The 62,246-nt window shown below is 52.0% G+C and overlaps 2 protein-coding genes across 2 annotated transcripts in view; one reads left to right on the top strand and one right to left on the bottom strand.

Moving 5' to 3' along the window:
- Positions 1–10,253: 10,253 nt before the first annotated feature.
- On the bottom strand, positions 10,254–49,186 carry LOC307196053 (otoferlin-like; the record flags this gene model as incomplete). Its single annotated transcript, XM_079940783.1, has 5 exons — positions 10,254–10,928; positions 12,807–12,906; positions 20,469–20,557; positions 32,864–32,922; positions 49,108–49,186. The coding sequence occupies 5 exons, from the start codon at positions 49,184–49,186 to the stop codon at positions 10,743–10,745; spliced, it is 513 nt and encodes a 170-aa protein (XP_079796909.1). The 3' UTR covers positions 10,254–10,742.
- Positions 49,187–52,979: 3,793 nt separating this feature from the next.
- CIMIP2C (ciliary microtubule inner protein 2C) overlaps positions 52,980–62,246 on the top strand; it is a gene marked incomplete at both ends in the record, with an annotated part of 12,320 nt that continues 3,053 nt past the window's right edge. Inside the window, 3 exons of the mRNA XM_079940782.1 lie at positions 52,980–53,053; positions 53,224–53,417; positions 53,853–53,947. Coding sequence (XP_079796908.1) covers positions 52,980–53,053; positions 53,224–53,417; positions 53,853–53,947 — 363 coding nt within the window. The remainder of the gene's footprint in view (positions 53,054–53,223; positions 53,418–53,852; positions 53,948–62,246) is intronic.

Genomic DNA, 62,246 nt, shown 5'->3' with positions numbered 1-62,246 from the left:
CACTTCTCTGGGGGTGTGAATCCCGTCCTGACCATTTGGAACTTTGGCAGAAAGTCTCCATGGGGCCAGCACAACTTGCAGATGGGGACGTTATCTGTGAAGAGTCCCATGGACCAGGCCCATGTTTACAGAGAGGGGGCTCATTCAAAGTAATGTAAGCATCAAGACATTTTGGGAAGAGAAGGCTATAAATATTAAATTACTGGTGACCTAACACTGCACCAATCAATGAGCCCATTAAAAACAGTCGTATGGTGGTGAGAAAGGAACCATCCCGCCTGGCTTACAACGAACCATCCTGGGCGATTTCTCCCTGCTTGGTGGCCTTGAGGGCAGGGGTGCCGGCCATACTCTGACTCTTGCAACAGGAAGTGAGCCTAGTGTGGGCCCTCCCTCTGCTTCCTGTCCCAGCGTTTGGGTTTCCTTTCCTCCTAGCCTTGCTGCTCTCCTGCCTTACCCAGGAGGGCCCTGTGCTGACCGTGTACAATCACTTCTTGGTCATTCCTGGGCTGTGTCAGCCTTAGAGACCCCAGCCCCAGTCCGTGTGTGACTTACACGCTGCCATCACACAGTCTGTTCCAGCTACACAACCCCAGTCCCATCCCACCCCCCCACCCTGCCCTAATGTCCCCCAGGAAAGTGCTCTGAGATGGTAGGTCAAAGCCATGTATGGGGTCAGAGCAGGCCCTGCCTGCAGAAGCCATCCACTCTGCATTCTGATACCAGATCTGGTCCTGCTGCCTGAGGCCCAGAGGGGGTTTGGGTAGCAGGGAATTGTAGATTTCTGATGCTGGTCCCAAGGACCCATCCAAGTAGAAAATGGCCTGGGGCTTCCCTTGGGCAGTTATGGCCCTTGAATTTGAAAGTCACTCTAGTCCTTAAAACAAACATATTTGGAAGCAAAGATTGAGACTAAAAAATCTATACTTATCAGACCACTGTCTACCAGACCCTGAAGCAATTCGAAGGAGAAACCTCTCTCTCCAGACCCTGCATGATTTTAACCATATCAGGTGGATAAGTTCATTGGTGGGATTCCTGTGTACCTGGGATTATCTCCAAATGGTGACATTCCTTTACAAAAAAATATATACTATGTAGGGCAAGTGTAATTCCCAGAATTCTTACTGTAGGCTCTGTACCTATTCATTTCTCTTCAGTGACTAGCTCTTCATTCCTGTGAACTGTGGGCAGCAGAGCATGATGTCATCAGCTCTCACTGCCCTTTGTAATTTTCTAATTGATGACACATCAGAATTCACTGCCCATCAGTTGCCCATCATGCCTGCTTCTCTTGGCAAAGGGTAAAGGTTAATTTTGAAATAAATGTTAACTTAATCAGGGAATTTTGAAGATTATCCACTTGTATTAAAGACTTAGATTTCAAAAAAGGTAAATTGTTGATTAGGTTACAGACTTAGATTTCAAAAAAGGTAAATTGTTGATTAGGTTACTGATGTACTGATGTTTCTTTGTTTTAAATTCTGCATTTGGTCTAGATGGTTCTCCAATTACTAAAGGTATAATATGGACAGAAACAGACAAAGAAAACAAGCCAATAATCAACCTGGTGAAAAACCACTTTGCAACCAAGTGGCTCCTTTATACGTGGCTGCCTGAAAGCCTGAGAAGCAGGAGCTGGGGCGGTGGGCCTCCCAGGACCCTCTGAGCGTGTATGATCACATCTGGGCTTCCCCATTGCTGGATTCATGACAGTCAGAGTGATATGCACACACAATTTAGATAGCTATTTCTCTCTAGAGAGAAGTCTAGTTAGGTCACTCATTTTAAACTCTTTTTTCATTTATGGACCTAATGATTTCTTTGCTGGTTCCATGGCTAAGAATGTCTTTGTGGTTGGGTAATGCACCTGGGGTCCTAGGGGAGAGCTTGGAACTATCCAGTGATGGCTTGGAAACATTCGCCAAATTAAATCTAGTGAGCTGGGTCTCCCTCAGGTCTCTGTGTTATTGTGGAGGTTGTGACGTAGAGGGGTGGGACTGGAAATGAACCGCAGGCCATGGCTGCCTGGGGCTTCTACCCTCCCGACTGCCTGCAGTGGAAACTGTCAAGGCTCATTAGCTCAGGCCTCAGGTATTTGGGAGAAACAAACTCCTACCTAAGAGACACAGGGTTTATGGTTCTCTCTTTCCTCTTGTTTCTCCTCAGGAGAGCTAGAAACTAACCAGTTTTGCCACACAATAACCCTTCAGAGATTTAAAACTGCTCCCACAGCCTTTCTTCTTCAGGCTAAAGAATTTCAACTTGTTTAATCTCTTCTTAGAAATCCCATTTTCCTACCCTTTCAATCATCCTGAGGCTCTACACATTAAAATAAGAATGAAAGCCAGTTTACTCATCTCATCTGTGAATTGGAAATGTCAGGACATTAGGATGGGGTTGTGCAAGGGAACCAGCATTTACAGTGGGCCTACGACATGCTCGCACTGTGAGGCACCCCTTAGTACCGTTGTGTCCAAAGGGATCAGGCCAGCCTGAATCCCTTGGGGGTCCGGCCCAGGACAGACTGGGGAGCTGGAAGTCAAGAAGGGTCTTAGAGCATCACCGATCTCAGACAGAGAGCCTGGGAGACCGGCAGGTTGTTTGTGTCTCATACGGGCCTTTTATGTCTAACTGTCCATGCAAAAACCTGACCCTGAGCCCTCTCCCTAAGTGGGACCCCCAGCTCAGCAGTCTGATGTCATCTCCCACACCCCCCAAGATCCTGTTCCCTGGCTTCCTCTCCAAGTCTGGCACATGCCCTCTGCCTGAGGCTTCTTCCCTGGCTTGTAACCTGGCAAACTCTCCGATCCTTCAGGTCTCTGGGCCCGAATTTCCCCTCACGGTGCCATTGCCTTGTCATGCTTTTTGCTCCTGTATAACAAGCGGGAGTTGGAACTCAATATGCTTTTGTTAAATGTGACTGGGAGTCCCCCGGATCTTAATGCAAGCAGACCCCCCAAGCCCACGCCAGTGCTCGTCACTTCAGATCCCTCTACAAATAATCCTGCCGTCGCCATGATATTGTCTTGTCGACTAATTTTTAACTTATTGAGACCACAGTTTTCAGCAAATCTCTTAACATCTCTGGGGCTCAGTGTCCCTATCTGGAAACTAAAGACCACATTCCTGGCTTTTCAGCTCTTGTTGATGCGCTCGGAGAATTAAATTTAGAATATAGTCAGGTGCTCTAAACTTACTGGGCCTATTGGGAACTCTGGGTTGGGAGTTAAATTCTCTGGGTTTTAGTCCCAGCTCTGCTCCTCTTCCGGAGTCGCTTGCTTCCCCTCTCTGGGGCTCAGCTTCGTCATCTGTAAGAATGGACGTTGGAGCAGAGCTCCAGTGTGGTCAGCCCTGACTGCCACTGCCCTTGTGAATTCCCTGTGATGCTAGAAGATCCTTGAGATGATGCAAGCTCTGGGGAGGCTGAAAGACCCACTTGTCTCCCCCCGACCTTGTGGCGGCCCCTCCCATCTGGAGTCCTCTGGGGAATGGAGGTGGTGAAGACCACCAGAGGGGTTCATCTCTCCTTAGCTTTCTGGGCTTCATGCTCCGGCCAGCCCCTGTGGCCACTCGGTGCCCACAGTTTGTCCTTCTTGGGCCTCCAGCACTGCATGTCCACCAGCCCAGCCCTGCCTTGGCTCTGCTGGAGAGCCGTTGGCATCTTGGGCCGTCCCCACTCCCTCCCTCACAGGGATAGCTCGGGGCCTGCCCACGGGCATGGGGGACTGAACAGGGAAGTGGAGGAGGAATCGAGACACTGAAAAGAGGGAGGAGGGAGTGGAAACCAGAAGGCCTGCACCCACCCTGACACCACCCTGTGCCTCGCCCCCATGGCCAGATGGAGAGACCCCCCTCGCCCTGCCATCACCCGGTGCTGGCTCCGCCACTGATCTGGGCCCCCCGCCATCTGTACCCTGTGCTGAGGACCCTTCCCTCTCACGAGCCGCACAGGCTCCACCCTGGCCTCGGCCACCTACTTGTGCTCGCCATCTCTGCCTCCCTTGGTCTTCTGTCTGCTGAGTAGGGGGAAGAAATGAGGAGACAAGGGGATGTGTGTGAGAGGGTGTGAACCAGAGACACTCGCAGACTTAGCCCCTGGCCCTGCTGACCCCCACGCTCCCCAGGGGCCTCCTTGTCCCAGAGAGCCCTCACCCCACAGCCTCTCACTTAAGCAAGCCTAAGCCTGCTGGGTAGGGGCCCCATGGCCCAGGCTCTGCCCTGGGGAGGAGGGGAACTGTGGTCCTGATTCTTGGGGAGGAGCTCACAGGAGTGGGGCTGGTGGCCACTGTCCCACTGACCCCAAGCCTAGGAGAACCTGGGGCCCTGGGGAGGGAGGAGGCCTCAGGGTCCCCATTGATCTCCTCCCCCAGGTCAGGGTCTGGTGATTTCTGAATGTGTGTTGCAGGTTCCACAGGGAACACAAGGTTAGATGAGCCTGGCTACCGTCCAGGCCTGGGCCACCCTGCTCTCCTCGCCACGCCTGATCCCCTCCAATAGAGTGGGGGCCCCCCAGCTCTGAGGGCCTCGGAGAAGAAAGGTGGGCCAGGAAGGTTCTGGGCCTGCAGTTGTAAGCGAGCTACTGCTCCAGGGCTCAGAGCAGGGCTCCTCCTCCTCCTTAGGGAGGTTTCCAGAAAGCCCTTCTGGAATGTTCTCTCAGTGCTTCCCTGATGCTGTGGCAATGAGGATGAGGGAAAGGAAGTGAATAACAATTAGCAACTTTTTCCTCTCCTCACACCCTGTCCTGGCACAGACCCTGCCCGGGTAGGCATGCTTCCAATCCCTCACAGCTCAGGTCCTGACCAGGGGATCACAGCTGTCCTTTCCATCTGGCCAGCTGGCCAGTTTGTACTTCCTTTCGAAGGAGTTAACATCAGCGAGGTCTCTGGCTACCGCAGTCGGCTGAGACCACCGAGCAGAGAACAGAGAAGGGGCGACTGTCTCAGCAGCCCTGTTCTGGCCCCGGGCCTGGCTGGGGGTCTGGCCAGGCCTGGGCCCCCACTGGGACCCGCTGAGAGCTGCATGGGCTCCAATGAGCTTTCGAGAATGAGGGCCGAACGGGAGATTTACTGGCCCCAACCCCACATGAATCCAAGTGGGGCTGCCGTTCTCTGAATTATTGATCCAGGTTTTGAGGGAAATTTATTTTTTTGTCTATGATTTTTTAAAGAACTGGGTGACCCTGAAAAGTTTGAAAATCTTTGCAGTAGAGGAACTGGAAGGGGAAGTGTATCACCTGAGAGTGGGCAAGGGTGGGTCAGGAAGGTGGAATTTGTGTACCTAAATGATAACATCTGAGGCCTTTTCTCTTTCCCTTTGGGGGTTTGCTCTGAAATGGCAGAGAGGTGTCAGGCTGGCCCAGCGGCGGCCCCCTCGGGCACACAGCAGGCCAGAGAACAGTGTGTACCTGCGCCCTGGCAGCCAGCGCCTGGCACACGCATGCGCTACCCCTCCTCACGCGCTCCAGGCCCCTGGGCCGGCTAAGAGGCTGCAACAGGTCCACACTCCCAGTGTGGAAATGCAGAAGGGAAAAGACCCTCTTTCTGTGAAAAAATAATACTCTGTGCCTTTACTACAAGCACTGTTATGACTACAACTAACATTAATAACTGCACGGCCCCGCGGGAGAACTTAGACATGCCTTGACGTATTAGCGCCAGCCGTCTCACAAGGTGGTATCATTATCCTATTTTCCAAACGGGGGAGCTGAGGCTCTGCCTGCCCTTAGTCACTCAGCTGCAAGGGGTGGGGATGAGAGGTTTGACCTCACGGTCATCCCTGTTGCTAGGGGACCTCTCCGTGAAGCCCTGGTTGGGCCTGACTTTCCTCCTAGAGTCTACATTGTATTGTTAAGTGTCCCAGCCTGGCCAGGTAAGTTCTGTTCCTCAGCCAACACACACACACACACACACACACACACACACACACACACACACACACTCTCTCTCTCTCTCTCTCTCTCTCTCTCTGTCTCTCTGTCTCTCTGTCTCTCTCTCTCTCTGTCTCAGTTTCGCTCACCTCTTCCTCAAGCTCCCACCCCCATCACTCTGTGTGCACAGTTAGAAGGAGCCATGGAGGCTGGCGGGGCGGGGGGGGGGGGATCAATATGGCGGCCTCTGGGGGATTGAGGGTTTTCTGGGATCTTAGTGCTGCACGGTGTGAGGTCTCACTTGAGCGCTCAGACCCAGGCAGGGGGTGAAGAGGACCCCTACCTCAGGTGAGGTGGCTAAGTCTGGGCGGAGTCTCCTGAGCACTGCTTCACCCCAGATCTCAGCATGGCCTTGACCCCGGCTCCTCCAGGCTGCTTGGGAGCGGCTGAAGCTCTGGGGCTCAGCCTGGTGGAGGGAGGCGGGGGAGGGGCTGTGGGAACCCTGCACTCTGGGGGTGAGGCTGGGTGTGTAGACCCCATACACGCACGTCTATGCATACCCCATGGCACATGCCCCATGCACATCTCTGTCAGAGCCCCCAGGCATGCACACATGCCCAGCTGGCCCCTGGCCCCAGGCATAGGAGGGAGGTACCTTCTTCTATGGGTCTCCACTGGAGTAGAAGAAGGATCCAGAAGGAGAACAAGAAGTGTGGCCCGCTCCCTCCCTTCCCCCAGGATGAGACCCCGCAGAGAGAAGCCCAGCAGGGACACCAGGAAGGGGGGCTGGGCAGAAGGAGGGCCGGAGGGCCAGGCAGGTGGAGAAAATGAGGAGGAGAGTCGCGGAATACAGGGAATCCGCGAAAGCCCCAAGTCTCTGAAGTGCAGTTGTGAGATTAAGCCTGGGTTCCCTTCTTTGTCCTTTCTAACAGGGGTCCTTTGCCCAGAACCTGGTGGTGTATACAGCTCCCTGGTGTCATGGAGAGAGAGAACATATGTGCAGGTAAGCGTGAGAAAACACCTGGGCATGTGTGTGTGTTCAGGGCCAAAGTCTCCTCTCTCTTCAGCCAACAGGGCAGATGTACACTGACACGCAGGGGCCCAGAACCCTGATTTTGTGCTTCTGAGAGCAAAGTGCACACGGGGTTAGTAGTTCATTCCTTCTCTGCAACACCGACAGCTGGGGGGGCGAGGGAGTCCTGTGAGCGACTGAGACCCTGGCCTGGGCCCAAGTGGCGGTGAAGCTCCGGCTGTGGGCGGCTTTGTTGGCAGAGCCCTCGGAGTAGGGTGGGGATGGCCAGAGCCGAGAAGGATCTTGGGCCAAAAGGTCCGATGCTGCTCAGGGTAGGACAAGCTGTGGGGGGTAACATGGAGACTGCGGAAAGGGAGAAGGAAGGGAGGGGACGCTGGCTGAGCACGAGCCACGGGCCAGCGCTGCGGTGGGCAGCTCACGTGGCTTATCTCATTGGACCCTAACACTCCCGTGAGGCAACAGCATCCCCCACCTCACAGGTGGCAAAGTGAGGCTCCAAGGGCAGAGCTGGGATTTGAGCCCTGTGCGCTCCATGGCACCGCACTGCCTCCTGGGACATTCCCGGGCACATTGTGCAAAGAGCCGGCTGAAATCAGAGGCTGCTGACTTGGAGGCAGGGCCTACAGAAGCAGCCAGAGTGGCTCAGAGGGCCTGACTAGGGCCTGGGCCTGATGGAACCATGGGAGGAGAAGGTTAGTGGGAGGGCGGGTGGTGGTGGGTTGGGGGCTGGGGGACTGCTCAGGCAGAGCTGCCAGTGGACATTCCCTGAGGTCCAATGGGAGGAGCTTCTGGGAAGATACTTAAGGCCTTGGGAGTATAGAGGAATGTCTGCAGAGCCCCTTCCAGGGGGTGGTGAGGGCAGATGGCAGGAGCCCAGCCTTGGGGACCTAGGCCCTGCAGGGAGACCTCCCCATATCAGCCTCCTCTGCCCCCCATGGAATGGATGCCTCATGCCACCAGTCCCGGGCCTGCGGTTGCTTCCTGCCACTCACTCCACCAGCTCCCCGACCCCTCCAGCAAGCACCCCACGCAGCCACATCAGACAGGGAGGAATAGATTCCCACACCAGACCCCTGTGGATCCAGACAACCAGGTGAGAGACAGTTGCTTACCAGCAATGAAGTTTTCTTGTTGGGAAAACAACAGAGAGGCACCCTGTAGATTGGGCACCTTGACCTACAAAGCAATGTGCCTTCCCAGGAGGGGCTGCAGGACAGGGAGCAGATGTGGGCAAAGGAGGACTTGACTTGGAGTCAGAGCCTGGGCACATACATCCCTTCCTTCTCCCTATTCCTTCGTTGGCCAAATTTTTTCTGGAGGGCTCTCTGGCCCAGAATACAATGGCTTCCTCCCAGACCCCAGAGCTGACAGGCCTGGCTGGCTGGCACTCACGTCAGGAGGGTGAGACATAACACCTATGGCTGCGAGGCCAAATCCGGGTTCCCCTTGGAACCGTGCACTCCCTGACCCAGAACTCATTGGCCCATGCAGGCAGCTAGAATTAAACCACAGGAGAAGCCCAGATGCTCTAAACCAGCTCTACCTTCTCCTCACCCCTCTGCCCTCCCCCTCCCCCAGCCTGCTGGCTGCACGGCCAGGCCTGGCCAGAGAACATGTGGCAGCGGCACCACCCCGAGGCGCTCTCAGGGTCTGGGTTGGCAGCCCCAGCGCAGCCGGGAATCTGTGCACACACCCAGCCCCTCCAAAGCAGGCCGTGGCCCCCAGGAGACAAGGAGCTCTGAGTGCGGTCGTCGCCCTCTCCCCATTCCCAAACTCTGGGACAAAACTTCTCCTCCCATTCTTGCTTCCTGCTTCTGCTGGGGAGGTGGGAAAGCCAGGCTATAACGTGAGGGAGGATAGAGGCACCCTCTCCATCTCCGTACTCCTGGGGCCCAGAACGGTCTGCAGGTCCAGGACCAATGCCCCTCATGCTTGACTGCATCGTCTCACTGTTCCCTCCATCAACACCCTGGCCCACTTGTGTGGGATGAGAGAGGACCTGGCTCGGCGTTGCCGGAGCTGCAGCGACAGGGCTGCCCTCTTGGCTTCCATAGCTCCAGGGGGTTGTTCTCCACGCGCGCTACCCACGGGACCTGGGGAATCCCTGGGTCCCTCAGGATGTCAGAGTTGGAGGGCAGCCAGGATGCTCAACCCACTCCTGTTACTAACCCGGAGGGCTAATGACTTTCCAAAGTCAGCTAGTTAGTGGCAGTCAGGATGCGACTTAATGGGACTCAGCTCTCCTGATCTGGAGCCAGCATTCCTTTCCCTGCAACTGATGGCTCTCACGTGGCGTCCAATCTGTCCCCAGAAAGCCCTTTCTTAAAGCCCACGTGTAGCCGCAGACAAGCTCTTTTCTCCACGGGGACAGAGGATGAGGACCAGATGGTACCCTAGGTGTCAGCATCCCCACATTCCCCACTGCGTCCCTGCTCCTCTCTTCACCATTTCCAGCCCGATTCCTAACCCTCTGCATCGTCCAAGAGCCTGTTCATCACCAGCCCTTACGTGGGGTAGTACCTGGCACTCCAGTTACAGCCTGACCCTCCATCATCCCTCAGCTCTCCCAGCAGCAGGGTGAGGGTTCCCATTGCCCTGAGCCCCCTGGTACAGGGTAGGAGTGACTGGCCAAGGGTCACAAGGCTGGTAAGAGGCAGAACTGGGACTCAGACCTGTGTCTCCTGAGGCCAGATTACATGCTCTCTCTACGCTACCCAGCCTGGAGTCTAAGGAGAACGGTCTCCAAGCTGGCCTGGGCGATGCCACCACCTCATGGCTGACCTGGAGTCACACAGGTCCAGCAACAGTTGCCACAGGCATGGTTCCTTTGGACGTACTATGATTACTCCCCACCTGGCTCCCGGGGTCTGAAGCTTGTATATGTCTTGGGGTGTGTGTGAAAGGGGTGGGATGGGGAGTGATTCAAGGGCAAACAAGGAAAATATATTCATACAATAAAAGTATAAAATTCAATTACCCTAATTTAGCATCTGTGTTTTTTCAGAACAAGCACTAAATCAATTTTACTTGGAAAGGACAGGGTGGAAGGAGATGGGAGGGAGATGTTTCCAATGGGAGGGGAGCATACCCCCCTCTCCAAACCCACCCCCATCCTTCAGATGCACCGCCGACTTACCTGTGTTTTACACATTATTCCCAGTGACCTAGGAACCTGCAGACAGTGTTTAACCTGAGTCTGTCGCTCTGGGTTCTGAGAGTAATACAGTTGCGTTTTCTTTTTTTTTGTAAAACTAGTGCATTTGGAACGAGTAGGCCTGGACACAGCATCCTGTCCTCTGTGTGTGACTGGACATTTGAAGGTGTGAATCCTGGACACCTAGGGTGTTGGGATGCGGTCTTCTCAACAGAATAGAGGCCAGGTCCCGACCACAACCGTTGGCTTCACTCCAGCAGGAAGAAGCCTCCCTCTCTTGGGCCTTCACCGGGCCAGGGCAGAGGCCAGGCTGCCTGGGGCTGGTCTGGCACTGCTGGGTCTTGGGCCAGAGAGATCAGGGCCTCCTCCTGTCTGCTTTTCGCATTCTTTGAGGAGGCAGGAGGTCTAGCCTCTTCCACCCATGTTAGAGTCCGCCCTCCCAGAACTTTGCCTCCCTCAGGGTAGCAGGCAGGCCTGGCCCCTCAGCCTGATCGCAGATACCCTGCTGCCTCCCCAGTGAGTCCTGGAGTCGGGGTGCAGGGGATGCTGCAGAAACACTTTCCCTCCTCTTGTATGTCTCTCCAGCAACTCACGTCTGTACTCTGAACCCAGGCCTAGAGGGGCCTTCCAGGGGAGCAGGTCCCAGGCATCCTCCCTGTGTCTTTGGGGGCAGAGGGCCCAGCCTGTTACCTCCGGAAGCTCTTCTCGCCCGGCTGCCGAGAACTGGGGCGGGAGCCAGGGAGCAGCCCATCTGTCTCCTGGCTGTCCTTCTCTTCCTCGTGAAGGGGCTCATCCCCCAGGAAGTCCTCATCATCCCAGGAGCCCACCGTGCCATCTGTGGCCTGATACCGGACCTCCACGCACAGGCTGGTCTGGAGGGAGAGATGGGTGGTGAGAGGCCGGGACGGCACTAACAATCACGATCCCGTGTCCTCCGCTGCTCTGCGATTTTACAAGGTGCTCTCACGCCCTTAACTTACTGGAGGAAGGCAAGCTGGGTACTATCCTCCCCCTACTTTCCCGTTTTGCAGATGAGAAACACAGAGGCTCAGAAAGACTGACAACTGAATGGGCTGTGGCTCCAGACCCTGCTGCACGTGGCTCTCCTCCTCCCTGGCGCCCGAGGTGGGGGGCCCACGCCGGGCAGCTGAGCCTGGGCTGGGGGTGGGCCGAGCCCACTGGACACACAATCAAGAGCATCCTCCAGCGTCCCCATGGTGTAGGGCTGCCTGCGGGGACCAGGGCTGGTCTGTCTGAAATCAGCTGACTTCCCCTCGCTCCTGATGCTCTCTGCGAATTTGATGACATGAGCTGAGAACGTCCTTCAGGAGAGGAGCCCAGGCCCTGGACACCCTCAAAGGCGTGAGGTCAGCACTCCTTCCTGCTCACCTGACACCCACCCTCCTAATCTGGAGAGGATGGGAGCTCGAGGTCACCATGGGGTTTTCTCTGTGTCCTTGGGCCACAGAGCAAGAAGCCTCCTCTTAGCTCTAGCTTCTCCCCAGTGCACAGGGAAGAGTCAGCCTAGTCCCTTCCTCAGCCCGTGTGGATGCTAGGAAATCTTCTAGACACGCTTTCCCTTCCTCCAGGTCAGGAGCTGGCTGGCTCCAGCGACCCCCACAGGCAGCCTGCACTAGGCACGTGGTCCTCTGAATGCCCAGGCTTTGATTTCCCCAGGGAAGAAGCGTCTTGAGCCACCAAGGCACCGTGGGAGTTTCTCCCCCACCCTTGGCGCTCCTCAGAGAGGGTTCCTCCCGTTCTGGCTCTCTGTGGCTGCAGTCCTGCTTCTGAGGCTATTCTGCTGGCTACCACATAGGGTCATATGCGGGACCAGGGTTGGAGAACCATGGTACAGCCCCATTTTACATATGGATAAACTGAGGCCAGGAAATAATAGCTACTGAGCTTACTTTATATATTTATTGAGCACTTACTATATGCTTAACTGTTCCGACACTTTCTGTGCATTCCCGTTTAATCCTCAGAGCAGTCCTGTGAAGTCGATACTGTAATTTTGCTCACTTTGCAGATGGTATGCAGCCAGCCCACAGTTAGTGAGCGGCCTAATGAATGTTTCTCCCCAAGGGCTGTGTTCCTCACCACTAGGCTCAACTGCCCAGTGGTGGGCATCAATGAGCTCACGGGGACAGATGCGTCAGAGCAGAGCCTGGGGTCTGGGCGTCCAGAATGCTTTATTTCCTTCCTTTGTTTGAACATGTATTAAGTGCCTACAGACTGCGTCATTAGTACACGTGTGTTCCTGTTGGAAGTGCTGGGATGGGATGTGACAGATGAAGTAGAAAGAAGGTCCCTGCCCTCACAGAAAGGCTAGTCTTAGACGCCAAGGCAGGCATGCAGAGTGAAGGTCATGCCCAGGAGTGGCCAGCAGGGCTCAGACTGGCTTTCAGATGATGAGAGACACGTCTTTAGTGATTCCTGAGCTGGGTCCAGATGGAAGGGCCCCTGGGGAGAGAAGGGAGGGCATCCCCCCCTGTCGCCTTCTCTTGTACTCTCACGGCAGGAAGGACTGAAGTGTCCACCTTGGGGCCCTGCCACGCCCCAAGGGCTCTGACCACGGCTGCCAGGCTGAGGGGCTCCAGCAGAGTCTGACCTGAGTCTCCTCCTCCCACCTCACCTCCCCGCCCACAAGGAGTGCTCCCCAGGCCACGCTATGTGCAGAGGCAGGGAGGCCAGCAGGCCCCCAGGTGACCCGTAATAGGCAGGTCCAGGGACTCTCTGGGCGCCCTCACCTGGATGATCGCGTTGTTGTCGTCAATCAGCATGTCGGTCACCTCCACGTGCTTCTCCTCCACCACCTTCTGCAGCACCATGCGGAAGGTCCCGATCAGCCTGTGAATGGCAGAGGGGGCGTGGTCTTCATGGTTTCACATGAAGAGGCCAGAAAGAGGAGCAAGGCTGACATCCCGAGAGGCTGTGACTGGCTGGCAAGGGGACGAGAGGGCTGGCTCAGGCTCCAGGCTGGGGTTGGAGAAGGTGGCCCAGGAGCTGGGGCTGGCCAGGGTGGCATGTCCAGGAGGTCTGTGACCCCCAACAACTGTGTGTGGTGGTACGTATGACGGCCATTTCCCTGGGAGAGCTTGAGGGCAGTGAGTACCTGGGGGGATGTCCACAGACAGTGTGTGCTGGCGGAGCCTCGTGCTCCTTGGGTACAGGCGATTGGGGTTGCTGAGCCCCTGCGGAGCAGCTTCCAGATGCCCAGCACGGAGGCTGTGGGGAAGGACCAGAGGCTCCTGGACACACAGATAGCTCTTCCCCCTTCCACCTCCCTAATCACTACCAAGGTCTCTACCCCTCACTGGCACCACTGGCTCGTTCGTCCTCTGTTGAGTCAGTAGTGATGCCCACACACACCTGCATTCTGCAAGCTCCTTGGGGCAAGAACCCATCTGACTGTGGGATTCCCATCCACCCAGCTGCCTAGAGGGGATCAGCAGGGCAGTGTTGCGATGAGCACAGACCTGGAGTCGGAGAGACGGGATTGGAAACCCAGCTCGGACACTTACTAGAGGGTTACCTGCTTCCTGGGCAGCTGACCTGGGCTCTCAGTCCCAGATTTCTCCTAAGATGAGCTAATAAACCCTGCTTCACAGAGTTGCTGTATAGAGGACTAACAGAGATCCTCTGTGCCAAGTTCTTAGCAGAGCGCCTAGTACATAGTCAGCACTCCAGGAGCTGTCTGGTCGCTATCAAGGGGGTGACGTTATAGCGTGAGCTTTTCCAGGGAAGCAGTTGTTTCCTATTTCCAGACTCTATTTGATATTTCTGGCTCACAGGAGATCTCAAAATCTACTGGCTGAATTAATGAACAACAGTGGGGGCCCCATAAATGCTGACTGAGTTAACCTGCATGCCATTTCATCCCATGGTTTGAAGGTTATTGCTCTAGGAGAGAACAGGTACTCAGAGAGATGCTCTCACACGGTGATTCCGCATGGGGTAGATTAAAACATACACACCACTTCTGGTTGAAGGGACAGAAGCAGAGGGGGGCATTCACAGGGTGTGAGACAGGAGGGGACCTTGGGATCATCTGGTGCTGCCCTTGGCTTATAGAAAGCAGGAGGGGATGCAGTTAATTTAAGGGCCACTCCGGATGAGGTGAGGTATCAGGTGGATTCTGACTTTACCGGACATGTCTGATGTCTGCATCCTCCTGAGGGCCATGGAGGGAGACACTGTTTTAAAAAAGCCTCCCATCTGTGTGAGGGGAGAGAGTGCTGGGAGCAGCCACAGTGAATGAATGCTTCTCTCCGGGATGCAGAGCTCCATCTGTCAGCTCGCCCCATCCTCCCTATGGGTGAAACTGTTCATACCATCCCTCCACTCTAAAGCCTACCTTGGCTTCCAGGCTCTTCTCAGACTAGCCCCTTGGAAGCTGCCTCCCCCGCTGCATCCTGCCCTCTCCCCAGCCTGGGCTGAAGTACTGGGCTGGGGTCAGGAGACCTAGAGCCGCTGCCCCTGGGTCTCAACTTTGTCTTTATAAAATGAGGGTGGTGGGCTCTTAGCTTCTGTCCTGTGTAGCCCTTCTAACAGTAGACTCTAGGCATGAACGTATACACTGGCTTTTTTGCAGCCTCATCTCTTTACGGTCTAAATCTGTGGTTCTAAACTTCAGCATGAACAGAATCATTGGGAGGACCTGCTAAATCACAGATGACTGGGACCCCCCCCCACTGTGCTGGTAACTGTTAACAACTGGCTGGGGGAGGGGAAGGGCAATCCTGACCTGCAGCTTTTGCTCATTTCCATGGTGTAAATACCTCCACCAAGGCCAATTTCAAGCTCCCGATGTGAAGCCACTGAGCACCGAGTTGGGAGAGATGTGTACCGTCTGCTCTTGGGAGCCCGCCCCGCCCCAGGGGGTCTGACTCAGCAGGCGAGGTGGGGCCCCAGAATGGCTATTTCTGACAGGTGTCCGGGTGATGCTTAGATGGTGCTCGGGGAGCACACTTTGAGAATCCCGGTTCTACCACTGCCCCTTGCTGACTGGAACTCCAGGCCCTTTTAGCTCCACTAGGGCCTGTTGAGCACCTGCTGAGCGCTGGGTACGCAGGCACAGCTTTCCCTAGAAGACACCCAGGGATCAGTAGAGATGCTGCAGTGTGACAAGACACCCCCAGGGGGCAGGATGGAGCTATTCCCCCACAAGTGCTCAGAGAAGGCTCTGGCACCTTCCAGGCTTAACCAAGTTCTCAGACCTTTAGACTTGCGAGGGACCTAAGAGGAAAAGCTTGCCCAGCATTCCGTCAAGGAGAAGTCCCTTAGTATAGCTGATTTACTTTGTTATAAAGCAGAAACTAACACACCATTGTAAAGCAATTATACTGCAATAAAGATGTTAAATTAAAAAAAAAAAAAAAAAGGAGAAGTCCCTTAAACCTCCTCCCTGACACACACTCCCAGATCCTGCTAGACGCCCGGTGACGGGGACCTCACTACACCCCGGCTGCTCTCACTGCTCACCCATCCTCCTCTGCTTCAATCACACAGTAAGCTGAGATCCGCCTTCTGGCAAATTCCCCTCTCATGCCCTGGTCCAAGCCCTGTTCACACACAGACGAAATGCCATCCCTAATGGGAGGCAATGTAGACAGCAGAAAGAGCCTGGGCTCTGGAGTCAGACAGAGGTGGGTTTGCCCAGCGGGGTCTAAGAGGGTTTCTACCACCTGGCAGCTGTGTGACTTGGGCTGGTTCTCCAACCTCTCTGAGCCTTGCTGTTTTTCCACCTCCCCAAAGGAGGTGATACCACTTGCTTCCCTGGGTGGTGGTGAGTACGCTCAAGTGAAAGTCCTCTAATACCGCCACACTCAGATGTCACATGTCACAGTGGGGCATGGGGTGGGGCGGTGTTTACCGTCTGGAGGGCCCATACACACTGGTCTCCTGCACAGGGTGGGCTCTGGGGGCAGATGCGCAGCCTCACAGAGCCAGAGCAAACCTGCGGCCCAGAAGATGTGGCTGGGATCCTGGGAGCTAGCAAGGCCAGAGGACTGAATTCACCATACCCACAGCGGGTGGCTTGCGGGGCTTTAACTCTTAACAGTTACCCGCTGCTTCCCCCAAACAAAAATAAAAAATAGTGTTCTTTGAAATGGACAACGGATGTGATCTCAGTCTTATGTTAAGGATAAAGGACACATCCATCACCAGAGGAGTGGATAAAGAAGATGTGCTACATCTATACAATGGAATATTACTCAGCCATGAAAAGGACAAAATAATGCCATCTGCAGCAACATGGATGGACCTAGAGATTGTCATGCTCCGTGAAGTAAGTCAGACACAGAAGGACAGATATCATATGATATCGCTTACATGTGGAATCTAAAAAAAAAAGGGTACAAATGAACTCATTTACAAAAGAGAAGTAGAGTCATGGATGTAGAAAACACACTTATGCTTACCAGGGGATAAGGTGGGGGGAGGGATAAATTGGCGGATTGGGACTGACATATACACACTACTATGTATAAAGTATATAACGAATAAGAACCTACTGTATAGCACAGGGAACTCTACTCAGTACTCTGTAGTGGCCTATATGGGAAAAGAATCTAAGAAAAAAAAAAAGAGTGGCTATATGTATATATATAAAACTGACTCACTTTGCTGTACACCTGAAACTAACACAACATTGTAAATCAATTGTACTCCAATAAAAAAATAAAGAAAAACATTTTTTATAAAACTTTACCCTTTTTGCACATCTGTAACGTACCGTCTAAGCAAAACCAGGGCGCTCGCTATGAGAACACAACTTCAAAACAAGTGCCCGCATGCTGCTTCCAACAGAGCGTTGCCCCTCAACCCCCTGCCATGGATGTTCTCTGGGGAAGGAGCTGGTGCAGGAAGGGAAGCCTTGGGTCTGGCCTGCCTGGCGACCCCGGAGACCACCTCCTGCCCCGATCCCAGCTGCCCTTTGTCCAGCCTGGCTGGAAGCTCAGTGGGTCAGCGTGGAGGAGCTGCCTGGGACGTGGGCCCTCCGGATGGCAACCCCCGATTCTGGAGGCTGGGCTGGCCCCCACGGAGCGGCTGGGAAGGCTGAGCAGGGGCAGGATTCTCGGGTAGTTAGCCAGCAGCGAGGGGGGCCCACAGACTGACCACAGTAGAGTTGCAATCAGGCACCAGGGTCTGTCAATAATTCATCGCTTTCCCCTGGGAGCTGGTGTCAAGTGCCTGAGGCCTCACCAGGCCTCCACTGCTCTCCTGGCTCCTGAATTATTCAGGAGCCCCAGGAGACTGGTGCCTGGGTCAGACCAGCCCCCCTCCAGGGTTCTGGACAGGCAGAGGGGGTGGCACAAGATCCTCTGGACCCAACACCACGTCCTCACAGGGAAGCCCAGGGCTCTTGTAAAAGGACCTCATTCAAGGTGGGCGGAGCAGACCTGGAGTCTCCTGGCCTGGGTGAGGGGTCAGCTTCTATGCTGCCCTCTGCTTCTAGAATAAGTCCCTTTCTCTGTGGTGGGTGGTGGTGGGATCAGGCCCACAGGTTCTAAATCTCACGCCAGCCTCCTTTACCTCAGTTTCCCCAAATGTACCAGTCATGTGACTGGGTTCCTGGAGAGCCCTGAGCTCTTCAGAGAAGAAGGGCCACTCGAATTCCTGTGCCCAGATCCTCCTACCCTGTACGCCCTCTCCTCCTGACATTTACTCATTCACTCATTCCACAAAGTAAGGGGGGCCCGCTGGGTGCCGGCCACTGTCCCGAGCAGCGGGTGTGGCTTTGCTGGTTGCTGTGCCCGGTGCAACCCCCAGAGGCTCCCCAGAGGCTCAGCTGCCCCATCAGAAGGAGCCTGGTGACTGAGCTGGGCCACGGTGGGGACAGAGGGCAAGCACTAGGTGGCCCTTTTCTTTGGCTCTGGGAAATAGAGCCCAGACTCCAGGGTGGGAGACTGAGTCCCACCTGACTCCAAGCACCTGCCTTCCCTTTCCGACCCCCCCGAGCTGGCCTGTGTCAGGTGGGCCCTGCGTTGTCCACGAGACCACCAGTCCTCCCCACCCCAGCTCTGCAGCCAACAGTGCCCTGGACCTTCTCCAGGCTTCCAAGGAAACAGCAGGACCCACTTCCACCAGGTCCAGGCCTCCCCTTGTGGGGTTTCCTGCCTTTTCCTGGGTGGGGGCATGGAGGGCCGGGAGAGAGAAAGGAGAATCAGAGTAGGGACTCCCCACTTCTGTCTCCTTCTTGCTGGTGTTTAGAACGACTCATCGAAGCCTTATATTCCAGCATACTCACTGTTACAGTAGTTGATTCCCTAAACAATTTACCAGATACTTCTGATTTGTTTATAGCAAGAGTTTTGATGTTTTCAAGCATTTTAGGGATTGGTCCGGCAGCTTTCATTTAAATGGTTCAGCAATCTCTTCCACATCCTGGGTTTCCACCATCACTGTTCACATAGCCTGGTTTCTGGGAGTTTGAGGTTTAGGAAGGGGAGGAAGGAGACCAGTATCCTAGCCACCCCCCTACTGCCGTCTACCCCTGTGGCCTCAGCAACCTCTCCGAGGCTCACTTTCCCCATCTGCACAGCGAGGGTTGCCCTAGCTGAGCTCTGAGGCTCCCCGGTGCTCTGCTGTCTACCGTGGGTCCTGTTGGGATGCCTGGAGCTCCTCCCAGCCCTCAGCTTCCGATTCTGCTTCTTCCCCCACATCCACCTTGCTGTGCCTGTGCCTGTTTCTCCTGTTCTCACAGGTTACCCCATCTCTCATCCCAGGGAAGAAGGTCCTGCTTCATCTTGGGGGCCCCTGGTGGGGTGTCTCACCAACCTTTCTTGTGGGTTCCAGAGGCAGCTGCCTGAATGATGGGATGCCCTGATAGGCCTCCCTGCCAGTGGGCCTGGAATGCCCACATCCCATACCCAGCTGAGATCTCTCCGGCTCCCGATAAAAGCCACAGAATCCTTGGAGGTCACGTGGTTTGGCCCTTCCTGACTCCAAAATCCCCTCTACGGCATCATGGTCCACTCTCTGCTAACCCTCTCCCCGTGACAGCTCATTGGTTGGAGAGCTCTGGCCATCTTTCATCTGTCTGCTGTCCACCAGCAATGCAGCCCTGCCCTGATCCTGCTTCTAGGCACACATCTTTCCTCTTTCACATGGCAGAAAACCTTCTTAGGGGACAGACATGGTGCCGTAATCCCTCATCTTAGTATCTCCAATGACTAGCACAGTGTCTGCCTGGTATAGAGTGTTTCTCAGTGAATGTTTGATGAGTGACTGAAAGGATGGACCAAGGATGGATGGATGGATGAACGTGTCTTCTGTGATTTTCTCCTCTAGGCTCTCATCCCCTTGTCATGAGGCAAGATTTAAAGTCCCTTCCCCCTGGCAACCACAAGGCAGTGCCTACTCGTGCTCTGTCCAAGCAGCATGGGGACAGTGGAACCCTTGCCCCTCACCTCTCCTGCTCTGCTGGCTCTCCTACTAACATGACCTAGGGGTAGGTCAGCTTTTCATTCATTTGAGGTCTTCTCCCACTGTTGAGTCATACTGAGCTCTCAGTGAATAAAACCCCCGCACCATTTCAGATGTGTCGTGGTTCAGCCATGACCCCCTCTAGCTTGTATAAGAAAATTGGCTTTCAAATCCAAGACAGGAACTTACATGTACTATATTTAGCCACCATTCCAGACTGTTCAAATGATTCTGAATTTTGCTTGTCACCCAGAGAGAAGGATGGGAACTACTTTTGCTGAACCCCTGGTAGTGGTTCAGCAAAAGGAGGTAGATGGGCTCCATTGCAGATTGTAAGCTCCATGAAGGTGGAAACCTCGCCGGTGAACTGGGTCACAGTAGGCACTTAGTAAACATGGGGACTGAATGAATGAATGAACATCTATCTCATTTAATTCTCACAGCTTCCCTTTGAGGTAAGTACTTATCCTCTTTACACATGCAAACATTGAACTCAGAGAGGTCATGCAACCTGCGCAGAGTCACACAGTAGATGACTGAGCTGGGATCTGAGAGCAGGCTCTCCTGACTCCTAAACCACTGAACCAAACTGCCTCGGAGTTTCCAGTCCTCCACAGGTGTGACAAGTTCACTCTCAAGGCTACAGATAGATGGTCTGTTGGAGGGTATTATCACTTTCTCTGATGGGTAACTGTTGCCCAGCATTGTGTAAGGGGGAAAACTTGAGGAAGGGGACAGGAAGCTGTGACAGGACTGGGGACAGAGAGAGTGAACGTGGCCAACAAGGACTGGGAGGGCTGGGAGACTCTGAGGACATGAGGGAGCGGGGGTTTGGGGGGTGGGTGGGGGCGGGTCTTTGAAGGTCAATCCAGGCCCCAGTGCAGGTCCCCTTTTAAACTCAAAGGAGGGGGCAGCCCAAAGAGCAGGGCAGGCGCCCCGCCCCTCGGGGCCCCGCCTCTCGTGCCCCACCCCTCACTTACTTGTTGCTGAAGACTTTGCTGTAGTTGAAGATCTGAATCTCGAGCATCTCGTTGCTGTCGATGCTGCTGGCCACCTGCCACCGGAAGGTCTGGGGAGAGAGGAACAGCTGTGGCCTTGGGTGGAAATGACAGGGAGGGGTGTGGGGAGTGGGAGGGAGACCCCTGGTAAGATAGCCCCTCACATCAGCCCAATGTTTCACAGGAATTGGAAGACCAGATGGAAACTGGGTGCCGGGGTGGAGCAATAAACCCTGCTGGACCTGACTCTGAATAACTGAAAATAACCAGAAAGCTCTGGGGTCTGCTCAAGATGCCGCTGAGAGATGCTCAACAAGGGGGATTTGACAGAGCAGGAGGGAGGCAGTGACTTTTTAAGTTTCATTTCTATCACCAAACTCAGAACGCACAAGAGGCTGGTCGTACATAATAACCACAGTAACAGTAATGCCAGCTGCCATTCGTGGGCCTGAACTTTCCCTTACGTGGGTCTGAATGCTTTAGGTGCGTTAATTCCTTTAGTCTTTACAACCACCCAAGAGGCTGGTAACGTGGTCTCCGTTCTAGAGACAGAGGAACTAGGGTTCAGAGAAGTAACGGGACGCTGTTTTTAGTGGCCCAGCAGGTGCTGGGCAGGCTTCTGAGGGCCCACCCGGCAAGCGTGCTGCTTCAGAGCAATTCTTCATCCTCCAGGGAGGACTTGGGGGCTGGGGGAGCACCGAGCCAGCCTGGCAGATCACGGCCAAGTGTGGGCAGGGCCTGTCATGGCCTTCATGTCCCCTCTCTCTGGGGCTGGCCAAGGCCCAGAGAGGACCCTGACACCTCCACGGTCAGCTGGAGCGGGCAGGTGAGGGAGGAAGAAGCAGAGGAGGGAGGGGGGCCTGGGGTGGGGAGGGAGAGGGCTTTGAGAGGGGCATGGTAGCGGGGGGGACTTTGGAGGCCTTGGACACAGAAGGAAGAAGGCGGGGAGGCGAGCCTGGGAGGCAGCCTGGCCGCCCACAGGCCCCATTAAGCTGCTCTGTTCCTGCCATCTGGAGGTCTCCAGCTCAGCAAGGGTATGGTTTTCTTAATGAAGTTGCCATTATTGGGCTGAAGGGAAATAAACTAGCATGCGAAGGGCGAACTCATTAGCCACCATGCAGAGGGAGGCGGGTCTGGGGGGGGGCACCAAGATTTTGGTTTTCTTAGAACCAAGGGGAAGGGGGTGTTTGAGCCACATGAGGGTCTGTGCATGGGATTTTGGCACTTGAAGGACGGAAGGAGTAGGAGAAAAAGGAGCTGTGGAAATGGCACAGTTAGAGGAGGGTGGTGTTGAAGAGTGACACAATTAGGTGAACACAAAGGAACCGGGAAACATGAAGTCCTTTCCAGGAAAAGGGGCCCAGAGAGGGAAGCGGCTTGCGGTCTCTTCTTGCCCATCGCCAGGCCCTGACTTGCCCGGTGGTCGGGGTGCAGTTTACTGGGTCACCAGGGCTGACAGGCTAAGAAGGCCACCGTCGTGGACCAGTTTGTTGAGCAGAGAGGAGGGGAGTCAGCAAGGGCTGGGAGGGGCACCTGGGGGGGCCCTGACTGGGGATGTGACTCCAGAGGAAGCCCCCCGGGGGGCGCCCTTTCAGAAAGTTTTCAGCTGAGGGAGCACATTTAGCATTTCCAGGAAGAAGCCTCGGTCGAGCCCAGCCAACCCACAGAAGCATGATAAACACGAAAATGTTGCTAATTTGTCAGTGAGCTTCGGGGTGGTTTGTTACGCAGCCCTAGATGACTGTGACAGTCTCCGTGCTAGCTGTGCGTCTCTCTAGGAGTCAGCCGCATGTCAGGGAGGCCTGTCATCAGGGGCAGAGCTGGCTCCCTGCCCGGCCCTTGCCTCTCCACATACCAGCCCCCTCCCTTCCCGCTGTCCCCCGAACTCCTGGGAGAGCTTGCCTGTTCCACTCAGCAGTTCGGAGCCTGAGCAGAGCCGACAGGCCCAGTCTTGTCTCGTTTACTTGGGTCACCCTGCACCCAGCACGTGGCCTGCCACAGGGTAGGCACTCAGCAAATCGGCCTCAGGTGGTTGCCTCGCCTGCAGTGCTGCTCCTTGCTGGCCTGAGGGCGAGGCCGGGCTAATTGCCCGCTCCACAAGCTCCTCCTCCTCCGCAAAGCGAGGGTGACGTCACAGTACCGCTTCTTGGGGTTATCGCGAGGCTGGGGAAGCGCTAGCACAGAACCCGGCGCAAGAGCCTGACCAACATGGCGCTTTATTACAGGGAATTCTACTGCGTTGCTGTTATTTCCAGGAGCCGGGGCAAGGTCTGGCATCCTTGGGGATGGACACTGCAGGGATTGCAGGGGGCTGCTGGGGACAGAGAGCCTCTCTCCAGCCTGAGGCAGCACCAGCATGATTCTCCTCCTGCAGCCACAGCAGCTGAGGGTTGTGTCTTCTGCCTCTGGAGATGCCCTGAAATCAGTGGCCTAGCGATCGGGCCAAGGGAGCCCGCACATCATCTAGGATCCCACCCTGTGTCAGCCTCCAAACATGCCGGGGGACTCAGGTAGTAGCTGAGCCAAAGATAGCTACTCAAGTTGTCATGAGCCAGCAAGCCCCACGCAGGAGCACACGTTTGCTGAGCACCTCCTATGTTTGCTGGGCACTTCCTGTGTGTCGGGCTCTGCGTGGGGAGGCAGGGGGGTGTCTCCGGAGCTACTCCCTGGGTAGTACTGAAGACAGGCACAGACCTGAAATTGCAGCCTGGAAGAGGAACATTGACAGAGTAAGGTGGGAAGCATTAGGGGCAGAGGGAGGGAAGAGGACCTCTGTCCGAAGTGGGTCTCAGGAGCACCGGGAGTGTGGAGCTGTGACCCAGTTCACCAGCTCTAAGCTTTGCCGTGACCTGGCAGGTGCTGGCCGGGGTGGCGGAGTTCTGCATCCTATCAGCCCCAGCTATCTAGGACTCCACGGAAAGGTTTCCCTGATGCAGGCTGGAGAATGACCTGGGTCATCCTGGGCTTCATCAGCTGGGGTTGAAACCATCCTAAATCAGCAAGGCCATGTCCTTAAAGAGACAGCCCTCTAAATTTGGGGGGGAAAATTTTAGGATGTGTTGCAAAGCTTTAGGGTGCAATGGAAAGAGATTGTCTTGGGAAGTTAGAGACCCAAGACTCAAACTGGGTTTTTTCCTTTGTTCGTTCTTTCACTCAGCAATATTTCCCTGAGCCCTGTGCTGGGTGCCAGGCCATTCATGAACCACACAGGTATGTTCCTGACAGCCCATGTCGTCCAGGTACCAGTAAAGTGGGAAGATGAGCTCTGACCCTCTACCGCCCAGGCTGATGACCTCTCCCTCCTCTGGGCTCCGAAGGCCCATAGTCCATCTTTCCTGTTCTGGGTCCATCTCCCCACTGGACTGAGCCCCTTGAGGGCAGGACTGAGCCCTGTCCGCTTTGCAAGTGGCCATAGGCTCTGGAATTAGACTAGGGTTCGAACCCTGATGCGCCACTCATTGCCTGGGGTGTTGCCCACCCAGTGCGTTGCAGTGAGTTATGAGGCTTGCGTAAGCTCTCAGCCCGTCCTGCCGTGTACCAAGCACTCAGTACCTCGCAGCTGCCCTTATTCCTACAATTACTATTGTTATTCCGGCCTCTGCTGGGAGGTCTGGTCCACAAGAGCCTGGTTAAGGCCAAACCAAGCTGGCTTGGAGTAGGCTGGGTGTGGCCATGCCCCCACCCCACCACCAGGGGCCTCGGCTGGCTGCTGGCCTGGCACGAAGGCTGTCTCTCTCGTCTCTGTCTCTCTCTCTCTTTAGCTTCTCCATAGTTGTAGGTTAAATGCAGGATCTCAGGTTCCAGCCTCTGGGAAAGGAGATACCAGGTCCAGGCTCTGTTTCCACCGTGGTTGTGCAGAGCGCTGTCTTTCTGCCATGTCCACCCCCCACCGCCTCAGGTTCCTCCGCTGTGCCTGCAGCGGCCCCTCCCATCCTTGTCTGAGTAGAGGAGGGAGAGATGTTTGTTTTCATGTCTTTTATTTCATTTTCAGCCATGCAACATTTCTGTGAGGCAGACAGAGCAAGGAGTCTGACCCCATTTTTCAGAAGGGGAATCTGAGGCCTGGAGAGGTTGAGTGGCCAACCCAAGGGCGCAGAGCTCATTAACAGCTCAGTGGGGACCGTAGCCCAGGTCTCGTGACTCCCAGGCCAATGTGCTTTGTACCTCACTGAGCTGGTTCCCAAAGGCCCTGGGCACCGTAAGGGTGAGAAAAGAGACTTGCTGGGAAGCTAGGAGACCTCTGGAGGTTTTGTAAGGGGCAGCTGAGGTTTCTTTTCCAAGCGTATTCTGGAAACACTGACAGGCTGGTTCTTTCAGGAGCCAGCCGGGAAAGTTTAGGACTTGTCCACCCGAGGCTGGGGAGACAGGTATAAGTACGGGTGCAGTTCCAGGCTGTCTTTGGAGAGTTCCCCGGGCCCTTCCTGAGCAGGAGGTGGGACGGTTGCCTCCACTGCTTTGTGGGGTGTACCCTGCTGACCAGTGGCAGCCAGGCTGCAAGCTGCTTCTTAGAAGGAGAAATGGAGACAGGGGTGTGGAGAGACCCCGGCAAGGCCTTGCAGGAGTGGCGGGGGTCAGGCCAAGCAGCTCTCTACTGCTGCATCCAGAGGGGCCTTAGTATCTAAGAACCCTGGCTTTGCCAGTTACAGCTGTCACCTTGGGAAGGATACGTGGTCTCTGAGCCCGAGTTTCATCGCTGTAGTTGCTGTGGAGACTGGATGGAGGAGGCCTTGCTCAGGACGCAGCATGGTGCTGCTGTGGGAATCTGCTGCCATTATCTTCCCACGGGGCTGCCCAGAGGGCAAGTGACAGGCAAGTCCGTGTCCCGTGGGAGGGCCTGAGCACTGCAGGTCACTTAGCATCCTCGCCCCATTCCACCAAGTGCCCGTGTGTGTATAAATTTCCCCGGGTGGGAGCTACTTCTCCCCGCCTCACGGCTGCTCTCCGAACCTGGCATGTGCTTTTGCCCATAACTCCCTGGCTTCCACCCCTTCCTGGTCTCTCTGCACTGACCCGGAGGCTCCCTGTGCCCAAGTTCCTGCAGGGATCCTTGTGTATTGTTGCACCTGCCTCTCCCTCTGGGGCATCTCTACCTGGGCCTGGCACACACCAGGTGCTCAGAACGTGGTCCCGTGCTCGGGGCGGCAGGACTGACTCTCCCCCTGCCCCGTGCTGGGCGGCCCTGGGAAGGGGAAGGACACGGTGATTAACTTGGAATGTCATGTATACCCATGGCTCAGGTGTCCCAGGGTGCAGTTAATGGAAAAGAGTGGCAGTGCCCTTATAAGGGGCATCAGGTTGCTCACGGGCTGGAGGTCTGGGTGGACATGTCCCCTGGGATACTTGGTGAGAAGCAGGGAGTCGATGCTACACCTGGCTGACTGGGGGCAGCCGCCCAGGGAGGCAGGGCTGAGCGATTGAGCCAGGAGGCCTGCATCGTCACCCAGGCAGGCCCTCCAGCTCGGGGTCCTGACTGAGGAGGTGGTGCGGAGGGGAAGGAAAAGGCAGGTTGTGCGGTGGGGCTCATCTGAGGCTGAGACGCCAGGCTTAGTACCGCAATGGTTCCATCGTCACGACAATCTCTCATTTTGTTCACGGTTTTACAAAGAGACTTCATACCCATCGCCTGCCCCATTTGACAAGTGTGGTAGCTGCGGCTTAGAAACTGAGGCTGGAAGTCGTACAGCCAGGAGGCGGAGGAGGCAAGAACAGAACTCTCACCGGGGAGGGTACAGCCTGGGGGCTGTGATGGTCAGTGGCGGCCTGAGCCCAGGTGAGAAGGTTGAGGCCTTGCTCCCCTGTGCCTACAGCTCTGGTCCTACGGACACAGCTGTACCGTGTGGGATGGGCCCAGAATGAGAAGACAGCAGTTCTCAGTGGCCGCTGGAGGCTGGTCAGCTAAATGCTAGCCTCAGAGGGAACAGGCTGTCATGAGGCCCTTTCCAGCCAGACGGAGCCAGACATGAGGGGCAAGGCCAGGAAAGTTGGGGTAAGCTCTTCTGGGGTCAAGCAGGGCTGTGGCTTTGTGCCAAGATGGTGACTTAGGACTCTGCTGCCTCTCACCCCAAAGTCAACCCCGTAGGAACTACAGAAGCAAGAGGGGAATATGGATTCTAGGAAGTAACAAACAAACATGCAAGCAGGTATGAGAAACCCAGGGGACCAAAGGCTGTGTGAACTGACGTGAGCTGGGGAGTGTGGCGGCGGCTCAGCGTGTGGGGGAGGGGTGAATGGAAGCAGCAGTGGGAGAACAGGTTGGAGGAAATCTTTGCAAGTTCTGCTCTCATCACTCCCTGGCACTACCTTGGGGCAATGGTTGCCTGCTCCTTTACTGATAAAACTGTGACAAAAACCCTACTGGGATGAGGTTTAATAAAAACAGATGCTGATAAACCAACTGCCTCATACTTTCTCTCATTGAACCCCCAGAGCTAGTTTGTTAAAATTCTCGACTGCTTTCTGTCAACCATGTCTCGCCTTTAAGGCTTAGAGATGAGACCCTGACTCTGTTTCTGTGGTGACTGGGCCCTCCTGGTGCCCTTCAGCCCCTAGAGGTTGACATAGCAGCCTTTGATAGTTGCTCAGTACTCATTACCAGACAGAGTAGCTGATACCAGGGGAGCTCAAACAGGGCAAAGTAAAGAGACTGGGAGAGTATCTCTCCTAAAAAAAAAAAAGACAACAGACTGAACTGTATACACCAACTGGAACAGGATCATTAGAACGAATGGACCATAAAACTATGTGTCAGCAAAATATAAAACAAGTTCAAGGAATCATAAGAAAAAAGAACAAATTAGTAAAATGGAAGATCAATTTGAAGAGCTCCCTCAGAAGACAGCAGCAAAGGATTAATCAACAAAAACCAGAAAGGTAAGAAATGGCAGCTAGAAGTAGTACTGACATCTGATCATAGGAGTTGCAGAGGCAAGAACAATATAAAAACTGAATGTTTGAAAAAAATAATGGAGATAGAATTTTCTATAATAAATGAAAGATGAAAGGCCTTAGATTTGAAAGAGCTCACAAAATAGTGCAAAAAAGGAAAGATCAGGAAACCCACAATTAGACACATTATAATAAAATTTAAGAATATCAAAGATAAAGGACTTATATTTGAAGTTGTGAAGGCAAGAACTTCGAGCTTAGAATTTTATAACTGATGAAACTCTCATTCAAATTTGAAGAAATAAGAAACACATTCTCAGATTTACAAAGCTTTAGAAGGATTGCTACATAAAAATTCAAATGAAAAATACTTTTGGGGCTTCCCTAGTGGCGCAGTGGTTGAGAATCTGCCTGCTAATGCAGGGGACACGGGTTCGAGTCCTGGTCTGAGAAGATCCCACATGCCACGGAGCAACTAGGCCCATGAGCCACAACTACTGAGCCTGCGCGTCTGGATCCTGTGCTCCGCAACAAGAGAGGCCGCGATAGTGAGAGGCCCGCGCACCGCGATGAAGAGTGGCCCCCACTTGCCACAACTAGAGAAAGCCCTTGCACGGAAACGAAGACCCAAGACAGCCAAAAAATAAAATAAAATAAAGAAATGTGGGGTTAAAAAAAAAAAAAACTTCTGGAGGAGGTACTCAAATAAGAAGAAAAACAATTCCAAGAGATGCTTCAAGAGATATGAGAAATAAAGGTGATTAAGTTTCTTGGAAAAGACTATTGTTGTCTTTAAAAAGAACAAAGAAGGCTAGGACAAATAAAGGAAAAAGGGAACACACCTTCATAAGAACCTAGGATTAAAATTCTAATCTAGTTAATATCAGCATGAGGATGTGGGCTGAGGTGGGGAAATCAAAGAGGCACAAGAGAGTATTAAGGTACTTGTCACGTTAGGAGAAATTATAATTATTTATTTGAGCTCTCAACAGGAGAACATAAACATAAGTATGGAAGGCTGACTACCTACCTTGAAAACAAAAACAGAATACATAGCTTTTCAACTAACAAAAGAAACTCAATCTATCCAACTGAAAGCTGGAAAATAGGAAAAAAAAAAAAAAAGAAGCAGAAAGTACAGTAAATGGAAAATATAAAATAAGATGGTGGTAGAAATAAGCCTTATAATAATAGCAATTACAGTAGAGGTAAATGGGTAAAACTAATCAATGAAAACAGAGGGACTCTCACATTGGGTAAGAAAACAAGACCTAATAATCCATGCCCTAAGAAGACACACTTGATTTTAAAAACGGAATTATTGAAGATAAGAACACGAAAAAAGATATACCAAGAAATTAAAAAGATCGAAACAGATATACCAGGCAAATGAACCAAAATTGGCTGAGATAGCAATCTTAATATCTGACAAAATGGAAATTGATGCAAAAAACAACATAAGAGACAAAGAAGGATATCAAGTGCCAGTTGAGGGGAAAATAAGCAAAATGATATAGCCATAATGAACACAAAGGCAACTAGTAACAGTTTCAAAACACATCAAGCAACAACTGACAGAACTGCAGGGAGAAATATATAAATCAACAATTGTCGCAGTAGATTTTATTACAGTCATTATTGAAACTGATAGATCAAGCAGAGAAAAATAAACAGAACATTTGAAGAATTAAATAATATAAATAATAAGCTTGAGCTTATATAATATCAAGCTTATATAGAGCTACAGATAGAACCCCACACTAAACAAATTCCTTTTAAGCAGAGGGAGCATTTATGACCATGAATTATGTCATAAGAGAAGTCTCAGTAAATTCCAAAGGATCAATACCATACAGACTCTGTTCTTCGATCATAATGCAATAAAACTAGAAGTGAATAAAATAAGGAACTATAATTTCATACATGTATTTATTTGGAAACTAAATAACGTTATTGTATAACTCTTGGGTTTAAAAGGAAATCATAAAGGAATGTAAGAAAAGTTTAAACCTGAATAATAGTGAAAACATTATATATAAATATTTATAGGATACAGTTAAAACTGCATATAGAGCAAAATTTACAGCTTCAAATACATTTATTAAGAAACAAGAAAAGTTAAAAATAATAGGCTTACACAGAGCGGCTGGGCCCGTGAGCCATGGCCGCTGAGCCTGGGCGTCCGGAGCCTGTGCTCTGCAATGGGAGAGGCCACAACAGTGAGAGGCCCGCGTACAGCAAAAATGGAGAGCCACAACAGGGGAGATTAATGAAGCCAAAAGCTGGTTCTTTACAAAGACTAATAAGATAAACAAATCTTTAACAAGACTGACCAAGAAAAACAGAGAGAAGATACAAATAAATGAAATATGGAATAAAAAGGGGGAAATAACTTTAGGCACAGAAAAGATTTTAAAACAATCTTAAAACAGTATGATCAAATGTGCACTACTAAATTTGAAAACCCAGATGAAATGTAAAAATGCCTAGAAAAATGTAAAAATCCAAAATTGGTTCAAGAAGACACACAGAAAGTGAAAAGGAAGTCAAAGAACTCCCCTCCCCAAACTGTCCAGACTTACATGTTTTTACATTTGATTCTTCCAAAATGTCAAGGTAAATTTCTATCTTATGTGTATAGTTCCAGAAAATTTTATGTATTATTGAATTATGAAAATTTTATGAACATAGCGGCAAAAGTCTTAAATAAAATTATTTGCCAATTGAATCTGTGTATTAAAAATAATATGCTATGAAATATACTAAAGGAATATGTTATAATTGTCTCAATTGGTGCAGAAAAAGTTTTTGATAAAGTTCAACAACCTTTTATAATAAAAACTCTTAGTAAACTAGTAAACAAAGTTACATAGTAAAATCCTATTCCAGCAATTATTTTTGATGACAAAACTTTAGATGCATTTATTCTCTTTAATATGGAGAAGGCAGAAAGGACACCCACCAAAACCATTGCTGTTTAACATAGAACTAGAGATCACAGCCAATACCCTATGGAAAGATAATGAAGTAAGGAGATAGGATTGGAAGGGAAGAGATAAAACATTTCTTTTTGTAGATAATATTATCACATACATAAAAACATAGAATCAATAGATAAACTATTAAAATGAATAAGAGGATCAATATCAAGTTCAGCAAGTTTGCCAGATAAAAGAGGGACTTAAAAAGGAAAGGAAAGCATTTCTCTATGCCAGCAATAATCAACTAAAAAATGTCATAATATACCATTCATGATAGTAACAAAACCAGAAAGCATCTAGGAAATAATCAAGAATACACAAGACTTCTGTGTAGAAAACTTTAAAATCCTAGGAAAGGATGGAATAGATGATTTCATATTATGAAGAAAATGACATCTTCCTAATTTTTTTTTTTTTTTTTTTTTTTTGCAGTACGTGGGCCTCTCACTGTTGTGGCCTCTCCCATTGTGGAGCACAGGCTCCAGACGCACAGGCTCAGCGGCCATGGCTCACAGGCCCAGCCACTCCGTGGCATGTGGGATCTTCCCGGACCGGGGCACGAACCCGTGTCCCCTGCATCGGCAGGCGGACGCTCAACCACTGCGCCACCAGGGAAGCCCCTAAGTTAATTTTTAAATTCAATAAAATTCAATCAAAATTTATTTGGTTTTTGGAAGGACTTAATAAACTTACTTTAAAATTTATCTGGTAGAAGAAAGATCCACAAATAGGCCAACTTCAAAAAAAAAAGAGTAAAGAACTTGCCTCATCAGATATTAAGACATTTTTAAAAAGCCATATTAATTAACACAGTGTGGTAAAGTTCAAGAACAGACAGACAGACTAAAGGAATAGAAGAGAAGACTCACATAGACTTTAACATACAATAAATGGAAGAGATGATGGCTTGCTTTGCAAGCTGATGTTAGGAAAAATGGTTCCCTTTATAGAGAAAAATAAAACTGGACCCCTATCAAAAAGCACATACAAGATAAAAGATACAACTATAAAATCAGAAAATGTAGGAAAATATATTTGTAACCAAGAAGAGTATATAGACTTCTTCAACAAAACTTGGAAACACGCCAGGATTAAGAATTTCTAGTCAATGAGGGGCACCAGGGACAAAGTTAATAGATAGATGGTAGACTGGGAGAGGATATTTCAATATCTTAAACCAACAAGGAGTGGGTATCTAGAACATACAAAGAGCTCTTGCAAATCAATAAGAAAAGACAGCTATAACAATAGGAACAAAGGGCCAAGAATATGGACAGGCAATTTAAAGAAGAGGAACCTTTAAATGTATCTTTAAAACAACAATGAGGTATCATCGTTAGCCTGATGAGAATCAGAGAGCTGTATAACACCAGGTGTACATGAGGATGTGGAAAACAGGCACTGCTAGTGTCAACCATGACAGTCCTGGGTCAAATTAAGTGTATGCATAGCCTATGAGCTAGCAATTCCTGGCCCTGGCGTATATCCCAGAGAAATACTTACACAAGCCCAAGGGGCATATGCATAAGAATATCCATAGCATCTCTGGGGGTGGGGAGTTGGAGGCAAGCTAGGAGTTCCTCATGGGGCGTGGGTGCACAGGCAAGATGAGTAGGGTGATTAACTCACCCTGGGTTGACCATGACTTTTCTGCTTTTAGCCCTGAAAATCTGTGTCCCAGGAACCCCCTAAATCTCAGGCAAGTCCCAGGATGGCTGGTCAACCTAATGTGTGTTGGATGTGTCCCATGGAGTACTGTAGAAACAGCAGATTAGCATAGCAATGGATGGAATTTAAAAATGGTGCTCACTGAAACAAAAGGAAATATTTCACATGACACCATGCAGGTAAACATAAATTATATGCTTACGAGATAACAATACCAGTTTTGTAAGAACACACAGGAAATCAAAAGATACACACGTTAAACACATTAGAATGGTTGTATATGGAGGGAAACAATATGGAGATAAAAGAGAATGCGTGCATCCGTCCATCCCTACCTACACACTGAAAAACGAGAGGGGACCTTGTAGGGACCAATGAGACAACGTGCCATAAACGGAGGCAAATGCTTTTCTCAACCCTCTGAGCCTGAGGTTCGAAAGAACAGAAAAGCTTCCTGCGGAGCCACAGTGGAAGAGGTAGCCCACTAGCTCTTGGAGAGGAAGGGGTGAGGTCCGTGTGCGACTGTATTTGTTGGAAGGTGGGTTAGCCTGGCCCTCCATGTGCCCAGGGAACAGGGAAGCCCCTCCAGGCCTGTTGGATGGGCCCAGCTGGCCCTTCTCTGTGCCAGACGCTCTGCACGGGGCTCTCCTCTACAGAGGTCCCCGAGAGGGGTCCTGGGTGGAGGGGACAGGAAGCCTCCTCCCCAGCTCCCACCACTGCCTCCTCCCAGGAAGCAAGGAGCTCTGGGCAGGCTTCCCCCCAGGGTGTGGGAGCAGCACACCCCCAGCAGGCGGGAAGTTGCTGGTTCCCCTCTGGGCTTGTGCTGTCCCAAGGGCATCCTACCTCTGAGAAGTCAGCCACATCCTCACAGTTCTCCAGGACCCGGGAGTAGAAGGATTGCCCTGGTGGGGAAAAGAGGAAATTATAGTCAGAACTCCCTGGACAGTAAGCTGTTCATTTCATAGCTCCCAATTCAATTCTTTTATATATGAATGGACAAAGGTCTCAAACCATTTAGAAGCGTGGTTATCAGTGGACAGGGCGACTGAGAAGATATTGAAAGCAGCATGCTTTGTTTTCTTATTGTATACACTTGAGTTCGACATTTTTCATTTTCACTTTTGTAATTGAAAAAAGAATGCTTTTAAAAATCCCCACCAGCCTAAACCAATGGACCATTCACTGAAGGGCTACCTCCAGGTTGAACCCAGTCTCATTCTGAGGGTTAGTTTGGGTTGTCACCGGAGGGCAGGCTGGGGACCCAGGAGAGGGGTGGGGGAGTACGATGTGCTCTTCTCCCCCTGGAAACACCGGGAGATCTGTCAGGACCAGCGCCTGGCCAGGGAGGCATTGGAGTGAGTCCCCTCTGATGCTCCTTGGTGATGGGGCTCCATCCCCATCCCCCTGGGAACCACTTCTCTCCTCTGGCCTTGGTGGCCTCACCTGTATAATAAGAGGGTTGGTGCAGGGATATCCAGGGCTTGTCTGGGTTTTAGAATTTAGAAGCAAGTCCTAGTTCAGTATGAAGCTGACAAGGAGGCGGCCAGGGGTTTGATGCCAGAGTCAGGTGGATGGTCTGAGGAAGGGTGTGTGAGAGAGAGAGAGAGAGAGAGAGAGAGAGAGAGAGAGAGTGTGTGTGTGTGTGTGTGTGTGTGTATTTGGAGGATGGGGGCACATGGGGAGGGGTTGCAACCAAGATAACGAGGAAGAAGCTATAAAGCGAAAGCTAGAGACACAGAAAACAGATGTGGAGTAGACAGATGGGAAAGAAAGATTCTTTAGCACTAGCCAGGGACAAAACAAAAAACTAAAAAGAAAAATCTCAACGACAAATCCCGAGGCAGCCAGGGGAGGAGAGGAAAGCATGAGGGATGGTGCCTGAGCCTCTTCTAATTTTCCCCACAGGCAACATGCAATACAAATTGAGAATCAGGTGAGCATATCTGTGCACTGAGGCTTCCCCAAGGAAAGCCTGAATAATCAAAGGCCCTTTCATCCTGGAAAACGGTAATGAGCCTGGATATGGCTGTGTTCAAGCGTTTCCCGGAGTGAAACTGAGCAACCCAGCCGGAGGGGAGGGAGGGAGGGACAGTCCAAGATGGTATTACAGGGTTCAAATATGCATGAAGCCACTGGAGCTCAAACCTTCCCCTACTTGTGTATTTCCTATAGCCTTGTTGGAAAAGATGTAAAATACTGTGAAATCAGCCACTGCAAAATTTATACATCAGGGCTCTGTTCTGGAAAGCAGTAAAACCTAATTGCCTCAGGCCCTGGGGATTTAAATGTGGTGAATATTGTCAGACAGGATGACCTAATTTTGCCTCTAGATATTAAAAAAAAAAAGTTTGCTGAAAAAAAAAATCAAATCAATGGCGCAGAACGGTGGAAAGGACAACTTATTAAGAAAACAGAATGTCCTTAAGCATTTTTGGACAGCCACTTTTTAGGAGGATTTGTACAAACAGTGACAGGGATAATTCCAGTGGTCCTTTTCTATTCATTAGGGCAGAGCCAGGGGACCTCTGTCACCCCCTCCAAGTTATCAGTGGGGATTACTCACCCCATCTCTCGTTTCAAGTTCGTTTCCACTTAACATCTACTCTACTCAATACCAGTCTTGTTGACATTTCAGTTCCATATTAAATGACTTTCAGACAAAACCGTTTAAAATCCCAATATCCAATCACCTTTGTTGCCACTGAGATTGAGAATAAGTCTTGAGAGAAAGGAAATAGCCTGTTCCCTGCTGTGGAGAGGCTTTTGTGGATAGACTGAGCAGGAGATTAAGTGGGGAAAATTGAACAGCATCCTTCGTTCCTTCAGAGGCTCATGGGATAGCTGAGCTCTCTGGTCTGAAATAAAGTCCTCCTTGAGTCGATAAATGGAGTTTGAATAGCAGACTCTGTGATCACGCTGTAATAAGTGCCATGACATCAGATATACCCAAATGGAGGGGTCCACAAGTCCAAAGCTTAATCGAAGTCAGTTGTATGTTGTTTGCCATTTTACAGTATCCATATGGCTACTACTCCCCTAAACGATGTTCTCGTCTCATAAGGCAGGATGGAGTGCTAGCTTTCATGTGATGTGACTTAAGGGTACAAAACGTCCCCATCTGCAACAAACAGCTCTCTCTTCCAGACGGTTTACCTTGCTAGAGCCAGACCTTGAGAACTGGCAGGCGTATAGGGACTGGGCTGTGAGCCGGTGTGCATTCGTTCATTCCCACACATGAGGGTCTTCTATTCCTGCTGGGTCAGCACAGCCATTTGGCCGTGGAGGATGGTGGGCCAGCCGTTGTACAAAGATAATTAGAATTGGGACGCTGCCTGAAGAATCTTATTACGATCCAGAAGGGGGACAGGTCAGGCATGTAAAAGCCTAGTACATAAGGCAAAATTTGGTCGTTGACATGCAAGACAAGTATAAATAAATTGAGAACACAGGAAAAAGAGAAGTGACCTCAACTTAGCAGATCAAAGAAGGTGTTATAGAGCCATGGGCATTTACACTGGCAGTTCGGATGGAATCTAGAAATGCAGAGACACTGGGGGGAAGAGAGAGAGACAATGGGACATCAGGCAGAGAAAGGTGTGAGCAAAGGTTTGAAAGGATGAAGCAGAGAATGGAGCCCGGAAGGAGTGGGACACAGGACAAGTGTGTTCTGATGGTGAAGGGAAGAATGAAAAGTGCCTCCCCTCGGGGAGCAGCCCCCCGAAGGAAGACCTGGACTGGGGGGTCCTAAGAGGGCACAGGGTGGGGGGAGTGGACCATTACGGGGAAAGACAGTGTCCTGAGGACAAGCTTCAGGGACATGATGGCTTTGCCCAGGACCTAGCCCTCTGGGCTGTATCAGTACCTGACATTACTCTTTTCCTAGTGTGAGCTGAGAAATGGCGCAGAGCACCCTGCTTGTGACTCAGACCCGTCACTATTATTTCTTTGCGTTATTTACCATTAGCCAGACGTCACTGTCTGCAGTGCCGGGGGTGGCTTGTATGGAGGGTGGCCCGGTAATCACCTGTTCCCTGCTGCAGTGCTGTGACGTCCCCAGCATCTGCTCTCCCCCTGTTCCTCCACAGCACCTCAAGAGGGTGGCCCTGCAGTTTTCATTCCCCCCCAGTTCCAAACAGCCTGTTCCTTTTCAAAGGCCAGTTACTCCCACAAGTGTGGGGAAGCAGGGCCCAGGCATCCCTGTGTGCAGGAAAAAAGCCTGGCTTCCTCAGGTTTGGGGCCTGATGCTGCGGCCGAGGCTGGGAGGCCTGGAGATGGCTCTTCAGTCCCTGGGGTCTCAGAGTCATCATCTCTAAACTGGCGGCAATTATCCTGGACGGGCCTACATCCTGGAACCACTGTGAGGGTCAGCAAGAGACTGTTTCTGGGAAAGTCTGAGTAAAGCAGCAAGCCCCTTACAAGCACGAGGGGCCACGGGACAGTGGTTAAGCTTTGTGGGCCCGGCTGCCTGAGTTCAAAGCCCAGCTCTATCACTTGCTGGCCTTGTGCTCTTGAAGAAGTTAACTGGTCTTTGTGTTAGTTTCCTCATCCATAAAATGGAGAATATGATAGTGCTTATACACCTGGTACATAGCTCATTACCCAACTGAAAGATGCCTATTATTCTACTAAAGAGTCCTGTCTTTTCTTTTGACATTTAAGTTGTGTCTTAAATATAAAAATGGTTTCCTCTATTACGGATCACATTTTGTAGCTTAGTTTTAGTAGCATATAATCAGGAACAATTTTCTCCCTCATCTTGTATAATATTTTTCAAAGTTTAGTTATTTTACGTATGATTAGCTCTTCTTTTAACCAGGTAAAATTTACATTCACAGATCTTAAGTGCACAACTCAGTGAGTTTTGATAAATGCATATACTGTACTTGTGTAATCACCATACTATCAAGACACGTCAATCAAGAACATTCCTGGGCTTCCCTGGTGGTGCAGTGGTTAAGAATCCACCTGCCAATGCAAGGGACACGGGTTCAAGCCCTGGTCGGGGAAGATCCCACATGCCACAGAGCAACTAAGCCCGTGCACCACAACTACTGAGCCTGCGCTCTAGAGCCTGTGAGCCACAACTACTGAGCCCATGTGTCACAACTACTGAAGCCCCCGCACCTAGAGTCTGTGCTCTGTGGCAAGAGAAGCCACTGCAATGAGAAGTTCGCGCACCACAACGAAGAGTAGCCCCTTGCTCGCCGCAACTAGAGAAACCCCGCACAGCAAAGAAGACCCAACGCAGCCATAAATAAATAAATAAATAAAACTTTAAAAAAAGAACATTCCTATTCCTCAAGATGGTCCCTCATCCCCCACTTTCCATAAGTCTCTACCTCTCATAGGTAAACCACTGCTCTGATTTCTAACTCTTTTTTTTTTTTTTTTTTTTTTTTGTGGTACGCGGGCCTCTCACTGTTGTGGCCTCTCCCGTTGCGGGATGCACAGGCTCAGCGGCCATGGCTCACGGGCCTAGTCGCTCCACAGCATGTGGGATCTTCCCGGACCGGGGCACGAACCCATGTCCCCTGCATCGGCAGGCGGACTCTCAACCACTGCGCCACCAGGGAAGCCCTGATTTCTAACTCTCGATTTTAAACTTTGTGTAAATGGTGGTATCATACAGAATGTACTTTTGTGTATCTGGCTTCTTGAAGTCAATGTAATGCTTTTGTGTTTCATCTACATGGTTGTATATATCAGTAATTCATTTAATTGCATTGTTGAGCAATTTCTGTTGTATGAATACGCTGCAACTTGTTGATCCATTTTCTTGTTCATACTTTCGGGATTGCTTTCATTGTCAGGCTGTTGCGAGTAAAGATGCTGTGAACATTCTTGCCAAAGTTTTTTTGTCGACCTATCATTTCACTTCTTTTGGAGAGATACCTAAAAGCAGAATCACTGGCTCATAGCATAGGTGTATGCTTAACTTTAGAAGAAACTGTCAAACACTTTTCCAAAGTGATTATACTATTTTACAATCCCATCCACAATGTAAAAGAAATGTTCTGTATCCTCACCAACATTTGGTTATTGTCAGACTTTTACATTTCAGTGCATGTGATGTATTTCATTTTGGTTTTTGAGTTTCATTTCTCTGATGAATAATGATGTTGGTCACATTTTCATGTGTTTATTGGACATTTATATATCTATATCATGAGCAAGGCAAGGTTGTCCACTCCCACCTCATGTTTTTATGGGGTTTTTTTGTTTGTTTTTGCGGTACGGGGGCCTCTCACTGTTGTGGCCTCTCCCGTTGCGGAGCAACAGGCTCCGGATGCGCAGGCTCAGCGGCCATGGTTCACGGGCGCAGCCGCTCCGCGGCATGTGGGATCTTCCCGGACCAGGGCACAAACCCGTGTCCCCTGCATTGGCAGGCGGACTCTCAACCACTGTGCCACCAGTGAAGCCCCCACCTCATGTTTTATACAACATTGCACTGGAGTTCTAGCCAGTCAGTACTTTTCCAATTTTAAACTAACCTTGCATTCCTGGGATAAAACTCACTTGTCATGATGTGTTACCCCTTTCATATATTGCTACTCAACTGACTAATATTTTGGTAAGGATTTTTTACATCTTTGTTCATGAGGGATATTGGGCTCTAATTTTCTTTTTGTATAAGGTCTTTATCAAATTATGGTATCATAAAATGAATTATGAAGTGTTCTTCCTTCTCCATTTTCTGAGAGTTTGTGTAAGATAGCATTATCTCTCCCTTAAATATTTTCTAGAATTTACCAGTGAAGCTGTCTAGACCTGAAGTTTTCTTTACGGAAAAGCAGTTTATCACCACCACCACTGCCATCATCATCATCATTATCATTGTTATTACAGACTTGATTTCTTTAATAGATACTGGGTTCTTTAGGTTTTCCATTTCTTTTTGTGTCAGTTTTGGTCAGTTGTTTTTCAAGGGATTCGTTCCTTTCACCTGTGCTGTAGAAATATAAAATTATTCATAATATTCCCTCAGTTTCCTTTTAGTGTAACGATATCCCCTCTTTCAGTCCTGGTATTGGTAATTTGTGTTTTCTTGTTTTTTCTTGTTCAGTCTTGCTACACTTTACCTATTTCATTATTTTTTTTTAAAGAAAAAACTTCTGGCTTTGTTAGTTTTCTCTGTTGTTTGTTTTCTATTTCTTTCCTTTTATTATCCTTGGATTTAATATTTTAGATTGTATTTATTTTTATTTATTGAAACATAATTCACAAACCATAAAGTTCACCCACTTAAAGTGTATGATTCAGTGAGTTTTAGTATATTCACAAGGTTGTGCAACCATCATCACTAATTCCAGAATATTTTCATCACCTCAAATGAAGCCCCATACTCATTAGCAGTCACTCCCTATTCTCTCCTTCCAGCCCCTGGCAACAACTAATCCATTTTCTGTCTCTATCGATTTTTCTACTCTGGCCTTTTCATACAAATGGAATCAGATGATATGTGGTTTTTGTGCCTGGCTTATTACACTTAGCATAATGTTTTTAGGATTTGGGTTTAATTTTCTTTTCTTTTTTTTTTTCCTTTGGCTGCATTGGGTCTTCGTTGCTGTGCAAGGGCTTTCTCTAGTTGCGGTGAGCAAGTGCTACTTCTTTGTTGCAGTGCGCAGGCTTTTCATCGCGGTGGCTTCTCTCATTGCAAAGCACGGACTCTAGACGTGCGGGCTTCAGTAGCCGTGGCACGCAGGATTAGTAGTTGTGGCTCGTGGGCTCAGTAGTTGTGGCTCATGGGCTCTAGAGCGCAGCCTCAGTAGTTGTGGCACACAGGCTTAGTTGCTCCATGGCATGTGGGATCTTCCTGGACCAGGGCTTGAACCTGTGTCCCCTGCATGGCAGGTGGATTCTTAACCACTGCACCACCAGGGAAGTCCCTACTTTGCTTTTCTTTTAGCAGCTTCTTAAGGCAGAAACCTAGATCATTGATTGTAGGCATTTTTCTTTTCTGCTATAAGTATTTAAGACTAAATGTTGATATGTAGTATTTTCATTAACATCCAGTTAGAAATGTTTTATAATTTTGCTTTTGTTTTCTCTTTGACCTTAGGTTATTTAGAAGAGTACTGTTTAATTTCCAAATATTTGGAGCTTTTAAAGATCTCTTATTGTTATTCATTTCTAATTGAATTCCAGTGGGGTCAGAGAATATACTCTGTAAGATGTCAGTCTTTTGAAATGTATTGACACTTGTTTAATTACCCAGCATATGGTCTGTCTTGATAAGTGTTCCACGTGCATATGAGAAGAATGTGTATTTTTCAGTTTGGGGGTGAAATGTTCTAGAAATACCAATTAGGACAATGTGGTTGATGATGTTGTCAAATCTTCTATGTCCCTAATGATTTTATTGTTTAGTTGTTTGTGATTCTCTCTTGTAATAACACTTTTTCCCCCTGTCAGGAACACATACTCTTCAATTTTATAATGACAGTTGATGGGACACTAGAACGAAGAAATTCAATTAAAAAAGAGTTGTCCAGGAAAACAGCTATTCCTTAAGTTCCTTAAACAGTGTGCTCTCCAAAGATCACCAGCAACTCAGATCCAGATTTGGGTTCTGCAGAGTCACTGGGCATCCCACAGGGGAGGCTATCCCTTCCTTTTCCCCACTTCTCAGCTAGACGGAGGCCCCATCTATCTCTCATCTGTTGTTTTCCACAAATCTTATTCAAATATCATTTCTTACCTCCACTCACTCATTTCCCCTTCCCTCACCCTGTTAACACCCAGGGACACAGCAGAAACTCAGGCTTAGGTGAGGGATTCATCTGAGAGGCAGGGACAGGGCAGGGATTATGAACGCCATCTCTCTGGCTCAGCTCAAACCTGTACTTCCTTCCAGGTGCTGCCTCAAAATGATTTTGCCATGTAACTAACTGATGACTCTGTTTCTCATCTTTCAGACCCAGGCACTGAGGCAGAGAGAGAGTGTGATGTTTCCCCTCGAGCCTAGGACAGCACGAGCCACACTCTCAGCAGCTGTTGCATCTTAGGTTCTCCCCGTCTGTGACGGATGGAGGAGCTTGTGGTCTCAGTGATCCATGAGCTGTGCAGAGTACCTCCTCCATGTCAGGCACCGGGAATATAATGAAGCGTGATGGGAGTGTGACTCTTTTTACATCCTTAAATGGGGTAAACAAATATTGTTAAAACTGCGGTCCTGACTTTATCTTAAACCTTGGCTTTTCAGAAAAATCCAGCGAGTGAAAACTGACTTGCAGCTAAGTTGATGAGCCCTGCTGTTTTGAAAAATAAAACAGAAGCAAAGACTGTTGAGCCAGCCTCCCAGGGGTGGATGAGTCCAGGTAGGAAGCAGACAAGAGGCCAAAGGTAAAAATGATCATGGGATATTCTCTGTCTCAGGAGACCTTTCTGGAGCCGTCAGTGGAAGAAACAGATCACTGCCGGGTGCTGCCGGGCTCAGGGGCTGCAGGGTCCCCCGCTGCTAACTGCTTGGCTGTAACTGCCACACCCGCAGGCCGCGCTGCTTCCTGCTGCTTCTGTTTCAGATTTGTTCTGTGCCAGGCACTGTGCTGGTCCCAGGGAACCTGGTGAGGTGCCTGCCCTGGAGGTGACGGCTCCAGGAGATTTTCACCCTATCATCTCCACGTCTGGCAGAATGTGGGGAGAACTCCTGCCCCCCACCAGATCCCTGGGTCCATGGGATCCCCAGGGTCACAATCTACTCTCTTTCTGTCTCTCTAGAAGGCTGCAGCATGAGGGGCCCTCATTAGGATAATCCTTACATTTTACAGGACTTTACAGTTTGTAGAGCCTTTCATGTAGATCAACTTTTTCATTTGATCCCAGAGCAGCCCCGTAAGAACCAGGCATACCTCGCCTTCTCCTAGGTCTTCACTTGCCACCCGGACTCCCAAACCACTGGATTCCAACCACTTTCCTGGGTACTCGGGGTACCGAGGCAAATTTCGGGCTTCCTGGGGGACACGCTCACTAGAATGAGCTGCAGGCAGGCCCATCCTCTTTGCGCCCCCCTAAACCTGCTCTTCCTTGTACGCTCCCCGGCCTCACTGGTGGTCTCACTGTCCACCCAGGTACTCAAGTAGGAAATCCAGGGGCACCCTCGTCCTGCCTTCTTGCTGACTCCCAATCCCAGGGCTGCCTCCTCCTCTGAACGGATGTCACCCCTTCTCTTCAAACCCACAGCCCCCTTTTTGAGGCACAACCCTCTGCCTGTGCCACTGCCCCTCCCTGGGCCCCTGGCCTGAGGTCCTGACCTCTACATCCCCAGATCGGATCTTCCCACCCCATCCTCTTGCCAAGAGCTTTGGTGACTCCCACTCAATTACAAGGCAAAGTTCAAACTCCAGAGTGTGACACTGAAGACCCTCTGTGTTTGAGCCCAGCCTCCCCTCCACCCCATTCCTACCCCAGGCCCTGCCAGCGCTCCCTGTTCCCCAAGCCCTTGACACGGCTCCACACCATCACATCTGTACTGATAGTAGCCCCTCTGCCTGGAACGGGGCCTTTCATGAGTTTTGTCTCTGCCAAAATGCTATCCTCTCTCAACGGTGTTTAAATATCAGCCCATCCCCTGCTCAGTAAGATCTCCTCTCTGGGCCTGCGCACTTTTCCAACTTCATCTCGTTGACTCACCCGCTCAGGGCAGCTCCTGGAGCTCCTGGTCTGAGTGGGCTTCTCCTGCCTCAGGCTGCCTTGCACCTGTACCTCTCTTTCCAGAACACTCATCCCACTCACAGTGACTTGTGCAATGACTGTCTTCCCCTTGAGGGCAGGGACCTTGTCTGTCTCATTGACTGCTGTCACCCCATTGCCTGGAATAGCACTTAGCTCATAACTGGTCCTTGATGCATATTATTACCTGGATGAATGAAGGAGTGAATGAATGATTAAATACTTGACTTACAAAACACATTAAAATATAGCTTTCAATGAATTGGGAAAGAGTTTATGACATTAATGAGTTAATCAGAAACTTGATCACTGAATACTTGATAGTATTAAGGATTTATTTCTTTTTTAGGAGGGAGATAATATGTGGGGTTTTCTGTTTTTGAGTCCTTGATTTTTACAGCTATATACTAAATATTTACAGAGGAAATGGTGTGGTGTTTGGGATTTACTTCCAAATTATTTGGGGGGTGGGAGTAGGAAGGGGTACAAATGAAACAAGATTGGCCATGAGTTGATAGCTGTTAAGACTGCATGGGGAGAACTTGGGGGCGTTTATACTAGTCTCCCTACTGGAGTATATATTTTAGATTTTCCATTCTAAAAAATTAGTAATAAAAAAAAAAGATCAAACCCAGGGATGGGAGTAGGTGGAAGGGATATAGCTTTTATGTTATCAGTAAAGGTGGGTAAGATAACCAAGACTTTGCAATTCAGGAAAATTATTTGCAAGTCTGTTCTTGAGCACATTGCCTTCCAGCAGCATTTTTGCTGAGGGCCGTTTGTAGCAGAAGACAGTTACATGGTCATTTCCATATCATGAAAACACATCTGTCTCATCAAAGCAGGAGAAGCTTAGGGAACATTCAGCACACTCTGCTGCTCTCCGAGGTCTGCAGCCGCTTGCTCTGGCCCCGGGGGAAGAGGATATTTACCTCCTAGGGCTTTAGGCACAGAAGATCCACTCCCCCTGTGATGAGGGGCCAGGGAGTGCTTGGAAGAGTGGAGGATGTGGCGTAAATCCCTCGGGCCCCTCAAAAGCGCAGAGCTGTGTCCACAGCCAGTTGTGCACTGCAGAAACTGTCCTAAGGGTTCCCTCTATCTGCCGCCTTCACTGGGGCAACACCCGCCCCACATCCTCCCAGAGAGGAGGTGCTGGGCGGGGCTGGAGTGCACAGGCAGGTCCAGGCGTCCCAGGAGCATCTCAGGGCTGGGACACAGGGGTACTCTGCCTCCTTCACCAGGGGTGGTAGAGAAGTCTCCGGATAGAAATCCTATTTCTCACCAAGGCGGAGAGTTCCCCCATTTTAATGGGAAAATAAATCTAATTTGGAGGCTGAGGTGGTCCCTGCAGCAGCCAGGAGTAGGGGAATCTTGTCCTCAGTGCCCAGGCGGGGGCCCCAACCCCTTCCCAGCACACAGTCACCCACCCGGCCGTGCGCTCCTTTCCAGGCTCTCTAACCTCCATCTACTACCTGCAGCCTCTGCTGTAGCCAAACCTAGTGGCTTCCTGGCCATCGTATTTAAGTGGCATTCCCCTCCTCTGGCCTCTGGTCCCGTCAGTCCCTCACCCAGAATGGCCTTGCCTCCGCCAGCAACCCTTCCTCGCCCCTCCTTCTGCATCTCCACGTGTGCGAGCAGCTATTCAAGACCCAGCTTAAGGGCTTCCTCCCCGTCTCCTCTACCCCCTCTTCTGCCTTCTCACGAAGCCTTCCCTGACCTCTGCAGCTGGGAGCAAGCCGCCATCCTCTGAAGGTGTTACAGTTTCCGCCCCGCCCCTAAGTGCGCCTTGGCCCTCTGTGTCTGGCAGTGTTTCTCCACGAGGTCTGCGCGCATTTCCTCTCCCCTGTCAGACTGTGAGAGCCCGGTTCCTTTAAGCCCCACCCTGTACCTTGTGCTCTAGGCAGCAACGCTCAGAAAGAGCCTGTGCCGTGAAGCGGGAGGGGCGGGGGAGCTGTGTAGCCTTTCTTGCTTCCGACCTGAGGACCACAGCTGGACTCCCCAACATTTGCTAGAAGGTGAAGTCAGCCTCCCTCTGGGGCCCTGGAAGATGCCCCGGGTTGGGAGGTCAATGGAGGGAGCTGGGGCCAGGATTCTTGATTCCTCCACTTCCTGATCCCCTTTGGATAGACAGCTGGGGGCGGGGACATTCACAGTTGAGAACACTGAGCCGAAGAGTGACAGTGTCTCAGAGGAAGAAGGATTTAAACCCACTAACAAGTGAGCACCTCAAAGACGTGCCGTTTCGTGTTCATTTGGTTGACTTGGCCTGGGGCTCAGCATAGGGTTCAATTAGGAGAGCTAAGATCAGATGCCTGTCTTGAAGGTGCTTGGAGGTTGGTACAGCATACAAACCGGGGCAGTTTCTGAACTACAAAGTGCCCTAGCTGAGGGGTGGAAGGAGCGTGTACACAGTACTGCAAGGGAGGCCGAGGGCTCCACAGAGGAGGCGACGGCTGCGCTGGGCCTTGAAGGGTGCACAGAATTAACGGGAGCTCTCAAGGTGGAGACGGCAGAAGAAATATGACGGCTCGAGGCTTGGAGGTATAGAAGACTTGGCATCTTTGGGGGAATGGCAGGAAGTTCAGTGTAGTGGGAACCCAGTGGGTGGTGTGGGGAGGGAACAAAGAGGAAAAGTCAGCTGGGCCAAGGGGGGAGCCTTCATAAAGCAAACCTCTTTGCCAATTACCAGGTCAGGCGAATTATGTGGAGATCAGAGCCAGCCTCCAGAGATCACCCATCTTACCCATCGAGTCCCCAAAGCTGGTATTTTGGCAAGAAAACTCAGGGATGGAGAGTAAAGGAAGATCAGCAGGCTGGCCCCACACAGTCTGTCACTTGGTTCCCTGACAGCCCAGGAGCCCATGCCTGGGGGCTTGGATGCGGCTGAGACCTGGGCAGAAGGTTGGACTAGAAGATCTTAGAGGCCCTTCCCACTCTGCCTTCCGTGGCTCTATGACGCATGCTGGGAATTATTTCAGGAGTTGAAAAAGGACAGCTTAAGCTAACGCTTCCTCCCTCTGAGTGGGGACCTGCAGGCAAGATGGCCCCTTCCCAGACAGCCCACTCCTGATTCTGGCTGCGGCCCTCTGCGTTAAATGAGGACTTGCTTACGGTCTCCATCTTGCTTATGGGAAGCGGAGGCCCCGAGGCCCTGTGGTCCGCTTGCATGACGGGGACTGGGGTACAGGACTTCCGGTGTCTCCTGTCTGACTCAATGGACTGTGACTCCTGCAGGTTAGGGGCTGTGTCTTCTTCCCCCTGAGGGTTCCAGGCCTGTCCACAGATATCAGCACATTCAGTGAACAAACGAATGAGGGCAGGACCAGGTTAAGAGGGGCTGCTGGCGCAGTAAGACCTAAGAGCTACAGATGGAGCTGGCTGGTGTGCGCTGAGCCGAAGGGCAGGTGGCCGGCTGACCTGGGATGGCAGGGAAAAGAGGGGTGGCCGGGGACAAAGCTGGAGCATGCCCAGCCCACATGGGAACAGGGGCCTCAGGGGTGGTCTGCCCCAGGCCTGGGTTCCTGTGGAACATCTTAGCGGGGGGTCCCTACAGAGCAGAGGCCAGGTCAATTTGCCTCCTCCTGGCACAGGTCGGGAACCCCTCAGGCGTGCCCTCCTCCCCGTTTTATATCTCGCACGCTGCCCTCTCTCCTCACTCCTGGCTGACAGAAGGAAGCTGGGCTGGAGAGATGATGACTCAGAAGCCAGCAGCTGCCCCAAGTAGAAGTGAAACCGTTGTCTCACAAACACATCGGTCGTTTAAATGCTCTTTCCTTAAAACTCTTTCATACCTATTTTTTTCACTGAAGCAACCTGATGAAGTGAATGTTATCATTGTACCCATTTTACTGGTGAGTAAACTGAGGGTCAGAGAGGCGAAGTAAGTGGAAGAACCCAGGTAGGACCCAGGGCTTTTGACCCCATATCTACAGATTTCTCTACCACAACCCCATAGGGCTCTTTCCTAAGTGTCCTGTGTCGTGCAGCACAGAAAGTCAAGCTTTATTTCAACCAGTTGATCTGGTCTACCTGGGCCACGAGTAACTCACCTGGTGCTCCCTCACGCCACCTGGCATTGAGCTTCACTCAAGGGATCTGGGGAGCTCAGGGCCAGCATCTCCCTCTGCCCGTCCACTGGCTTCTCGTTTCTCCCTGCAGGTACTTGCTTGGACACCAGTGGTTGTGTGTGCAGGAGACACTGTGGAACATTCTAGGGTGAGTCCGTTCCCTCTGAATTGTAGTTAGTGTTGGTCTTTTGGGGCGTCTATAGTTGTCAACTGCTGGCAGCAGCAGGTGAATGGCTGGGGCATCTCTGGTTCTTGCAAAGGACTCTTTCTGGAAACCTGCTTGCCATCTGCCTGTTCCTGCTGTCCAACCCCCTCCCCAGGGGCTCTGCCTACGGTCACGTGCTGCAGATGCAGAGCTTGGAAGTGGATTTCTCCACTCAGTCCAGAGGGCACGAGTTGCAAATAGGCTAATTCCTGTGTGGTCCACTGAGGCTAGAGGACTAGCCCCACTGCCCAAGGAAAAAGGTGGGCATCCGATAGACAAGGTGCTTAACCCCAGTTCACCAGGAGGGGATAAAGAGGCTTTCAGGGTGGAGCAGCCAGGGCTGGGATGAGGTCTTGTGAACTGGGGCCACTGTGCTTCGGTCCCTCCACTAAGGCCATACAGATCTCTTTACACCTTGGTTTTTCTGCCTGCAAAAGGGACTGGCTCGTGCAGCCTGGGACTGTTCTGTCATGGCAGCAACAACACGGCGACCTGTAGCTAAAGACCCAGATACTGTGCTGTCTTCCCACCACGGGGACACGTCACAGATGAAAGGACACACTTGCTTTTTCTAAAGGCAGCACGAGCTGGCAGGTGGCACGCGGAGAGCCAGGGTGCTGCAGAGAAAGCAGTCTGGGCGGGTGTGGGAAGCAACAGGCAGCCGAGCCCCCATTCCTCTCCCTCCTGCTTGCACGCACACTGCGATCCCCTCCACCTCTGCCTGTCCCTACGCACAACAGGCCACAGTGTGGATAACCCAGGGCCTCGTGCCCAGAGCTGGCCTGACGGTAGCTGCTGGAGAGGTCCTGAGAGGGCTGCCCCATGGTCTCACCTCTCCCTCCTGACGCAGGTGCAGATGTGTCCAGCCTGGGCCCTGATGCTCACTTTGCTCTTTAATCTGGTGGGTTCTCTCAGCTCCTCCCCTACTCTCCCACCCCGCGCCCCCCCCCCCCCGCCACCCTCAGACACTTCTGTGGGGAGAAAGGGCCATGTCTAGTGAGGAGCACCCTGGCCTTTGGTCAAAGGCTGCCAGACATGCCCCTGGCCCAGGGGGCTAGGCTGTGGCCAGGCAGAGGCAGAGGCAGAGGCGCGTGGGTAAAAAGCAGAGGGAAGCCTGGCCTTGTCTTTCCCTGCTCAAAACCTTCAGGGGCTGCCCACCTCCCCAGGGTGAAGGCAGTCTTACCTCCTCGGCGCTACCTGTCTCTCCTGCCTCAGCTCGCACCTGCCCTGGGATCCAGGCTTATGTTCCCGTGTCCCAGCTCCTCTCCTGATCTTGGGCATCCTGTCCCCTCTGTCTGCTCTGTTCTTACCTCTTCACCTTGCTCCTTTCTGCTGTTCCCTTGGGTTTCAGCTGAGGTGTCACCTCCTCCTGGAAGCCTTCCCTGACCACCCTGCCTCCAGCCTGGGTCAGGGTGCTGCTTCTGTAGCTTGCACCCTACACTCATCCCCATCCTCATCGTATCACACACTTGTCCCTATTGTCTGCCCGCTGGTCCTCCTGTCCCAGTGGATGTGGGCTCATTGAGGGCAGGGTCTGGATCATGCCCAGCCCCTGGCCTTGGCACAGAGATCATAGTAAATGGTCACTGGGTGTGTGAGAGGGAAGGAGGCTAGGAAGAGAACCGACAGAGAGGGAGGCTGGTGGGGCTCATAGGACCCCTGACCACAGATAGACCTGCAAGAAGCCAACAGTATCGCCATCATGCTGGTTCCTAGGAGCCCCCCAGGTCTTCCAGGCTGTACACCACACCCCCACTCTGTACCCAAGGAAATCAACCTGCAGGAGGGAGAGGGAGAGGAGGAGGGGGCCCAGGGAGATTCCGCAGCGCTGGGTCCCTCAGCCCTGGGTTCTCCTGAGCCCTGGGGTGGGGTCCTCACTTTTGCCTCCCCAGGACCTCCTGCAGGCAGAGGACAACCCTCTGGTTGGCACATTGGCGAGTGCAGGGAGAGACACACATGCAGACATGGAAACGTGGGGGACCCTGATTTTCAAGAAATCACAACGGTTAGCCAGGCCAGGGGCAGACGGCTGCCTGTGAGAAGCCTCATCGCACCAACCTTCTAGAACTTTTCCAATCCATCCTCCCCTCCCTGCCCTATCCCGTCAGCCCGGAGCTGGGGTCCCCATAAGACTGGAGAGTCCCTACCTCGGAAAGTCACTTTGGCGATCCGGTCGCCCCTGCCCCGCAGCTCGGAGACCGTCTTGAGGTGGACGAACAGAGCCATGCTGGTGCGGGAGCCTGGGTACCGCCAGGCGGGAGCAGCGGGGGAAGGAGTGAGCTCTGTGGGTGGAAGGCACTCGGCACACGTGCCTCCCTCCTCTCCTACACCGCCTCCTCTCCCCTCCGATGCTGCCCACAGACACTAAGGCAACCAAGCCCAGCCGCTCCTTCCAGAGACTCACAGCCCGGCCAACCTCCACCCCTCCAAGTTGTCAGCCCAGCGTGTGTGCATCTGTGCGTGTGTGTGTGGTGCGCCCGTGCGCAGCCTAGCAGCGCAGACGGTCTGAATTCATTATTCAGCAGCCGCCTGCTCCCAGATAAAGGATGGCCCAGCTTCAGGTGTCTCCTCGCAGCTCCTGGGGCAGAGCTGCCTGCCCTCCCCTCCACAGGGCCTGCCAGGCAGCTCTTCTGCCACCAGGAGCGGGAAGATGGGAGTGGGCATGAGCGCGGTGGGCCGGGTGTGGGGCGGCACCCCTCCCATGGGGGAGAAGGAACTTTACGATCTGTGTGCACAGGAAGCTGAGCTGTTGCACTGATGTTTCAGGGTGCCTCCCGCCCCCCACCCCCAGTCAAGCTGGCCAGCAGGGCTGCTGGTGCCCACCAGGCTCAGGGGGCCTGGACGCTCTGGAAGGGTCACACTGTGCTATGAAGAAATCCCAGCCCAGGGCCCTTCAGCTGGAACATCAGCACCTACTGGATAGCATCAAGGCTGTGCCTGGTGGCCGGTCCCTCAGAAATGGGGGCCCTAAGAGGACAGGGAATGGACTTTCCCACCTGCTCTCACAGAGATTAGGACCCCAAGAGGCCGGGTCCTGACTCCCTGGGATCTGGGAGGATGGAGGTGCTGTTTGGGGGGCACTGAGGAGCCAGGCTAAGCATGGTTGGAGATGCCTGGCTGCGAAGGCCTCAGAGGCTTATGTCTTACTAAGGGCAGTACTTCAGGTCCAGGGCACTAACCCAGCCCCGTCCTAGGGCCCGGGCGTGACGAGATGTGCCGCAGGAGAACTGTCAGCTGCAAGTGGTTGGGGAAGGGATTTCTGTGGCAGAATTTCCAAGGACCAAAGGAGATCTGCCCCTCCTTTCTTCCAGCAGCACACCCCTGGAGGGGCTCTGTGGGAAGGGGACCCTGGGGGCTGGGGTCCCCGAGCCTGGAGCCTTTGCAGGGCCATCTGCACCCTTGTTCTTGCTGTTTGCTCTGCATGGAATGCCCCTACCCCATCCCTAGCCTCCCGGCTCAGCCCGACTGGTGCCTATCCCCGGAAGTGCCTCTGCACCCGCACGGCACTCAGGCTGGGTCGGGTCCTTGTCTGTGCTGTCCCGTCCCCTCTCATCCACTGCTTCCTTGGGCTTCTCCACTTACCTCCCCCGACCCCCGACTGGGAGACCCTGGAGCCCTGCACCTTTGTGTCCCCAGAGCCTCGCATGGTCTCCTGTGGATAGAACATCCCATGAATGTTGACAGGATAAAAGAGTGAGCGTGGTGACCTATCTGAACAGTCTAAAGGTTAAAAAAAAAAAGAAATATTAAATTTTTACAGCGTGCTGGCAAGAGGTCACTCTCCCTTTGAATTCTATAGTCCAAGCGACCTGCAGGGTATCACAAGCGCATTCTTCCTTCCTTCTAGATGTCTCCTCCTACTCTACCCTATTTTTCTTTATCTCTTTATGTTCTAATTCCTTCTCTCTCTTTCCTTCCTCAATTCCTTCTCCTTTCTCACATTTATCTAGCCATATTGAATTAAAGAATATTTTAGAATATTGTATTTAGGCAATAAAAGTGAAAGTCTAATTTTCTTTTAAAAAAAACAACAGATGTTTAATGTCTCTTTTTAAAAAAACTAACTTCACTAGCGTTTTCCAACCCTAAGGCCGTCAGGTGATCTTTGTAAAGCCTGGCGGCGCTGTACAGGGAAAAAAATCCATCTCCCTAGGCTCTCTGGATGTTCCCTCGTGAAGCGGGAGAGCTTCATGAGGCCTCCTAGGGACCTGTGCATCTTTAGGAGAAAGCCCCTGAACTTGCCCTCGGTAAGGGCTGGAACTTTGCTGAACCTCAGTTTCCATATCTGTGAAATGGTAGCAATTCCATCCGGTCAGCACACAGCACCTCCTGGCTGAGCCACTGACCCTTCTGAAACCTGAGCCAGATCCCACTTTTTAATTTCCGCTCTCCTGACTATCACCCATTTGGGTAACTCTTAGTACGACATTTATTCACTGAATGTGTACTGAACTCCTTCTAGTACCAGGCGCTGGGGACTCAGAGATGAACATGGTAAGTACTAGCCCTCAGGCAGAAGGGGCAAATGGACTTGGAAGCCATGAATGGGGAGAGGGAGTGGGCACCGGACCTTGTCTGGGGATGGAGGTCTTTAGGACCACCTTCCTGGAGTTGTTCTAAAGAACTAAAGGTTGTTCTTTTACGACTTTTATGAATGTTGCTCTTCTCATAGCCCACGTTCTGCGTGGAGAATTTAGAAATCTATAGGAGTGGCTGCGTTTTGAAGGATGGGTGGAGGGTCTTGCATCCCATTTGCAACCATTCATTCCCTTTCAGCTCCTTCTCCTCCCCGGGCCTCAGTTTTCCTGCTCTTGCACCCCTTGGAAGCCTGTGCCCCCGCCGGTTCCGTTGTCATCTGTCCGAGAGAGCCTTCTGAGGATTCTGGAAGCTGAGGTCTTCGTCAGCTAACACTGACAGGGTCAAACTGTGAAGATAACACCCCTCACCTGACAGATGAAGCGAGATTGTGACGGAGGAGGCCAAACTGCAGAGGTGCTTGCTGACACCAGGACTGCTGTAGGGGGAGCCGGGGAGCAGGTGGGGGGCGAGACACAAAGAGCCTGGTGCCTTGGAGGCTGTCTGTCATCACCCCCCCCCCCGCCACCCCCGCCAATTAAAGACCTTAGGCCCCACCCTGCCCTACATGTGGCCCAGGGCTGTGTGAGGGTCACTGGAGAAATCTGGGTGTGGGCACCGAACACCTACAGGAGGGAGGCACTATGACCAAGAAACCTCACCTGGGCCGGCCGAAGCTTTGCTCTCTGGGGCAAAGGCCCAACCCCGGATTCACAGGAGGGACTGCGCTGCAGAACTGGGGCAAGTGTAAATCACACACTAGACCTTTTCACGACTGGCTTTTGCTCCTTACTTACAAACCTCTCTTGTGGAATAGTGTGAGAGGCAAGCGGAGGTGAGAAGGAAGTTCCTAGGGAGAGAGGAGAGATTAAGGAGAAAAATGTCCTTCGCTCCCGACGTCCGTGCACACACACACACACACACACACACACACACACTCTTAAATTACAGTGACCTGGGCAAACACGCGAAGCGGGACACACGTCTGAAGCCCCCTCCTGGAGGCCCCGCGGAACGGGGGCCCGGTGGAAAACCTTGGGGAGCAATGGCTCTTGACGTCCCTGTGGCCACTCGGGCCCTGGGGCTGAGCCGAGCTTGGGCTGCTGCTTTGTGAACCGTTTCCACCTCCGACCCGCCTCGGAGCATCACCCATCTGGCCTGGCGGGGAAGCTGAAAGATGCAAGGATGCGAAAACGGAGGCTTGGGTGGGAGCGGCGATTTGCGGGGTCACACAGGAGAGCACGTGGAGATGCGGGAACATCTCGCGGGCGCGCCCCGCCTGGCTGCTCCTAGAAGAGGACGGCGAGCGGGGTGCGGGGCCCCGGAACGCCGCGGCGGCGGCGCAGCCCCCCTGGCGTTGCCAGGCGCACGGTTGCCGGGTAACCCGTGCTGTCTACAGTGTGGCCAGAGCGCCCGGGCTCGCTGCGCGCTCGCCGCCCCCATCATGGCCTCCCGCGGTGCGGGCGCCCTACTGACCGAGTTCAACGCCGCCTACGTGCCCCCCGGCCTCATGCCCGGGTATGACCGCCGCACACCAGGCCTCGCCTGAACCTGGGGCTCAGAGCCCCTGCGGGCGGTCTCTCCCCTCCTCCCTCCACAAAACCCTCCACCGGCCTCCAAACTCCGCCCTTTGGGGGCCGAAGGAACCCGGGGCGCCAAGCTTTCACCTGGCGGGGTGGCCTCCCCAGGGGTCTGCGCTCTCAGAGCAGGCAGTGGCTGGGCGCGGCGGGGGCTCTCCAGGCCCCCTTCGGTAGGAAGTCGGTACCTAGCGAGCGCGGAGCCCGCCGGGCCGGGATAACCGTGGTTGGGGTCCGGGTCAGCGGGAGGCGGGGGAGACGACGTGTGGGGTTGGTGTTCGGAGATGCCGGGCAGGAGCAAGAGGGTGAGGAGTCCCCGAGAAGGGAGCGGGTTCTTCGGCCCCCACTACATTGCGGGCACGCAGGATTCCCGCAACATGAATTACTTGTTGGTTGAAGGAGCGAAGGCGACCGGGTGGGCACCCGGGAGCGGGGCTCGAAGAATCTGACCAGGCAGGACCGGCAGTAACGTTTGGTGGTGTGCGCTACCCACCGGATCGCCTCCTCGGTTCTCCCACTGACCTCACTTAATCCTCACAGAATGCTGCCCTTGAAAGCTTCCCAGCCCCCAGACCTGCCCTACCTTTAGCACTTTCGGATGCAGGGCAAAACCTACTTTTCCTTTCTCTGGATGTGTTCACACTCCAGACAGCTAAGGTGCAAGTCCGACCGCTCCCTTCCATTCTTTGGTCCTTTTTCTCAAAGTGTCTGAGATTTCCACTCCCAACCTCCTCTTCCAGGTTGTGAGATTGTCTCCTCTCTTCTACCAGTCAACACGGCCATTGAGGATGGGGGCTGGATTCTGAGAAGCCGCCTGCACGGCACCTACACATCTGTTTTGAAAGAATGAATGAAATTAATGTCTTGAGAGTTTTGCAGGCAGGATCTCCACGTGGGTGGAAAAACACGTGCTCTCTTCTGCAAACTAAACAGGCTGCAAAACAAAGAAAAGGTCTCAGTGTATATTTTGTGTGACGTTTGGGTTGTCTTGAAGCAGAATAAGGCTGACATAGAGGAGCTGTGATATTAAAATAACTTCTGCACACAGAGGTAGTACAGTAAGTAGGGGCCGGTTCTGTAGCTTTAATCCAGCCCCTTGGGGGACAGGGCCTTTCCTGGGCCTTAAAGAGCTCAAAAGCTGCTTCGGTTCCCATCAGACAAAGCTGATTTACCAGGTCACAGTTGTTTGCGGAAGTCAAGCCAGGTGTGTTAGAGAAGATGACTAAGGATTTTCCTCTTAATTCTTTCAATCGTTTAGGCATTCCTTTGATAAAGATGTGTTGAGTGCTTGGGATGGGCCAGGTGTTGGGTTAAAACAAACAAGTGGGGGGCTGCCCTGGAGGGGTTCCCAGTCTGGTGTAATTACATAAGGTTTAGTTCAAAACCATCTCTGCAGCCTTGGATAGTGGTGTTTACACCACACTCTGGGTGTTTATCATGAAATTTGATTTCGTACATTGCTATATTTTTGTCTTAAGCCCACCACAGTCTCCAATGGAACCTAACCCTCCCCCACAGCTCCCCAACTCGGTCCCAGGTTGCGGGGAGGGAAGCTGCATGTTTCAGAAGCAATCCCAGGATACTTCTCTATCCACGCCACTCGTCTGCAGTTCCCTTGAGTGCCCTGTCCTCCGACTGATCTAGAAATTGGGATAACAAGTGAATCATAAATAAGGTTGCAAGCGTGGATGGGCTGGTTTGAGCAGCTGAGCCTGTATGTGTTACTTTCTTGGCTGGATCTTTCTGGGAGGGATGTGCTCTCCCTAAAGATTCTCATCAACAAGGAGTGAATTGAGCTGTCTTATGTGTCTAAATGCTACCTTATTGGCAACTTGTTAACGTAATGAAAGAATCCAAGATTCCCTGTCACACTTGGGTAATTATTATTTTGTATGTCTTTTCAAAGATGAATCACAGGATTTTAAGTGCAACCAGTCTCTTCTGACACTCAGATCGTCCTCCTTACCAGTTTTACTCAGAGAGGCAGAAATACTTGCAGGGGTGAGGACCTCGGAAGCTAGGCAGTCCAGCCCCACCACCACCTCCCGTTCCAGACGTGGTCACCGAGGCCTGGGGGATGGGGACTTGCCTGGGCCTCAGGCTGGTGATGGAAGAGCTGGGCTGGAGCCAGGTCCCTGATGCCCTGTGGTAGCACTGTGAACCCCCACATATAAGCACCTATTATATGCCAGGCACTGAGCTGGGCTTTTTACAAACTTAAAAAAAAAAAATCTTCACAACAACCCAGTTGTCAACCCAGATGCAAAACTGCCCGAGGTCTTTCATCAGGTTGCCCAGCCAGGTCTGTGTGACTTCAACACCCTGCTCTCCCCAACTGCTAGCAGTTATCATCAGTTAGATCTCTACAGCGTTCAAGGCCTGATTCTGGGTACCAAGGGGAACAGGATGCTGGTCCTCAGACAAGGATGCCCCACCTGCTCCCTTGCCACTTTGGGCAGTACAGCCCTCAGACATTGTGCCACTTTCTGGCCTGTGTGCCCTCCCTGCAGGGAGCAGGGAGCTCTCGGGTCAGAGATCCCGGGGTTGTAAGGCTTTTGGAGGGATGAGACTGGCTCAGTGAGACTCTGTGCCTCCTGCCCGCAGGTCAGATCTAGGTGGGACCCATCCCTTTGCGCTCTGCCTCCCACCACACCTCACCGAGCTCCCAGTCCGAACATTTGACCTGCCCGTGCATCCTGGGGGACAAAGCAAAGCCGTCTGCCCAGGAGGATGTAGGAGGCCCAAGTGCCCACATAGCTACCTGATGCCACTCACACAGCCCTGAGGAACTGGGGAGACTTCCTAAGAACAGGGGATGGGCGGCTCCGGCAACCTGGGCTTCGTAACAGGGACCCTCCTTCTCTGCAGAAGAATCATAAGCCCATAGAGATGTGCTCCCATTTGTCAGTTCAATTCAGCAAATACTTACAGAGCATCTACTGGGTGCCAGGGATGCAAGTATGAGTAGAACCCAGCCCTCTCTCCCCATGGAGTTGACAGTTCAGATAGGAAGAATATACTAGGGCCCAGGTAATTACAACACAGCAGAATGTGAATTGAGACATAAGAGAGGCACAAAGATCGAAGACAGTTCAATGGCAGGGACAGGCGTGGCCTATGGGTGGGTCGGAAGAGGCTCGATGGGAAAGGGGGTGTATGAAACGTACCTTGAAGGATGGATAAGATCACAATCTGGGGAGAGGAGGAAACATCTTCTGGACGGAGGGGATGGCATGGGGAGGAAGTACCAGCAGAATATGCTTTGAAAGCAACAAATGGCCTATTTGCTTGGAGTGGCAAAGCTGGTGTTACCGAACCAAACTTGGGTCTTCTTGCCTGCACACAGTGAAACCAATCCGTTGACCTGGGTTGCTGTGAAGGAACGTGCCGCGTTTATCGCAGGGCACCAAGAAAGGAGTCCAAGGAGCTAGTGCTCAAAAGCCCCCAACTCCCCAAAGGCTTTCAGGCAAAGGCTTTTGAAGACAGGGTGAGGGAGGGGGTTTGTGGGGTGTGTGATCAGCTCGTGGACATTCTTCTGATTGGTTGGTGGTGAGGTCATCAGGAGTTACCATCATCAACCTTCTGGTTCCAACCAGTCTGGGTTCTAGGTCCTTGCGGGCAGCATACAATTAACTTCTTCCACCTGGTGGGGTCAGTATCTGCAAAATGGCTCAAAGGACATGGCTCGGAATATTATCTATGGTCCTTGCGGAGGAACTAGAGGTCCTTGACTTTGTTTAATGGCTGAACTGTTATTATTTTGTCTTGCTTGACTGTCTTCCTTTCTTTCTGCATTTTCTCACGTCTCTATTAAATTGATTCTTTGGAACTCTGGGAAGGCCTAGGAGGCTGAAGATTTGCTACAGACAAGAAGCAGTTGGAGGACATGGTTGGGGATTCTGTCGCTGGAAAGCCCCATAGGGTCCTGCTCAGTTACACTGGGACACAGAAGTGGATGATGAGACTGGAAAGACCTCTCACAGGGGCCCACGTCAAGCAGGGCCTTGAGCACCTGGCCCAGTTTGTTCTTAATTTCCCAGGTGATGGGGAGCCCTTGAAGGTTGTTGCCCAAGGGAGGGATCTGACCAGAACCGTACTCAGCAGGAAGTGTGTGGAGAAGAGGGTGCTCTTGGAATGAGAACAGGCTGAACAGTAACAAGTTAATTAGTGAATAAGCTGCTCGTGGGATCCCTGATGGCGAACGGTAATTAATTTGAATGTTAGCTGGGGGACCAAGCAGTGCTGTTAAGAGGCGGGGAGGGATGGCTCCCCGCGTGCACAGTAACCACAGGGGGCTTTGACTGTGGACCGGGCTGAGCACCTTCTCCAAGCTTGTGTGGTGCGCAGGTGGGTGAGGGGCAGGGTTGGACGAAGGGGTCGAGGAGGAGGTGTGAGGGTCCGTAGGGACCATTCGATGCCCCATTGTGAAACATGTCGTGCCCCTCTGTCCTCTCCACCATGGCATGCCACACGCCCAACAAAAACGGGGCTCTACCATGGAACCGCACTGTCATGCTCACAGCTCGCAAATGTAAGTGTGTACAGGGACATAGACCTACTAGTCAAGACGTGCCCTCCGAGGGCTAAATAAATATGACCATGTGCATGGGCACGCACGTGCGCGCACACACACACGTGCGCGTGTGCACGGGTCCCCGCCCACAGCAAGAGGGGCTGAATGGAATCTAGAGCCCACGCAGAACCTTAGGAGGATTGCGGAGGAGAGGGCTTCTCTTCTATTGGGATGCAAATTCTTGGCTTTCAGAGAAGGTGGGAAAGCAGGGAGCAGAGGAGGAGTGTGGCAGAGAGCCTGGGGGTGGCAAAGACAAGAATCACGATGACATGTCACTTTTCTATAGCTCCTTTCTTTGAGGTGCACAGACGCCCCTGTGGGTGGGACTCTCTGGAGCCCAGCGTTCCAGGAAATGGTGCCCCCGGCTTCTGGACTTCGGCGTCCTTCAGTGAACATTACTGAGTGCTTGTCATGTGTCGGGGCTGTGCAGGTTTTGAGGATAGAAGAGAACACTCATTAGCAGAGGAGCTGAGCTCATGTGGACCTTGATGTCGATGAAGGATCGTAATCCTGCTGTGAGGCAGAGATGCTGGGCAGAGGGTGGGGGGCCAGGGGAGGCGACAGGGAGCCTGGCTCTGTGAGTCAGGGCGAGATGCCCCAGGAGGCAGGAGGAGATGCAGGTGGAGGAAACGTGTGTGAAGGCTTGGAGAGCACGTGGGGCCCCAGGGATGTGAGTAACACTTCCGGGGCATAGGGCGCCCGTGGGGAAGTGAAAAGAGAGGTGAGCCATGGTGATCAGATGATGAAAGGTCACTCTGGCATCAGTGTGGACGACAGGCTGCAGGGGTGACACTTGGTCTAGGGGACTAGCTAGGAGATCTGAGGCTGTCCAGGTAAGCAAGAGGAGGACTGGTAGCCATGGGATGGAGGAGGGCAGTGGGAAAGTCACTAAGGAGGGAGCAAAAGCAGGACTTAGGGAGAGGCTGGATGTGACGGTTGGCAGGGTGATGCCCGGTTTCTGGTAGGTGAGGCGGTGTTAGCCAGGACGGAGACGGCCAGGAGGAGAAGCAGGCTGTCTTCAGTTGTGCTGAGTCTGGGGCCCCCGGGCAAGCGCTCGCTGGGCAGCTGGGTGTGTGGATCTGTAGCCGGGAGGAGGGTCGGAGCTGGAGACACCGATCTGGGTGTCCTCGGTGTTGGAAGTCTAACGTGGACGAGCTCTCCCACAGGGAGTGGGTCCCTGAAGAGAGAAGAGGACCCTGGGGCAACACCAGCACCTAGGAGATGAGCAGGGGAAGAGAGCCAGACTGCAGTCCGTCCTCCTCCACGCTGAGGTTATCCTCAAAGCCTCCCCCCATGGAGACCCCTTCATGGAGCTCCACCAGTACTCTCCCCACCCGACCTTCAGGGGAATGGGCCTTCCCTCCTGCATTGAAGAGCCTTGACTGCCAGCACCATTTTTGCACACACACACCAGGACTCAATAAATACCGAATGAGGGGGAGGCGGGAGGAAGGAGGGCTGAGCGATGCAGGCTTTTGTATTCTCGACACCTAGCATCGCACCGGCACACAGTGGGTTTCTGATAAAGTAACTCTTAATGCCATCTGACTCTCTTAAAAAGTATTACCTGTGCAGGTAAAGAAGAACGCAACAAATCACCCCAAATCCAAACACCTAGAATTAACCTAAAAATCATTTTAGCTTTCTTTTTATGTGTATAGTCAGATAAAAGGCTAAATGGATGGGTGGATGGGTCCATGGATGGAAAGATAAGTGAGCAATTTTATAAAAATATGATCTTACCATACTTACTATTTTAAAATGAAAAGCATGAAATTTAATGTTACTCAAACTTAACTGAAGAGAAAGATACCGAAGTAAAGTGGAAGAACAGATTTTAGATAAATGCTAATTCATCATAAGAGATCTCTGTTTCTAAAAGTTCCCTCTGAGGGATAGAGAATAAGCACCGTTAAGGGGTTAGAGTAATTACATTGTGTTATTTTCACCAACGTGTTTCGATTTTAGATGCCACGGGTTGAACTATGCTTTAGAAATTCTAAGTGCACGCCCATCTCCCCTCCACCCACCCACCCCCAACTTTATTGCTTAAATTATTTTTTCCTTTGACAGGTTTTATAACATTTACATTCTTTTCTGCAGCCAGCCTTCACCTAGTAGCTATTCTTGGTTCTCTGCACTTAAATAGATGTGAAGTAACCACCAGTCATTCTTACAGAGGTTCTACATTCCTGAGTAGTTTTTGCTTTTGAACCGTCTCTTAGTTGGCAGGATTTCATCATTGAGCACTGCTTTCAAGAAGAGCTTTGGGTGCTTTATTTCCTGAGCTCTTTCATGCAGCTGCCTTTATACCTGGGTGACTGGCCAGTTCGATATTCTCGGGTCATGCTCTTTTCTCTGCAGAGCGCTGTAGACGGTTGTTTCTTTAGTTTTCATTCTGTTGCTTCATTTTCTCTGTGTTGGAGTTCGGCAACAGCTGGTGACCGGCACCTCTTTCATCCCCTGCGTTCTGAACCACTTGAGAAAAAAGATAAACGAGGGGAAGCTGGCGTCGGAGAGTGGGGCTGACGCTGAGCCCGGATGAGATGGCCGGGCTGGGCTGGGGCAGGCTTTCCTCCTGAAGGGCAGAGTGGGTCCCCCAAAGGGCATGGAGGAGCAGGGTGGCCTTCCTTGCTTCCAAGCAAAAGAGGGAGGGAGAGTGGGCTTCACGCCCCCCCAGGTAGATGTTCCTCCACTTCTAATGTGGAAGAGCAAGTGGGGGCTGGAGACGGCTGGTGGACAGTTCCCTCCACACGGAGTGACTCATCGCCGGGAAGGAGGAAGCACCTCCCAACCGCTTGTCTTTGACTTCTAGACGATGGCAGTGCTCTGTTTATGACATTTCACACACGGCCCAAAGAACTTTCAGGGGCTCTGCCTCTTGATCTTAGGTGATGCTTCTTCCAAATGAGTTTCTTCACCAGTGCGAATGTTGCAGAGAGGAAGTGGGGGCCAAGGCTGTTGGATGTGGCGACTGGATGATCTCATATGACCTTCATGAAAAAGCACACATTCAAGTGACGGGTCAGGAGGAAAACATAGGAGTAGAAGAAATGAAGGCAGAAAGTAGTGAAGAGGATTCCTTTGAGAAATTTGGAAATAAAGGAAGAGAAAGGGTTGTAGAAAGCAGCAAGGCCAAGTGTGGAATTTTGCAATCTAGGAAAAGTTTGAATGTCTGTGGGCAGAGGAGAAGACACTAGGGGAGCAGGAGAGATCCCAGATGGCTGGGAGGGGGGACAGAGGCCGAGAGACAGGGAGGGACGGATGGGGGAGTGAGGCCTTGGTGAGGCAGGAGAGGGCGCTGCAGCCCAGGAGGGGGAAGGCCATGGCAAAGAGGAGGACTCCGTCCTGAAAGTGGCCAAGGCGACCCCACAGGCTCGCAGGCACTCACCAACCCCACCATCTTTCGAGGACAGGAGACGTGGCCGCCAGCAAGGAACTCAGGAGGGGCCAACAGGAAGGGTCACTGAGGCAGGAGGGAGAGGGTTAGGACCACCATGGTCAAGGCACCCAGGGCAGAAGGAAGGCAAGGGACAAGGGAGGTGAGGCTGGAGAAAGGCCTGAGTCCAGTGGAGGGTCTCTCCCCTCTGCTGCCCACTCTGCAGCCCCGTCGCTCACTGCTCTGGCCCCGGGCTAGCCTCGAATGCTGCAGGATCGCAGGGAGGTAGAGCTGCGGAGGGAGGGTAGGACCAGGAACGGGGGCAGGACTCCTGTTCTGCCTACAGTGCAAGGCCATTGGAAGGTGCATCAGTAACCACGGTGCTTAGCTTTCTTGCCTTTCATCTGAAGATGAAATCATGCATTTCTTTCTAACTCTAGGCCAACACCCGTTCTACCTGTGAGGAGCCTGAGGCCCAGGGCAGCCCTCAGAGGTAATACTGAAGCACGTCTTCAAAGGCCTCACTGTGCTTTGGCCTCTGGTGCAGGACGAGTTCCTGAAATGGAGAAACCCTCGACTGGCAGTGGCCTGGCCGGCTCCCTGCACTTTCCGGGGCTTCCCTGGGAATGTTTTCACGTCGGGGAGGGAGCTCAACCAAGAGGAAGTAAGACGTCAAGCATTGCAGTAGGGTGGTCTCAGGAGATGCACTGGAGGGCCCTGGAGCATGGCCACTGGCTTTCAGTGTCTGTGTCTGTAGGTCCCACCGTAACATCACTGATACTGTTGGAACGTCAGCTACTCACCTTGTCATTTGTTTAATAGACATTTCCTGCCCACAGACCATGTGCCTGACACGGTTCGGAGAACTGGGGATCAAACGTAAGATGTGATCCAACTCTGCCCTTGAGAAGCTCCCCGTCTAGCAGGGAGACAAGATGTAAGCGGACAGTAGCAGGACAGGGTGAGATTGGTGGAAGGGGTTTAGGGCACAGAGAGAACAGAGAGTGGGACCCACCTAGACTTAGAAGAGGCGGCAAGGAAAGGCTTCTTCAAAGAAGTGACATTTAGGCAAGTCTTAAAGGGCCTTTTAGTACCGGGAGGCTCGGAGCAGGGGACGGGGTGGTGGTGGACAGGTTTGTCATTCCTGATGGCAGAAGGCACAGGGCAAGACACCAGTGGGGA

This window comes from Stenella coeruleoalba, assembly GCF_951394435.1.
Source record: "Stenella coeruleoalba genome assembly, chromosome: 13".
NCBI lineage: Eukaryota > Metazoa > Chordata > Mammalia > Artiodactyla > Delphinidae > Stenella > Stenella coeruleoalba.
This window is presented reverse-complemented; position numbering and strand designations above follow the sequence as displayed.